This window comes from Mytilus galloprovincialis, chromosome 9, assembly GCF_965363235.1.
Source record: "Mytilus galloprovincialis chromosome 9, xbMytGall1.hap1.1, whole genome shotgun sequence".
NCBI classification, from domain to species: domain Eukaryota; kingdom Metazoa; phylum Mollusca; class Bivalvia; order Mytilida; family Mytilidae; genus Mytilus; species Mytilus galloprovincialis.
The window spans coordinates 25,766,479-25,838,567 of NC_134846.1; the positions used below are offsets into that span (position 1 = coordinate 25,766,479).

Below are 72,089 nucleotides of genomic sequence, written 5' to 3' on the forward strand. Positions count from 1 at the left end.
GCATTGTCATTGGTTTCAGATAAATAACTCGTAACGATACTTTCATCACGAAACCAATCCTCTGTTGCGTTTCACAGTTTCACAGTTTCTCTCATTTTTTTAATGTTTATTAGTGGTTGTTCGAAATACGAAGAATGTTCTACCCCAAGAATATATTACATAAGCTGCATTTGGGAAACATTTCGGTATCATCATGATCATTAGCCTCAATGCCCTTCAACTTTATACTTAATTGAATTTTTAACTTTTTTGACTCGATCGTCACTGATGTGTCTTTTTAAGACGAAACGTGCATCCTCAGTAATGGCACATGGCATCTAGAAAGTACTTCAAAACATGTTGTTGTGTATCAACCATAATCATTCACTCTAAATAATGCATGGACAATCCTCTGTCGGTGTTTGATTTAAATTAAATAAAATAGAAAACTGTTTTCAATCTCATTTACATTGACACCATCTTCACTTACATATGATACGTAATATTTAAGTACACATACTTATCTTATTTAGTTTCAACTTGTGACTTTTATTGACAATTGTACATAATTAATCATTAATACGAAAGGACACTCAGTATAATAGCATTTGCTATAAAGTATGTCGTAATGCACGTAATAAGTATCTCATCGATGCAGTAGGCATACAGCATCTCGTCTTTACATTAACTCATTAATATAATAAATACATAATGTATCTTGGATAAAGTCCAATCCAAATGAACGTTAAGTTAGCCCATGTTCCTTTTACTTTCTGAACAATGAAAACGCTCCATTTCCTAGGCATTGTGGCAAATAATTTCGCCGATTTTAATATTTGTGTGGATTCGAGTTCAAATATAGTGGTTTCAAGAAGTTTTTAAGTTGTGCGTTGAGACTGTGGACCCGCTAATTAAGAAACTTACTAAACCTATCATGAAAAGCTTATTTATTCTTCAGCCACAGTCGTTTCAACTTTGCCCCGTATCCTTTTTTTAAAATATGCACCTCCAATTTACTAATTTGCTTAAAATATCACCTAACTTGAATACTTCATTTACTGTACTATAAATTAATTGAGATACAAAAATATTTTAACATACTTTGTAGACAGAAGAATTCAGAGTCAAATGTGTCATACATGAACTAAAACAAAACATAAAGTCTATCTGAACTTTTGCAACTAAATGCATTTTGAGCTGGTAAAAATACAAATTGATCGGCCAAGTGCATGCCAAATAGAGAAACGATTTATTTTGTATGGCATTTTAAAATGTCTTTGTGATTTTATCACTCGGTATATTCTGCAAGATAGAAAACCAAACCCCATCTAAGTAATTTTTTTGTTTTAACTACCATTACAGAATATTCAATCCAATCAGAGAAAGGAATATACATTGTACTTACTGGTTATATAAATAAGCAGAACAAATCATTTTATACTTAACATATTTAGTGAAATCTAATGGAAACGTAGTTATATCTTGCAACAGATCTATGCAAATTTTTTTTAGTGAATTAATTTTAGATAGGAAAATAATCTAAAAATGCACATAGTTATACTTAAAATCATTTGCAAAAACAATACTAGTACTGAAAAATCCGAGCAAAATAGCAAAATTACCGAACTCCAAGGAAAGTCTTTTTATCAAAAGCTCAAAAACAGCAAAACATACTTAAATTTGATTTAATGTTTCAGTTCTTAAATGGTTAACAATATTGCACTTTAGTATAGTGAAATAAACATGGAAATAATTACCACAAATGAAATTACATTCATCGTCTAGTTCATAGAGTACGTTTATACTAGTAAAATGCATGAGAGATGACAGATGAGTCCGCTGTGGTTAGTATTTTTGTGGAGAATTGTATGTTGTCAATTTTGATTACAAATGGTTCGATGATTATAAACCAATTGTCTACTTCAATCATTCTGGTCACCGATCTACTACATAAAAGACAGATGATACCTAAAGAAATGGAACAAACAAGATAAATGACATGCGGCCGTAGTGATCTTCTTTCGTATCTTAATTTCGAAAATTCAAAATGCATGATATTTTTCTAAAGAAGAGAAAAAATACCAAGGTAAAAGAATAATAATATGGCGTATAAAATTATAATCCTGGTACTTTTGATAACTATAAAACACAACAAACTAAACAAAGCCGAACACAAACACAAGCAAAAGTACAGAAACATTAAGATTGAGCAACCTAAAAATGGTGTGAAAAAGTATCATATCGTAAGGTTCAACAGAGTTTGCTCCACTATTCTCTAAGAAACTAGTATTGATCCTGTTGAAAAGGTCTGATGAATTAAAACCTTTTTACTTAACAGTAAGTTTTGATATGATTGCACTTCTTTCTAAAGGTGATCTTACATCATCTGGGCAACAATTTCTCATGCAGTCCATACAATTCATATGATACACATATGATGTTTACGACAAGACTATTGATAAAATGATAAAAAATGTAAATTGAGAAGGTGCAAAAACAAAGCTAGCTAGATCACGTTAGCCTCACTAAATAGTACACTTTTCGAACATTTGTTAAGGGAGTTCGCTTCTCAATTTCATAATAATTAACTTTTCAAAACAGTAGTTTATATTGATAGGGGATTAATAAAGGAATCCAAAGGGCAAAACAAATATATAGGTCAATGTGCTATTAGCCATTGAAATTTTGGCGGGAAAATAATCCATCTGGACTTTTCATAGCTTTATCATTGACAAGTTTAAGTTTTCAAAAACTATTAAAAAATAATCAAAATTTTATAAGACTTTTACAGATGATTTATCATTATACATGTAAAAGATTGATAAAAGATAAATGGGGGTCAACGGGCAATTTTTTAAGGCATTAAAATGGATAAAACCAGAGGATTCCGAAATATCTGACAAAAATCCTAAAGTATGACAAGCGAACTTCCTTAACAGATTTCATACTATTTCAGTTATTTTTCAAGTATTTGATTTGTCAAGATTATCGATAAATTTAATTCATTTTGTATGACAAATGGTTAGAATAGAGGAAATGAGTGCGAAATTTTTATTGATAAAGTTAAATATTTGTCTTATACAATTTACAATTGAAAGAAATATGTGCAGAACTATAAATCTCGATAATTGTGCACTTATAGAGAATTTAAGTCACAGTTAGGAGTTTGAGATTTAATTTCCTTTCCTGAATTGCTACCCTTTGAGAATCATAACAGTCTAAGATTATGCTATTTATGCTACATATTTTGTTTTTAAAATTTTACTTTGCTTGATTAAACTTTAATTTATTTCTCGTTAGAATTTTTTGTTTTTTATATGAAATTGATTGTTTTGTCATGTAGGAAATGGAATGTGTATTTTTTATTCAGATTTTAAGAAAATTGTCGTCATAAATGACCCTTGGTATTAAAACTAATTGTAATGCGGTGAATTTATCACGGACTTTTGACACATAACGATAAACAGAACATACGATAAATATAGTGCTATTATGCTGGAAATTTTAACTAGTCAATAACGTTTACGAATGGCTTTACATAACAATTGCATTGGTAAAATGTCAAATATAGTCAATAAAGAGTGAACAGCAGTGCAATGTTTAATAAACAATTTCATGCTATTTTTTTATTTATAATATTTGAATAGCTTGTTAGTGTATGCAGGATACATAAAAAAATATACTTCATATTGGCAACATGCATTGTAAATTGTGATTTCACAAGAGACCATTCTCACTTCGCAAATTGAAATACAAGAAGAACTTTAATTGATTATGCAATTTGATGTTTGCAAAACATGTCTGAAAAGAAATACAAACTGCATACTACCCTTTGAAAGGAGTGTGTTTATTTTTGTTTTTGAATTTCTATTTTATTGACGGTTGAGATCAAAATGCTACGACATTAAATTGATTTCAGCTTTTAATCTTTGAATTGTCCCCTTTTAGGTAACAACATGCCAGCTGCAACTGCATATACAGCATTCTTCGTCCAGTTTATACGATGTTCAATAGCTTCTATTACCTATCATTTTTGTGTAGATATGGATCGCCTGTTTTAAGGTTAATCATGATACCAGTGAACTTGTTCATTTAATCTCTTTTTGTTGTGTTAAAAATACCAAATAGTCCTGCATAAATTTGCATTTTTCTTCTGGTATGCTGTATGCACCAGCATAAATGATATATCATAATAAACCGCTACAGACCGAGCTGATATTTGTATTAAGGGAATATTTTCTTTGAGGAGAAAAAAAATTGCTTTAGAGCTAGCTATGATTTTTACCAACACTAGGCATTATTTACATAGAAACATTATATACAAAATTAGTCTGAATTATACCCCGTGATTAAAAGCAAAATACCATATTATTAGGCTGGAATTCGTACTTGGAAATTGTGTTTAGTTGACAATATGTAAAATTTGTTTTGTCAAACATTACTTCCCTAATGAACAACATTTCTTAGCTGGTTTTAATGTTTCTTTCATTACAGTACTTCAAGTTTGAACACATACAGTAAACTATCAATTGTTGTTAAATTTCAGCAAAAACTTTATATATACTATGTTCTTTATGGTAATTTCAAATCAAATGTTGACAAAATCAAATTATGTTTAAAAAGGATAACAAATATCGTTGCTACGTTGATGTAACTTGATGAGGATTGGAAAATTATTTCCACGAAACCAAATATCGGAAGTTGAAAAATGTCAAATGTTAAAGAGCAATAAATCACAATAACACCGAACTGATTCAATATTCATGTGATTGTGTTCCTTATTATGAATTACGTGAGATAGATTTGTTGTTTACAAGAAAGCTAATTAACCAAAGATTAATGTGAAAATTAGAATATTTGATGGAACTTTTTTAATGTTTTACGGACAGTATCGTCTCTTTACACCTGTAATGAATAATTTCTATTTGTCCTTTACGTAGCCAATGTGATGCTCTTTTTTTTTTATTATTGACGTACCAGTGAATAATGAAACCCAGGATTAGTTATTATTCTTGAGGTGCTCTTTAGGATTTTTTTGTCGAATTCATGGGATCAAGTTTAAAACAACATTTTCAATATAATTTACTACATTAAAGTAAGAAATCAGGTATCCCCGAAATAGTTGTTTTTTTTAACAACGAAAATAAGTTCAATGTGGTAAGTTAATTCTGCATATCAATTTTAGATTTAACATGCCATGAACATCACACAGGGTTCCTCTAGTGATGCAGTGTCTTCTCACGTTTATAATAAACGTTTGAAACAATAGCAATGGACACGAACAGATGTTTCTGTTCCGGGTATTACATTTAGGACCAAAAAGTCTAGAATCCAGTTTTGTTTTAGGTACTGCTATTTACATACCACATTTTGAGTTTATCACAAATGTAGAAAAGAAGTAAACGATACGAAAACTCATCAGTCAAACCACAACATAAAATCTATTCTTTTTTTCAGAAATAAAAGGTTTACAAATATTCAATTCTTTATTAACCAAACTACAATATGTGTGCAATCCTTTAGTGCAGTTTTCAGGACTTAGTTTGAAAACTTCGTATAACTGAGTCAGATAGAAACGTGTGTTTTTTTTTTTAATTTTGAATGAATGTATTTACCGACAAAACATTTGTAATTTAAATATCAACTGTAGTATTTATAATGTTATCACTGTATCTATGCGAATGGTGAAGTCTGTATAAATTCAGATGAAATTAAACAACTTGCATTTATGGTGTTTTATGACGTAAATGATGTCGTATTTTATTTTTACAGATTAAGCGAGAGAAAACGGATGTAAACGAACGCCTGGTGATTACTTCAATATTTATTCATGCTGCTAATGTTACAATATAAGCGCCAAAGTTATTAAAGATAACTGATGAAGCGCGGTAAAATTACGTAACTGGACATTATTCAGCCAACATGATAAAATAAAACATTTACTCAGACAGCTTTTACGTCTTACGACGGGAAATATATCAAATAAGATATATTACTTAATTAATAATCCACTCTATAAAGTGTTCGACTGCTTAAACTATGTGGCCGAAAAACAATATATATCTAAATATAGAGTGATTTGATATGCGTTCTACTATTTCTGGTGACAGAAGTCTTTTGTCTAAATGTTTGTTCTTGTTATGGACAAACTGGCAGTAATAACTACGCATCAATTTATGACAATTACTAATGAAAGTAAAAAAAAAAAAAAAAAATTGAAACAACGACAATGAATGTAGTTTAGTCGTACTTTTAAAGGAAGTTTCGTATAAGTGCAATCCAACCAGAACGTATTTCAGTCTTTCTAATGGAATCGTATGGTTAACACTGTTCTATTAATAAATGATTAACCTTTACTGATATGTTCGTTTTTGGATAATATCCCTTTGGCGTGTCTGGGTACTTCTGCATCCTGACAATGTGTTGTTTTGTGGTCATTTCTTTTTGTATTGTTGTCTTTCATTTTTTGCCTTTGTGATTAACTTATATTCCATTTTATTTTTCTGTGTGCAAATATTTCTTGGTTTTCATAGTGATTAAGGTTACTGAGTATTGTTTATTTCTGTTTGTTCTTTTCAAACATTGCTGTCAATATAATGGAATTTGATGAGACTGTAATTCAAATGAGAAGTTCAGCTAGTTACGAACTCAGGTTAATCCACAATTTTATACATACGGAAATAGTTGAATATGCCAGTTCTTTTTCATTCGTTTGAGCTTTTGATTTTGCCATTTGATACGGGAAGTTTTAGGATTTAAAATTTCCCTGAAGTTCTGTTCTTTTTATCCAACAAACAACATTTTTCACTTGGCACTCTAAATTGTCCACTCTGGATCATGATTGACCTACATTGCAGAATCTACTTGTTGTAATACTGGTTTATTTGTTCTAAGTAATTATAAAATTATTGCTTTTGGATTTCAAGCAACAATTACCATTTCAGGTCCGCATACAATACAGACGGGACCTCGAAACCTGGGTGATTTGTACGGATAAGCAATATTTGTTCCATTAGTTGGACCGTCGTTGAACTCATTGCAAGTTAAACTACGGTCATTGATAAATCGCTTTTGGTAATATCACATTCTGAGAAGACAAAGGGATTGCTCTAACAAGTTTCTGTGGTTATCTAGATCTATGACAGATAAACGCATCATGGATACAAGGATTGTAATGTTGTATTTGTGCCTTCACGCACGTTTCATCTACAAAAGACTCACCAGTTACTCTCGAATATCAAAAAGTTTAAAAGGCCAAATAAAGTACGAAGTTGAAGAGTATCAAAACATTTCTAAAAGTTTTGCCAAATACTGCTAAGGGAATCTATTCCTGAGGTAGAATACATGTAGCCTTTAAGTTAGTATTTCAAAAATTCATTTTTTTTAAAACAGTTTTAAATGACCATTTCTCAATGAAAATTCATGTCAACATAGATGTTATTCAACATTCCATGTCAGTTAACCTTATAACGATGATATCATAATGATATTGAATAACTTATATTAGAAAGCATAATGTTTATCATGAATAACATAGTCATGCCACTGATGTTTCATGTTCCGTTCTTTTTATCCTTCCGGAATACCAGTACCTGAAATCTTCTCAAGTGTTTGGATTGTCGTCTGCTCTTTGGTCGGGTTGTTGTCTCTTTGAAACATTTCTCATTTCCATTTTCAAGTTTATAACAAGTGCTCAGTCAACAGTTTTCTATGGAATAACTTGTTGATTAGTTTATCTAATTATTGTCTTTCATCGTTTGACTATGGCACTGTTAGCCTCTCCTTAACTTAGCTTTAATCTTCCCTCCCCTTGGTATATTTATTATATTTATTTCGACTTTACCATTTGAAACCTTTACAGAAACTGCTTGTTAAGGAAATCCTGAAAAGTAATGTCAGCTCTAGACTATCGGGTTAACTCGGATTTGTTTACTCAATATACCTGAATACAGGCGTTCACAGAAACGGAATATTAACAATGGACAAATGTTATTATCTTCTTTCAAAACCATCTCTTGTTGTCATTTTCCAGATCTGAGTCAATTTGAATCAGACTTAACTGTACCGTGATAATTGTTTTTTTGCGGTATATTGAAACAATCACCACCCTTCGATTAATCAGTGACGTAAGAGAGGGGCGAAAGATACAAGAGGGACAGTCAAACTCATAAATTGTAAGTGATAGTCAGCTTTTTGTATATGTTTTTGTAGGGAAGCTCCTCCAAACGTCTTAAATATTTCTTCCATATAGTAATTATGTAATACAAGCTAATTTAGAGATTGTTTTTGTATAGTCTAAGGGAATTATGAAGTTTGATTTACTCCTTCAGAAAATGTCAAAGTATTTTTTCGTTGATGATTCTTTATTTATGAAACAAAGACTAATGTCTTTTTTTCGGATTATAATGCAGAATAGTCACGAAAAGATCAGACAATTCTTTTTTTTAATTATTATTATTGCACAAGGACAGTGACATTGATTGTAAGGATAATAACAAATGTGATGAATGTTTCAGTATTCACACATGATTAACACTGCCCCATGAGTATGTAGTGTCTTGAGCAGGCTTAGCAATTAATTGTCGTTTTTAATGACATTTGTGCAATCTTTAAAATGAACGAGCATGAAAGTATAGTTCTTTATCAGTTTTACAATTTCACTGAAACATAAAACAGACCTTTGATTTTCTCTTTTGGAAGTGTTATTTGCGCCAATGAAATGTCGTCAACAACTAATTATGTTATTAAGAATATAACTTAATGCTATTCATAACGATTTCGTCGTTTGTCTATTTGTCATGGCCTTGTCTCAATTTGTCTCCAATTTATGAGCTTGAATATCCTGTTGGTATACTCCAATTGTCTTTCACTTGGTGAAGCACAATTTTTATTTAGACTATGTCTGTGTTAACAATATACTTTTCATAGAGGTATCATGAGTGCTCCGCAAAATTAAGGACTTTAAAGAGTGATGTGGTATTTAGAGTGTTAAAAGACCCAAACAGCTAAAGCCAAATTTTGAAAAATATGTACGTTTTGCCCATTGTCTATCATAATCTACAAATAATTTCATTAAATATAAGTTAAAAACTTCTGTTTAGAACAGGGGGAAATCTGACGATTAGGAACATTATAACATAACAATTATTTTTGTATTATATCAATTAAGGAATAACAGTACTGTAGCTGAAGAGTTGCCACCGTCAATTGTAGATTTGACAGTGACAACTTTTCAACTACAGTACTGTTATTCCGATTCTAATGCATATAGAAATAATACGATAAAACTTGGAAAAATGTCTAAATTTGGCAAATGAAAAAAAATCCGCGAAACTTCATGAATGATTTTGGCGCAAAGACGTCATGGGTAAACGTGACGTCATACAAATAAAAACTTACAAACTGGAGGTTATTACGTTACCTGTACGCTTCAAATTCGGATAAAATAACATAAAAACGGCTAATTCGAGGTAGGTGTTATTTTGGATTATATAGTAGTAATCGAACATTTGTTGATGCAATCATTCAAAATGGTTGTCCCTCCTTAATTACGCCTGGTCAACTGTGGATTTGACAGCAACTTTTAGTCAATGAAAAAAATTGTTAAATACAAATTGCATTAGAATAGGTGTTTTACAGCAAAAGATATGACATTTTTTTCAATTTTTCTTTATTGTATGAATTAAGAAGGTATTTTTAATTCACTGATTTGTGATTGAAGATATCTCTTATATTGACGAAACAAAACACTTTTTTAACAAAAGAATATTTATCAAGGGTTGTTTTGTCAAGTATGTCTGTTCGAATACAAACTGGTCTGAAAATTCTGTGATTGGTAATATTTGAAATGATAGTTTTAAGTGTGTTTTCTTAAGAAATGACAATTTAGAATACACACAGAGGCCAATAAGAAAAAAAAAGACATATTAAATTAAAGTTAGCCTACTAGTTCAAACTGGATATTATTTGTCGATAGGATTCAATAAATTTGGGGTTAAGATTAGGAGATAATTACTTCCGAATTAGTTAAATGAATGTACAACTCTTAATCATGTATAAATGCATATATTAACCTTCTCAAAACTTATTACTTTTTGTATCAAATCCAAAGGATTATCTTTCATATGAATTTCCTTGCTAGTGTTATTGCATAATCTGACAAAACCACTTGACTCTTTTTTCTAGTTGCAGCTTGAATTGCACCCTTTATATTTTTAAACAACATTTAAGATTCAACATTATATGCGCAAATAGGTTATTGGAAACTTGTAACTGTTCTGAATATAATACAATATTTACTAGTGACCATGACGTCGAAAGAATCCCAAAAATGTCCTTGTATCAATGATTAACGTAACATAAATTCCGAGACTTTTTTCTACTTGCAGTCTTAAATACCCGACCTTCTCCATTTAAACACAACTCAGATTCCACTAGATGTGTGAGAATAAATAAACTCATCATAGATACCAGGACTAAATTCAGTATATACGCCAGACGTGCGTTTCGTCTACAAAAGACTCATCAGTGACGCTCGAATCGATAAAAGTTAAAAGCCAAATAAATACCAAGAAAAGGTTGTTTGAAAGAAGTCCTACCGTCCCGAATAATGAAAGCATATACCGATTACCACAGAGCAAGCATTCGATATCAGCAGAACAATATCTGATGGCGAAAACAATCTGATACTCTTTGAGAATGAGTGTTTGCGTTGATAAAAATCATTCAATTATATGACGTAAAATTCAGTAGATCTGCACATCGGATGCGCAATAGCAATCAATGTGACATGTCCATTTGATTTTGATAGAAGGAGTTATAAACAAAATATCCATGATTTTTTTTTGTTTTGTTCAGCACTACATGATCAGATTGTTTACTGCCGTGAATAATACTTGTGTTTATGTTTTTTTTAATGAAAAAAATACATCTCAGAATGATTGTGTGTGAAACAAAAAAAAAAATTATGTTCGTCTCGACCCTAAAGATATGTTTATATAACGCGTTCATGAGTTTACTGACGTAGTTACTATATATACAAACAATTCTCATTATTAGTATTATTGGAGGTTTTGATCTGTAACATGATTATTGGAAATAACTCATTTAACTTAATTCAATATATTTCAGTGGGAATACAGAACTTATATGAAACTTTGAGCAAAACTACAGCAACAATATCATAATATGATCGAATTTAAAGCAACAGGATATGGCATCGTCTAGAGAATAAAACTACTTATGGAGACAACACAATCTCGAAATTCTATTATGTAGTCGAACTATTAGATAGTCTGATTTTTCACTTCTCACTTAATACAATTTGCAATGTTTTCCGTTATAAATTACTTTTAGGCGTTCAATTGTACTTGACCAGTGATAATGGAGAGCTTTACAATCCTTTATATTCCATTTTTACTGGATTTTTATACATGGCATTTGGAATTAGTCGATGATATCATTATACTTGTGTGTAATAAAATAAAGTTGCATGTCTCAATCGGAATAAACTCTGGATTTACGTTTTTATCAAATGTATAAAAGTAATTTTTCCGCACTGCTAGGAAAAAAATGATGTCATCCCTTCACAATATTAGAGATATAATATTAATACTTCTCTTGTTAGATGTTATCCATAGTTTAATATACGCCAAAACAATTTAATCGACATTGATTTTGACATGACATTTAACAAAAGCACTCTTAAATACAATTCATGTGGTCATTTCAGGCTGAAGAAATGTTGCTTTTGTCATTTCTATGATACATGTCTTTTCGCTTTTGTGTTAAAACACCAAAGCAGTCTCCAGACTATTTTCATACTATATATTGACATATCTGACATGATGCTATGCTCAACAAAGCATCTGTTCTAGGTTGTTTTGAGTGACATTCAATTACTGCTATGAGCGGAAAATGAATATCGTAGGAAATTTGCGTCACACTTGTCACATTGTGTCTGGTTATTTTTACAAGATACACTTTTTATTTAAATTAAAAAAATGTTAAGACACGTATAATTATAATTAGTAATTAAATTTTCTTTAGAAATTACCTTCAAAGGAAAGTAACCTACGATTAGTTTTGGGGTTTATGTTTTATTTATTAAGTCAAATTAATGAGGTATCGATCGACAAACATTTATCAATCATTACTTGTGTACGTTTTGGAAATATGTTCTCTTTACTTGGTTAAAAACCTCCCCGATTGAGTAACTAACCAGTAATCTTGTTCGATTAAAAATCATTTACAAAGGACAGCAGAAATAAATATCATATTTGAGTATATCTTATACCCCGTCACGGAGCGAGAGAGGTAGCATGTCAATAGTAGAGCATATGTCAGTCAAAATGTAAATTTCGACTGATTATTAAAGTTCCACTTGACCAAACCTTTTAAAACTGCGCACATTATTGATGATTATGCAAGGCAGGTTATATCTGATGATAATAGGTGAATATTTACTTTTTTCGAGTTATGCTCCTTTGTTGTTTTAAATATCAGATTTATTTAAAAGTCTGGATGAAAAATGTGTTTGATTTAAAATATTATTTCTTTCTACTATTAATGACAAAAGAACTTTAGATGTTTTAGACCCTTTCACACTTATGACAATTAGGCTACATAAATAGTTATCAAAGGTACCAGGATTATAATTTAGTACACCAGACGCGCGTTTCGTCTACATAAGACTCATCAGAGACGCTCATATCAAAATATTTATAAAGCCAAACAAGAACAAAGTTGAAGAGCATTGAGGATCCAAAATTAGACTACATAAATGTTGTCAAATTCATTTATTCATAATTCTAATTTGAATGTCTTTATACTTCAATGAAAAAAAACTTTTGTTCTAATGAACAAAAAAAACACAGATATACGTTGTACTCTTTTGTCATCAGAGTTATTTGCTGTCAAGTTTCTTATCTAGTAAGCATTGGCTTTATATCAGCATTAGCTGATCATTATATATGATTAAAGCAAATGGTATTACAGTGATGCAAATGATGAACTGTCGATTAGAGATATTAGTAGAAATGGCTATCTTGAATGTTATATATATTTATGCATAAGTTTTGACAAAGTCAATTATGTAAAGAAAGGTATCTGTTATCAGATATCATTATTTGTATCTTGTAACTGCAATTAAGAAAATCTGAAACATCAGCAAAAGATGAAAATCTCTTTAATCGAATGGAAACAAATTCGATAATATCATGTGAAGGGTTTCTTGCATTTCAAACAATCACACGTAGTAAGGGAGGTTATCCTGATACCAAGTTCAATTTCTTGTACATGTACTCAAATGTTCTGAGAGTGATGATAGTAGACTCAATTATTAAAGCAGTGTCTGTGCCATCGCATTGTTATTGTTACTGTGGCTTTTGTAGAACTTTATTATCACAAAATGAATTTTCTGCATAAAAAAACCTAGAAATAAGTTTTCATGCAGAGAAAATCCAATGTTTACATTGTTGGGGATATCTTGCAGAGTTATATTTTTGTTTTCATCTATTAAATTTGAATAAAACAACTGGTTTAAGATGAAAAAGTGTGATTAATAGCTACTAGCTGACTATTTATAATGTTTTGAAATGAATGATGATATAATAACCCCTTTATGACATAACTGAAAATTAACATATCTTGTAGAAATATCAAAGTACTCTTAGATCACGGTCTAGGAAAACTCATTAATTCTACATTGACAATGGACAAGTTACTGCCACAACGATGTTTGTTTGTTTTAGTTTTAAGCATATTGTCAGACTAGGGCATTTGAAATATATGTTTATGCAGTTCAATTACAATAACCGGCTGTTTGTAATTAAATTTACCTACATATGGCTGCCCCTAACGTCAATATGGAATTTGATCAAATCTTTTAACTATTAAAATATCAAATGGTTTTGTGTTATCAGAAACTAGACATGACATATGAAAACGTTATTATCGGTTAAAATTACTTTTAAAAATGATATAATGATGTCCATTACATTTTTTACAAATTGAAAGTGGTGTTTTTTTTAGAGATCTTGGTAACTGTACAATATCTAGATGTACGTAATTATACCCCAGTCCCACTAGGCCACGATCGCACTACGATCTGTGAAAAAAATGCAAATGTTGATTATCGTAGTGCGATCGTGTAGATCGCAGTAAGGTCGTATCACGGTCGTGGTGAGGTCTTCAAGATCGTGAAGAGCGTGGCCAACTTTGAACATGTTCAAAACAATCGTGGTGCGGTCGTGGCGAAATTAGGTCGTAGTAGAAGCGTAGTGAGAGTGGACTTAGATCGTAGTAAGATCGCAAAGGTCGCTGTACAATCGTAGCGAGAGCGTAGCGAAAGCGTGATTCTATTCGGAGAGACTGCGCTACGATCGCACAGCGACGTTATCACGACCTCACTACGACCATCACGTTCTCACTGCGACCCAACTACGCTTTCACTACGACTATACCACGCTGTTCACGACCATAGTACGATTCTAGCACGCCCTTGTCGTCCTCAACACGCTCTTCTTACGACCTGACTACGTTCACACTACGACCATCATTCTCATTGTCATTTTCACATAAAATATATAAAAAAGCTCCCTAGATTTTGTTTGTTTGAATGTAATTATCCATTTGCTCTAACGGCTCAACCATGCTTCTCGTTTTTATATAGATTAGACCGTTGGTTTTCCCGTTTAAATGGTTTAACACTAGTAATATTTTGGGTCCTTTATAACGTGCTGATTGATGTGAGCCAAGGCTCCGTGTAGAAGGCCGTACCTTGGCCTATAATGGTTTACTTTTATAAATTGTTACTTGGATGGAGAGTTGTCTCATTGGCACTCATACCACATCTTCCTTTTGGTGGCATGACTGTATTGTTTCCGAGAAATCTACGATTTAATTAAGGAATGACTGTAATATTTTTTCTGTCTATGAAGAAATAACATAAAAAATTTGGTGCACACTGAATAACGCCCGTAGCGGGTTATTTAACTGTGTGCACCACATTTTTTATGTTATTTCGAATAGACAGAAACAATATTACAGTCATTTCTTATAATTTAATTCTAAATTTCATTTTAAACCGTAGAAAACAATGAAAAAACGTTGAGCCGTGAGAGCAAATGGATAATTACATTCAAACAAACAAAAAAAAATTTTTTTTTAGTCATGTGACCATGACGTCAACAACGTGGTATGAGTGCCAATGAGACAACTCTCCATCCAAGTAACAATTTATAAAAGACCAAATACAAATTTTTATAAAAAATCTTTTCATTATTCTGCAACCAAAGTATGGAATAATTTACCACTCGAAATAAAAAAATGTCCTAATGTGGAATTATTCAAGAAACATAGTTATAATTATTTTCTTGAAAATTATATGTAAGTCACATAATTTGTTTTCCTCTATCAAAACTATATCAAATATTGTCATTTATTACCCTTTGTATATTTCAATGATTGATTTGTGTATATACTAGTAATATATATTGTAATTTAATGTATGAATGTATGCATGTTAACTGTATGCATGTATTTTGTTTGAGGGCCTCAATGAAAATTAGACTATCTCTAATTGAGTTACCCTCTTTAAATAATGAATTTATTATTATTATTATTATTACTACATTATGTCTATGGGCTGATAACAAAATAACGTCAGCCAATCAGAAGACGCGTTACATCCAAAATTAAATTATTCAGAAATAGAAGGAATTGAACTGTATTAATATGGAACACGATGTTGACGTTAAATTGCTGAGAACGTAGTAAGATCGCGCTATGAACGTAGTATAATCGTGGTAAGAACGTGTTATAATCGCAGTAAGATCGTGTTGCAATCGGATAACTCGTGGTATGGTCGTAGTGAGAACGTAGAGAGCGTAGAAAGATCTTGATAAGCGTAGTGAGGTCGCAGAATAAGCGCGGTGAGAACGTGGTATAATCGTAGCGGGATCTTTGTAGAATTGTAGAGAGGACGTAGTAGCATCGTGAAAGAAAAGAAAATTTTCATTTTCATGCCGCTCATACCGCGACCTCACCAAGATCTAAATTTATTTTAGATCGCGGTGAGCGTGGTGCGATCGTGGTCTAGTGGGACTGGGGCTTACGAGTAGATGTTCATGACGTATTGTATATATAAGTTGCAAATTCGACAAACTCTTTTTAAAAACACCGTGTAGTTACTTAAACCAAACACAGTTTAATTTTGAGGCATTTTGAATGTTATTCATATATTTAATGTGTTTTACACAGACAGTTAATAATAATTTATCAATATTGAAAACCGACTTGTTTAAATCAGTTATGATCCAAACATTTACATTCAAACAATACTTTAAATTTAGAACATCCATACAAAATAATGTACATCTTTAATATTAAAACATCTTATGTTACGGACGTTCTTTTCTAAAGTCACGTACGATAATTACTTTACGTTAACAAATTCAATATACTTAAGTGTTGTGGTTATTAAGACAAAAACTTCAATAGTTATTTTTTCGTCAGTCAAAAGTGTGCTTTATTAGTGGTATTTGATCAAATTCAATCTTGGCGATGTTAATGTCCGCTTTTTTTGGATATAGGAAACTAATATTAACAGAGAAAATGTAACCTTGTGCTTTTTTTCTTTATTTTTAAAAGAGAATTCGCCAGTTAAGTACAGTTATGTCGTTCGTTCTTTTGATAAAAAAAAATTCAATTACAATAATGAAGGCATATGTACCACACTGAAGTTAGGAAATTTCATTAAAAATTACAATTTCAATTATACACTCCCTCTGATAAGAAGTCTTAATAAATTGTTGACTTACACTAGAATCTCACATTTAGTTCGGTCACGACATTTCATACGAACATCAATTTGTATTTCTGATTAAGTTCTTGTTTACTAAGGTTAAAATGTATCAACAAATAAACTGTCTCAAGCAATAACTGAGTGGCTTCATTGTGCGTAATAAGAGAATCGTAATCCTGTCGGGGGAGTAGCAAACCATTTGTAGTCATAGTATCTAGAACAATTATCATAATCATAACTAGTAGAAGTGGCCGTGGTAAAAAGCTGTATTGATATCTGGAGTATTATTTCAACTTATGAATTATGAATTATGATAATAATTTGTATGTTTGGGATTCTGTGTCTCCAATTTTGCCGCCCTCAGCAAACATAAAGTTTATTCAAGAATTGTGTGACAACTTCCCCTACAACTCTCGTGCCTTTACATTTACATTGTCATTCAAGACATCTGAAGCAAATAAATCTTGACAAGAACAAAATATTTTATATTTTGTTAAAAGTTTGTAATTACTCCTTGAAGTGAGCATATATGCATTTGTATTATGTTTAGTTCTTCATTGGTGAAATTTTTCATATAGCTGCATAAAACATTTGTTACGTTTTTATTTGGGCTTTATTAAAAATGTTATTTGTATTTGCTTTCTGAATAATTATGTTATATTTCATGAAAATGGTGAGCAACAGTTCATTTGCAGAAAAAAAACAAGAGAATAGAACATACCATTTTATAGGATGCTAAAGAACCTACTTTAGATTGGTTGACATTTTGTAAATTCCATTTTTTCAGAATATACTTTAACTGGATATGGAAAAAAGGCAAAAGATACCAAAGCGACACTAAAAGTCATTAGTCGAATTTATAGATTTTGACCCTCGCCTATACCTCGAGCCAACGAATAAAAACAAACACACAACAATACGCAGAGTAAAACTCAGTTCAAAAGAAGTCAGAGTCCGATGTCAGGATAGTTAACAATATCTGATATCGACCGAAGCCTTAAACTTTGCTCTTTTATACCCATCGGTTGTTTATCGTAATCGTCAAATATAGCAGTAGAGCAATATTGACTTTTACTAATTTTACCACTGTACCAGCCATTGATCAAACCCGGTAGTCTCGGCATTTTAAGATATCGCTTTATTCTCTAAACTTAAGGATTACTTCACTAGCGCTGCTAATAGTGGGCGGTAATATATATGGTCTTTTATTCGAGCGTCACCGATGAGTCTTTTGTAGACGAAACGCGCGTCTGGCGTAAAAATAAAATTTTAATCCTGGTATCTTTGATGAGTTTATATACATATTAGGTTATTATTGCTGCCTTCACACAATAGCAAATGAGCAGCAATGATTTGTGGACTTTTGGAAATGTATTAAAGACATGAATAATGCCGTTAAGACATGAATAATGCCGTTTAGACATGAATAATGCCGTTAAGACATGAATAATGCCGTTTAGACATGAATAATGCATTTAAGACATGAATAATGCCGTCAAAAACATGAATAATGCAGTTAAAACATGAATAATGCCTTTAAGACATGAATAATGCCTTTAAGACATGAATAATGTCGTTAAGACATGAATAATGTCTTTAAGACATGAATAATGCCTTTAAGACATGAATAATGCCGTTAATACATGAATAATACCTTTAAGACATGCATAATGCCGTTAAGATATGAATAATGCCGTTAAAACATGAATAATGCCTTTAAGACATGAAACAAAAATGATTTGAGTATAGTGTAGATAAGCCGAAGTCTATTTGCTTTGACATAAACATATATTTGTCTTATACGTAAGTAATGAGTTAAGCCACAAAATCGTTCCTATTGACTGGATGACTTATGCTACTAATGACGTATGGAAATGCATTTTTCATGTTCATCTTCCGTTTAAAAATTCGACAAATGTAACGAAAGTACTAATATCAATCTATCTCAACAATGAAACTCATTTTCGAAACTAATTTTAATTCAACAGAAATACGTAAAAGCTGCGGACTTATTTATTGTTTCAACATGATGTATTTGTGTAATGCATGAATACTTGCTGATTCATTACTCAATGTTATGGACATCAGCTCTGAGGCATGCACTTTCTCGTTAAAAGAACAGGAGATAAACAAATTTATGATTAACAATTATTAAAGCATATAATTCATTACAACTGTGCAAAATTTAATTAAACAAAAAGCTTGATCATAGTCCAACCCATATATAGGTTATAATCTTAATAAATTTGTGACATTTTGCAAATTAAAATGTCCATTTTCATATTAATTTTATTTTTGTATTCTTAATCACATATCAGATCGATTTGAGAAAAAGGGAGATATTTTGATATGAATCTGTATTGGTCTTACCTTTTCTAACCTTTTTTTTGAAAAGATCATATTTCACTGATTAAATGATTAGGACAATTTATTTTAAATAATAAAAACAACCCTCAACCATCCGACGTCTTTGTTGTGTATCGTAAAATGTAGACTGTTTTTAGATTTTATGCCGTTTATCGTATTTTGCCATGACTATGAAATCTGTCTTCAACTTATCCCATTCATATATTCCGTTACTTTTTTTAATAAATCTAAAAATCTCTTAAGGCAGTGTTTTATAGGGTAAGTAAGTACAATTAAAAAAACGAACATTAAAAAAACATCGGCATTAATTACAAGATACGGAGTTATTGATGTGCTATGAAAGCCAACATTTGAAAATTATACTTATATCTAATTTAGATCCTGGTATTTCTCATTATTTTCAACGTTGCGTTCTTATGTTAAGGAGGCTCGCGGGTACAAACATTTCCGCAAAAATTGAGCATTTGTTTTTTTTTTTGTTTTTTTTTCATTATAAATTTTATTTTATTACATTATTAGTTATTACTTTATGATATGGTACAAAAAACAACCAAAAATATCTATTCGGTTTGGCCTCAGATGACTTTTATATTGTTCATTGGCATTAATATCGAAATATCTTTTTAAACACATCGGTGACCTATATTTTTTATTTTTGTTTTCAAATAAGCTGTACGTAAACTAAATAATTGCAAAATTTTAGCGATTTCTGTAATTTAGTTCTTTTTTTTTTATTTCGATATTACCACTATTTCTCCTATTAGTTCAACAGAAAAAAGGACATTAACAAAAATGTATGCCTCTTTCAGAGACATATTGTGAGCTTGAATGAACGGTGACCCCGTTTTTTGTTTCATTTTTCTATTAAGTATATGATAAAGATCATTTATAGAAAAATATAGCAAAATCCTATATCAGAAAAAAATGATTTATTCCCGCCAGCCCCCTTACTTGTATTTTGAGACATTCTAGACATTCTAAAAGGAAGTGATTTGCATCCCCCACAAAAGATTTACAGAAATGCCACATTTGTTTAAAAGATCCCCTATATTAAGTAAAACGTTCATTAAGGGTTATAATAGAAACGATTAAAACTTAATTGTCGGTATTGTCAATGATGTTTTGAAGAAGATAAACCAACACTGTTCGTTGAAGGACACCATGTAAATGATAAAAAAATTGAGAATGGAATTGGAGAATGTGTCAAAGATACAACCATCCGCCCAAAGAGCAGAAAAAAATAAAGGCAGGCAATGGGTTTTCATCACAGTAAGACAACCACGTATCGAGAGGCGGGCTTCAACTCCTCAATTTTTGTTAAGATTCATTACATTTTTAAAGATTTTATCTATTCTCTACTCCAATTTTTAAACAGGTTGATTACACAAAAACATAATATACCGGTCGGGGAAAGTAAAAATTCCCTAAGAGTTAGAGAAATTTCAGTTGTTGTTATTTATGTTGAGTATATTGTTTTTTATAGATTTTCTTGTCAACGTATTGTTTATTGCAGCTTGAATCCAAGTAGTAACTTAAACGTTTATCGAGTCAATGGTTTTATAAACGCCTTACTAGCTGTACATTTTTTTTTGTATATTAGCGTATAAATACGCATCAACGTGTTGTTTTATTAAATGATATAGTATCTAGTTTTACGTTATGGAGTTATAAAACCCTCTTGAGTTCTAATAATCATAACTATAAATCTTAATTGATGTTTAAGTGATTTGTTGCGAGTCTATTTTTGAAACATTTAACATTTTCAGTCGTTCCATACTTTACCTGATGATACTTACAGTGAATTGTGTGTAGTTTTGGTCTAGTGTAGAGCTGTCTCATTGACAATCATACATTATTTTATATCTATATTGTAAAAATTTCTACAGTCGTTAATTATAATATTAATGACAAATATAAGATAACATCTATTTTCTGCTAGGCTCGTTTTAGTTGCCTTTGTCGTGTTTTGAGCTTTTCATTGCTTAACCAGTGGTCCTTCATTGACAAAAGCTTTACAAATATCTGTTTTTGATCCTGGTACTGCAAGGTAAAGGACCTAGGAAAACACGATTCTTGCATTATATTGTTAGATTATTTTTCTTACAAATAAATCAAACTATATTTATCTGTACACTTTTATCTATCGAACTAATCACTTCCACATTGTATTATTTCACACTGTAATCATATTTATAAAAGACCAAAACTTTTTTCAGATGTGCATCTGTAAATTTCCATTTCCACGTTTTATTTATACTACAATTTTCAAAATTATGCATATTTACCCTACAATTGATTTCGTTTGTTATGTTTTCGACTGCGTCGTCTATTTTTAAAAAAAATCAGATATCTGTTTCATGTTCACCACAACAACTCTATAAAATAATTTCAAAAAAATCCCCATTATATTACAAAAGTGTTTACGTAATTATATGAATGAAATGTGACATCACTTTAATTCAGTTAATTTACTTGTTTTTACTTGAAACCCATTTTAACTGATTTTTAATATAATGTTTATTCTTGTGTCTGTTTTTTGTAATGTTAATATATATTTTGATACGCGCAGTGGCGGATCCAGAACTTTTCTTAAGGGTGGGAGGGTCGCTGACTGACCTAAAGGGGGGAGGCGCTCCAGTCATGCTTCAATGATTCCCTATATAATCAACCAAATTTTTCCCACGAAAGGGGGGGGGGCAGGGCCCCCCAGGTTCCCCTGGATCCGCCTATGACGCGTATTAAGAAGTAATTAGTGTTGAAATAGCTACATTTTCTAGGAATTTTGCAAGTTGATACAATCTTTTGAATCGATTCGGTCCATTATATAAACAGCAACAGAGCAAGACTAACACAAAAGGTTTCATGGAATGTAAGATTTGTTGTAGACATTCCAGTAAAAATAAACCCAATTTGTTTCACAATATGTGTGTTTGGTGTAGTCTTTATGGAGTTTCGTATATATCTACCCACGAAAATATACAAACACACGAAAAAAAACAATATTCTTCATGTTTAATGTTGAATCAATATAGTGTTTGTAATAACATGATATTTTTTTAAACCAGGTTAAACCTACCATTGTGTCTTACATATCCTGTACCAATGCAGAAATATAACAATTGTTATCAAACAGCTCTATGAATGTTAGCGTTTGATTTTATTGCAGTTCAGTGTTTCTGTTGTTTTGCTGTTTTCCCCTTATAGTTTATGTGTTTTCCTCTGTTTTAGTTTGTAACCCGAATTTGTTTTCTTTTCATTGATTTATAACTTTGGAACATCGGTTTAAAACGGCTGCCTTTATTTAAACAAATAGTTGACAAGTATCTATCAATCTCAACTAAGTTTGATAACTTGGATTTCGTTTGTAAACAAGACAACCTTGTTTCTTCATTTTCTTCAGTATTTTTGCAACTACCAAAAAGAACTCATCGTTCTTAATTATATCAGTTGCAGTATTTTAAAATAGTACAATGTATATAGTGTTCCTAAATTTCAAGTTAAATCAAACTTAGACCCGTTTATATAGTACCTCAGATATGTATATGATTGAGAGGAATAAATAAGACGCTAATTTTAGGTAATCCGTGCCACATACAGTTCAAGAAAATAATATTGTTTTATGTGGATTGAAGACAATCAGTTGAAAGCAATATTTTTTCTACTTTTATTGACCTCTAAAACATAAACAATATCACAGAAATAACGATTTTAAAATGTCTTCCTTAACGAGGAACTCGAGAAATAACAGGAAATTCAAATTTATTAGTTTCCTATTAACGACCAGAAAATGACTGTCGTAAATGCAATGAAAATTCTTTTACGTCTTAAAAGGGATGTTGGAAAGTAGAACTCCCATCATCAATGATTTTATAATCAAATTAGATATTTTTTAACAACGAGAATATGCGTTTTAAATATTTAGAATTATTCTTTTGTTTTATAAGTAATTGTGTGTTCTGTACCCATTTGTTAAATTCAATGAAGAGTTATCAAAGTATCAACGACGAAATGAATGAAAAGAGGTATTTGTTATTTAAAATACAAACGAAGCATATCGACGACTGGTTAAAATATGCAGAGTAAAATTAGCAATCAACTGTATTTGAACAAAATGATAAAAACGTTTTATTTTCACCAAGAAAGTCTGTAAAGATTTATTCAACTATATATATATTAACTTATAACGTCTTAGAAAAAATAAAATCGTTTAGGTTAACTATCAAATTCTTCTATCTATCTTTGTTTGATGCACAAATCTAAAGACTAGTAGTGGTTTTTATTATTTAAGGCAATTAACTAACTATAATTTATTTTGGTGCTTGCAAATACTATTCTCTATATATATCAACAATCGGCGTACGATTTTTAAAAATGTAAAAAACCCAATACAAGACCTCGATATTACATAGGGCGAAGCAGTTCAAAGCCAACGACTATATTCATACAAAACAATTATGGCAAATAACTTGTTGATAAAAAACGTATTGTAAATAAGGCAACTGAATCCCTAGTACAAGAAGCAGAATGAATCGAAAATATAAGGGAACAATAATTTATCAAAACCATTTCATTTGGACTTAGTAAGGTATTGTTCATTGGCAATCATATCACATCTCCTAGTGTATGTATATATTATCATGATCTATCCATTATGAAAAAAAAATATGATTTTAAAGTTTTGTAATATAGTTGTTAGAATAAATGTCAATGCACTTGAAGTAAAATATATCACAAATATATGTTTACGAATGTCAGATTCAAGTATTTTTCGGAAGAAAAAGAAAAAGCAAATGGATGGTAAAGTTGATATATTTTTTAAAAGGTTTTTAGGCTGTTATTGATCAAGGTTATTCGCCACGAAATATAAACTAGTTTTTTTACAGATGTTAACGGACGTCAGTTTGAAAGCTATCATAGCGACTGATAATCTTTAGAATTAAGATATAACTAAGAAGGCATCAAACTATTAAACATTGATTTCATACAGCATTTCTTATGCCAAAAACATGTCCATCCAGATGTCTTTGAAACCTTTAAAGAAAGTAACGCGTTTGATGCTTTTATTTTCAGTTACGTCTGTTATTGATTAATTATCGATATGTTTGATATAATACATCTGCCCACTGATAAAGTTAAGTTGTACTTAATAACATTTACAAATGACATACATATTATTTTTTCTGCTTTTTATGTTATTACTATATATTACTTTTGATGTGATTAAAAAAAAAATAATTTGAGGTCTGCAGATAAAATTTGTCTGTAAGTAACATGTTTTAGTTTAGAATAGTATTTAAAAACGCATTAAATGTACTTAGTCTAGACTTTTAATTTGGTACGAAAGACATAAGAATTGGCAGTTGCGTTCCACTCAAAATAATTAGACTGCCAATTCAAAAATCAGAAGTTTAATAGCATTGTAAGCCAAAAATTACAAAAATTTAATCTAAATACGGCTATTTATATCTGGGTGTAAGACATATACAACTTTCCTCAATGCTCTTCAACTTGTTTGGCTTTTTAACTTTATTGATATGAGCGTCACTGATGAGTCTTATGTAGACGAAACGCGCGTAGGCGTATAAAATTATAATCCTGGTAATTTTGATAACTATTAGACAAAAGATGTGGATCATGAAGAGTTACATAAAAATGGTATTGGGTTAAACGGGCACTAGCTGCCAAATTCTTGTTCACCGATTTGACTCGGACATGGTCTCAATAAGATGTTGCTTCGTTTCATGTGAAATTTAACCTAGACGCCATATAATTAACTATCAAGTTGACCTTCTATGACCATATAAGCGATGTAAACATAAACACAGATATAAATAGATTAAGCAACTCGTGTAATTGGATTTTTATAGGTCTGTTAAATTTTGTATTATAGATTAAAAATATTTTTGTGTATCGTCGTTTTTACGTTTATAAAAATGATTTTGTGTGGATCGAATCAGTTAATCAAATTATTTACCTTTGTTTCACTTTCAATGTTGACATTCTTTTCTTTTAAATACCCGTACACGGACATACATGCAGTATTCTATCACTTTCTACGGGGTTAAATTAAAGTTCACATGAATATGGATTTAATGAGGTCACGTTATTCACTTGCAAGTGATTAATTCATTAACAATGTTATTAGCTTAATTTGACAAAATTGAACCATTTTAGCTGATAAAAGCAAATTATTATTTCACTTTTACGCTTTCGTTAATGATGGAACAAAAAAAAATCATACTTTTGATTTTTTATTTATCTCGTAGCCCCTTTAACTAATATTAAATACAAACTCACCGAGCGCCTTTTAAATATTAATCGCAGGAATATAAAACAAAAACATATACATGTATGCATCACAACGTTCATGTTAGAATTATCGGAAAAAACATTAATGTCTCTAACCGTAAAGGTGTAGATATCATTAATAAAGCTCCAAATTATCTCCCTTTGGTGCAAAAATGCCATTTTTTGGCATTAAAATGGAAATATCTTTTTTAACTAATCGGTACCCTATATTTTTTATTGTTGTTTTCGAATAAGCTGTACATGAACTAATTAATTGTAAAATTTAAGCAATTTCTGTAATTTAGTTCTTTTTTTATTTCAATATTACCGCTATTTCTTCTATTAGTTCAACAGAAAAAAAGACATTAACAAAAATGTATGCTTCTTTCGAAGGCAGATTACGAGCGTAAATGAACGGTGACTCCATTTTTTTATTTCATTTTTCTATCAGGTATAAGATAAAGTTCATTTATAGAAAAATATAGAGAAATCCTATATTAAATAAAGAATTTGATTTAGACCCGCGAGCCCCCTTTATATTGTATTGTGGTTTTTTTTTTTTGTATATATATATGTTTGTCACAGATCATGTGTTTTGATTTATATGGCAATAATTTTCTTATTTTTTTTTAAATTTATTTATAAACTCATATAAAGAAGGAAATGAGGCCTTCAACAACTACTTAAGACCATATTGCATAGCAAGATATAAAGGACAAGGACGTAACAAAATTTAAAATAAAATTGAAATTTTTTTTATATTAACTATATGTATTTAAATAAAAACTGTATTTTTATTGTTGCTCTATATACCCCGATTTATCTATTTCGTTTATTCATATCGTATGGGAAAATGTATAAACATAATATTTTATTGACAAAAAATAATTATCAATCGCAAAAACTTTTGTTCTGGTAAAGTATTTTAAAATCATAAATGTTAAGTTTTGAAATAACACAAATTGTATGAAAAATGGAGCACGTGGGTTGTATTATGGTGATTAATACAAAAATATCTTATACTACACACACACAAACATGTTATCCTACTAATGATTTCTAATCCTGGTGTTAATAAAAATGTCAGTAATTTAATCCGTAAACATAAAAACTATACGATACAAATAAAAGTAAGTGTTCCTCCCATGTGGTCTGATGCTTAACGTTTCTTGTTAATTTGCAATAAATTCGTCTTCGCAGATATTTATGGAATACAAAAGGACTTGAGGGATAGTTTCTTGTCAAGGAAAAACTGTAACTTAATTTTAGTAGGTTATGTACATATTTGTCAAATGTATTTCCTATTTTTTATAGAAATCTTAATGTATTTTTATTTTTAATTTAATTTTTGTATAACTTTTTAAAAGAATGTCGATATTCTGATTAATACATCTACTACATAATGTCTGTGTTTTCATATACAATGGATTAACATGTTATGAATTTTTTTTTCTAGTTTGAATATAACAAACGGTTTTAGTCACCAGCAGGTTATAGTGGTCGAGTTATACTTTTATTTTGAGGGTTGTTTACGATTAATTAAAAAAAAAAGCCAGATACGTTATTTAACAGTAAAATGATTTTACGTACTTTTTTCATGCATATTTTTTTTTTTTATCGAGATAAAAGGGGAATTTTTATCAAATTTGAAAAGAAAATACGACGATTTGAAGCTAGACATAGTGGACTGGTTAAACTAAACTTGAAAATGGCGATAACATACTTAATATCTTAATATCTTGATTTATTTTGAATTATTTATTAAATGTTTTGCGTGAGATTGCTCATTATGGAAGAATATATAATGCTACAGAAATAACAATGTAACCCCAGTTTGTTTCGTGCTTTTTTAAAGTTTTCGATCGATCAATATGTAATGATGTAAAGCTGTACATGTCTGTCATTTGACATTGACCTTATTTTCATCCTTCTCTGATAAATTATGTTAATATAAAGTTTTCAGTAAAATTATGATTTCACTAACACGATGATGTCATCAAATTAAATTAAATACCCTGCATATTTTTTTGTTTTTTTTTTTATTGCACAAATAGTAAATACTTTACACTTAATAGTTATATAACACTGAAATCAGTTGACTGTATCACTGGAGTTATTGTTATCATGATAGTTAACATTATTTAGGTTTTAATCTTATTCTAGTCTTTGTTACATTGATGCTTTAGCAACAGTTATAGGTGTAATACCGCCACTTCTTTCCCCTATTAGTCTTAAAATTTTTAATTATTAAATTGTGCAGAATTTGTCCTTGATTTTAACAAAGAAATAGCAACCATCACTGGAAGTTAACAAATCAAATGTTCAACTCTTTGTTACCTGTGTATAACTTTAGTAACCATGTAACCTCAAGTTTCCAAAAATATTCTATAGAACCCCCCCAAAAAAAAAATTGTGTTTTGAAATACCCAAGATATATTTTTTTATGACCCAGAAATATTTTACTGTAATGAAATAATGGATTACTCACCTACAGCTATTAAATTCAAGGGAATATGTTTATGACTCTTTTTCGTATGCATCCGAATGTGACGTAATACTGTTTGGTGGTATACATGTATAATAGTAATACACAAAAAGTCATGTGATTAACATTATAATACTATATAAACCTGGGTAGTGGTCTTTGATGCTGTCGTCGCTTAATTATTTTTTTTTTAAGCTCAGGATTATGTATGCTCTTCCGATACTTTATAAGACTTTTCTATTGCTGTTTTGAATTCCAACATAACTAACTTTCAGTAATTGCGAATATTATTGGCATGATCCGTTGTGTCTTTAGATCCCGCTTGCTGTAATGATAACTGGTCAGATAATTCGTGCCCCGTTAAGATGATTGTTTTTTTTATGTCAGGTGATCGCTATCAAATATTTCATACCCCGTCAAAATTCAGAAGCAAAAATTTCTTTGGTCTTTGATGGCTTTCTGCTGGTTTTTAATTCCATGCTATTTAATTCCGAAGCCATTATTTCTACTTTAGTATTATAAAGTATAGAAACCCGGGTACATTTTCATAATGTTAATTTTAAGCATTGTTGAAAGTCGTAAGGTATTTTTACATTTTTATCCTTGAATTTGTGGTGTATTAGTTTCTCGATGTCTAACATACCACATTTTATTGATACCTTTCATATCAAGTACACGTACATTAAATAATAAGGGATTTATCATTAATTGTGCAATGATTTATTTCTATCATACAGATAATGATGGACAGAACTTTCGAGCAAATGAAGAAGTATCTATCAATCAAGATGGCTTACAAAAAAAGACAGCTACAATATTGTGCTAAATAAAATAAAATTGAAGCTATCACGCGGGTCAATCTTAGAATCTATTTACATTGTAAATTACTACTGTGACAATCCCCGTATGTCCTATGAGCATTCTAACAGTTGAAATGTTATTTTCGGATCATGATGAATCAAAGATTTTGTTGGTCAGAATTCAATTGTGTTGAGACCTTGATTAATATCAATGAATAGGGTAAATTCTCTTAGGATTTTTCTTTAATTTGTATGTCAAAAAAGATGTAGTTGGAGTCAATGTCCGTGATGAATTCTATCTCTAGGTGAAATATATCACTAGACATAAAGCAATGTAACAATACAATGTATTTGTATGGAGTCCATGTGAATGTCTGTGTTGAACTCGTTTTTTATATGCAATAGATTTTATTGAGACAATTAATAACTTCAACAATTCAATTACACTAGAAATATATTTTTTTTTTATGTTGTTCTGACTAATGCAGCTTTATATGGCAATTATTTTGATGGCTGGACTACTATTATGTGAAAAAGTTGTTAGTATGGGTACTATATTATTGTGTTATTTTAATCATACTTATAAATTAATTGTTTACAGACCTTTGAACTTTTTAAAAAACTTTTAAACCTGAGGAATACAACCTTTGCTGTATTTGACAAAACTTTTAGAAATTTTTGTCCTCAATGTTCTTCAACTCCTATTTTAAACCCTTTTTTTATATTCGAGCGTAACGCTCCTTTGTAGACAAAACGCGCGTCTGGCAAAAATACAAAATTTCAATCCTGGTATCTAAGATGAGTTTATTTCATTTCGATCTATTCAATGTGCTTTTATTTTTCAAATTGCTTGATAGTGGCAGCCTCACTAACATGTGATACTTCTGGATGTTTGAAAGTCAGTCGTCTCTTTACTGTCCATTATGTTACGTTTGCGAGTTTACCACTGGCGTAGATACATGTATCATGCCTTTATCATTCCTCTATGAGTTTACCACTATCGTAGATACATGTATCATGTCTTTATCATTCCTCTATCTATTGACAAACTGTCTATACTCAGTGTTTCACAGGTATGCAACAGAAGTAATATAACAAAGGTACAGAACTACCACGAAAATTCGCTAATCAAATGTCAGAAGTTTTATTAAACACATCAAACGAATGTTCAAAAACTGTCATATTCCTGACTTTGTACAGGAATCAGTAGGCTTATTTACAAAGTTAGACTTTTCCTAACCTTTTATCAGAAATAAAATTCAATGATGTGGCCGACCTTTCAATTGAGGATGGTTAATAGTAGTGTAAAGCGTAGCAAAATCTTAAGAATTGATATTTGCAAAATTATTAAAATTGTGATTGCTAATATTAGGGGTAGATCTTTCCAAATTTATAATTTATATCTGATTTACAACGTTGATTTAATATACCTAATCACAATATTCTAAATAGGTACAAGAAAATGCAGTATGAGTGCCAATGAGACAACTCTCCATCCAAGTCACAATTTAAAAGAAAATCCATTATAGGTCAAAGTACGATCTTCGACACGGACACTTTGCTCACATCAAACAGTAAGCTATTAGGAGCCCAAACAGGACTAATGTTTAAACATTCAAATGTAAAAACCAACAGTCTAATCTTTATTAAAAAACAAACGAAAAAAAGAGAACCATATCAGCAAACGACAACATCTGAACATCAGGTTCCTGACTTAGGACAGGTGCAAATAAATGCAGTAGGTTTAAACATTTAAATAGGTACCAACATTCACCCTTTTCCGAAATAATAGTATAACATCACAACATAGCCTGTTGAATAAATGGTGGTAGATTCCGGTTATATAACATGCTTTTTGAGGATTTCTTGAACAAAATGTAATAACTACACAGAAAATAATTCTGATTTGTTTTTAAGTTCCTGTTTCTTGAATGGTGTAGGGGTTGGTATTTATTGTTGTTTATTCAAAGTTATTTACTGAGACATCACAAAATAATTATTCCCATATATGATAAATTATATTGTTTAAGATTTTGTCAGTTTAATAGCAACACATTTGTCTTAAGGAGAAGATAGGTATCTAGAGTAAAATATCTTCCAACTGCAATCTCTAGATTAGTTTTAAATTAGGAACAATATACTTTACAGACACACGGCTATCTCCTTTTCGATAACTCAATTAATTATGAGACGCGTGCATTTTCTCTTAAAATGGAAATGATAGAAAAACATAACCTATATAAGGTATAGTTACACCATGATTGATCGAGAGACGATTTTAATAATCATAAAAAGGAATACGTTTCTGTTTTATAATAAAATACAGTGTCGTATGAATAAAATATGACTATCAACACGAAGATGAATTAAGATAGATTTTTTCAAAGAACCAATATAAGTTCCTTTTTTGTTTGTTCCTGGAAATATTTTTCAACAAATGAGGAACAACAAAACAATTTTTGGGAATATATTTTTCTAAAACAAAGTTGTATCTTAATCAGCAAATATTTTATTTTCTTCTTTCAATATAAAAAAGAAGATGTGTTGTGATTGCAAATGGGACAATCGTTTACTCTTCACTAGAGACCAAATGAGATAGAAATAAACAACTAGTAGGTCAACGTACGATCTTAAACAAAGAGAAAAACCCATACCACATAGTCAGATATTAAAGGCTCAGAAATAACAATTATAAAACAATTCAAACGAGATAACTAACGTCCGAAAAATGAACAAAAAATCAAATATGTAACACAGCAACAAACGACAATCATTGAATTAAGTATGCAGGCTCAAGTTCTTGTGATGATTCTTTTGTCAGCCTCCAGTTGTTTGCAAAGTGCGTTTTTAATGAAAATTTATCTAGAATGTGTACACTGATGGACCATTTAAATGTACATGAGTAATTTACTAGTAGATTGATTTTGTCTATTGAAGGATTTACACTCTTGATATACATCATAACAACGGATTTTCTATACTTGAATACCAATATTAACGAAAATACCGAGCTCTACATGCGAGGAAGTTAATAAAAACCGCAAAAATCAAATTTTAGACTAATAAACAAACGAAAATAATTTTAAAAAAGGCTTCAAAGTCAGAACTTGCTACAGGTATTTTCTAAGAAATGTGAGTTAAATCTTGTTCAACAGTTGTATAGTGGTTAGCTTATCATCACCCTTGTATGACAGTTGTTTATAACTCCGTAATATTGTTAAAATTAAGGAAAATTTTATTCTCGGATGTCTTTTCCTGTAGCGTAGGTGCCAAAATTGGCGAAGAAAAACAAAAAGGAAAAACCTAAAACGACCGAAGTGAAACGGACAAAATTATAACAAAATATTGAAACAAAAAGAGACAGTCAACATAACACTTCAAGACAAATTTCTTTTAGAAAATATATCGACTTAATAATTGAATATTAGAAGACATTGAATTGTATAGTATATATATTTGTAACACACAAAGTAATGTACAAACCATTTTATCAAACAATAGTTAGCATTTTACAGTTATTATAGACATACAAAATACACGCTTATGAAAGGATGCCATAGATTTGTTTTTAAATACATGTATTCCAAATACTACAGTTTATTCTTTACTCAATTAGTCTTCTCTGTGAAAGAAACTGGAAACGAAAGCATTTCTTTGATGTTCTCGTCAAAATTTTAACCGATAAAAGAAATTCATATAGTCCAGTTACCAATTTGTCAAAATCACTAATTAACTTGACAAAAGATCATAAAAACAACCATCATTTTCTACATCATGTACACAATACACAAATTGTAAATGGTAAATTAATTTTATATCTCCTCATTCCTAAATGATCTTGGGTTTCCCTATCGAACATATCTCAATATCTCAATATCTCAGCATCGAGTTACACAAATATTAGCATTCATCATAGTCGTTGCTATTATGTCTTTTATCACGAACTAAGCCAGTTCCTGCATTTGCTGATTCATCTACATATTCAGTCATAGTCTGCATCATTGACCCATTCCTGAATTTCTCTGACATTGCAAAGGAGCGAACAGGATTTAAGCATGTCACATATTTTTTCTTTATCCTCTTACATGGCCGACATGGACAGAAACAAAACGCTTCAATAAATCCTGAACGAAATCTGAAATTGAAAGACATATGTTTTAAGATGGAAATTGTGCAATAAATTTTATATTTTGTAAAATGTATTCATTATCACCTTTACAAAATTAATGAAATTATTAAAACATTTGCTGCAAATTATAACATATACAAGGAAATGCATTTTGCAAAACGGATAAGTGCTATTTTCGAAAATATTGAAATATGCATTAGAGTTAAAACACGATTTCTGATAAAGAAATCATAAAATCTGTTCGAAATGAAATCAACATTGGAATATCAATTCTATCTTTAATTAGTCTTAGAAAAAGCCTTAACAACATAAAAAAATCGCCAATAATGTAAGATTATGAAATTATTATTCTGAGCTACATATTGCTATATAAACAATATTGTAAACGTTTCCAGGATTTTAAAAGTTTGAACCAAACGACATCTGAAACAACAATTAAAGCATCTTCATCGCAAAGACAATAAATAGAACTACCTCCAAATAGTATTTGGGTTTCAGTTAGGAAGTTCAACGTCCATTTTAAGAATATTTGTTTATTTGGTATTACATCCAGAAATACTCTTAACATTTTTATACACTAAACACGTTAGTCCATCTATCACGATACAGTGAATTCCAGTAGCGATTGAGGGACATTTTGAAAAAGACAGTAAAGTGAAATCATTCGATTTGTCCGTTACTGATTGAACTGAACCGAAGTGCGCAAAATGTGTGTATTGAAAGGTGGAATACATTTGTGTATTCTAGCAGGATAACAACCACGTTATCTATACCTATATAGACATATTCTTCTTAACTTTTCGACAAATTTCGACACTTTTATGTATACACGTTTTACAATAAATTGACTTTAAATTAATATTGGTGTCAGACGCATTTCTAATGATTCTTTCCAAGCGAGTTAAAAAAAAAAACAATAAGATACTGTCAACGAACATTGGTATCCCGCAAATCATAATGGATTCAAAAAAATACCTTTCATTCATCCAACAGTATATAATGGGGTTGTACATAGAGTTGCTCATTGCTATCCAATAAATCACCAGATATATTTGTTGTACGTTTTCGGACAACGTTATATCTGGAACAGATGATGCCAACAGAAAGTAGAGATGATATGGTAACCAGCAGACACCAAACACAATCACCACAAAAATCATCATTTTTACAACCTGCAAGAAAACAAATACACAATAGCTGTTTAAAAATTAAGGGCCGACAATATATCAAAACCATGTACAAAATGTATCTTTTGGCAAGGTGATACAGTCTTTTATACAAACCGGTTTTGTTTTTTTCATTTATTTAGAAAGTTAGTTTGAATTCCATGTTTTAGTTGCTTTATTATTGATTAATGATGACGGAAACACTAAACAAGAATCGAATTGATTTTGCAAGAATAAAAAAAACTATCATAACCATTTACCACATTAACGCTTTCTTTTTCATCATCAATTATACAATTAACAACCACATGCAACTCGAAAAAGATACTCAGGGTGTTCTAATTATTCTGACACGCAGTTGTATATGTGAAATTCAAATTAAAAAACAAGTATTTTTGACTATCACTAATTTAACTAAACAAGCAATTATAGATGTTAACCGATATTCAAAACATACGACCATATGGAGTCGGGTAGCGGACGATGCATGTATACAAGAACTGACGTTGCATACCCTCTCAAAGTCTTCTGTGCAATTGACTCGGTTTATTTTCTCCTGTTTATATATACCAAATCAATTAATAAAAATTTCAGATGAGACAACACTTCAGTTCTAAAACCAAAGACAACAAAATATGCCTTTCACGACGAAAACCTACACAGACACATCGTAATATTACACACGTTCATATTTGCTACTGTCAACATTGTGTAGTATTGATTGAAGACGTTCTGTTTCACAACTCTGATAAGATGGGGGCTTTGTAGTATAAGAAGATCATCCCTATTACAAAATGTTTTAACTTATCTATTTACACGAGAAACGAGACTTCAAACTGTACCAACGTCGTACATTTTTATAAATTTCTATAACCGTTCTCATATTAGATGTGCGAAAATATACCGATCATAAAATGACTTTAAACTTCTTTCCAGCTAAAATATAAGTGATAATACTACATAAATGACATTTAGAAATTACCCTTCGTTTGGACTGTATCCGGTCATACTGTAGTTGTGTATTTTCTCCAATCGCTCTATGACCCCACAATTCTTTACCAATTCTACTATAAGCTAAGATGAGTATAGCCATCGGTATCACATAAGATACAATTATGATTACTACATTATACCTTGAAAAATAAATAAAAAGTTGTTATCAAAATTGTAAACGGCTGAATCTACGGAGATTATTATCATGTGCAGTTTAAATTAAGACATAACTAAAAAAAATTTTTTACAAGTTTCAAATAAACACATCATAGATACCAGGATTAAAATGTTGTACTGTTACGAAACATAACAGTTTTCATGAAGTTTGCAGATTAAGCTGTGTGGAGGTGTAAAACGAACTTCAGTCGAAAGTAGATTATTTTTCTTTGATTAGATTTTATATTGTATTAAAGAGGATTTTTACTATGCATCTAAACCACATAAGTCATCTGTTTATTTTATATTTGTTAATGGAATATTGCATTTAATAATATTTATTATGAAACACTGTCGGTGTTTAATTAACCACATTATGTTATTTGTACTTGGTCCTTTGGTGTACAACAATTCTACGAAAACAGGTACAGTAAAACTTGTTTAAACCGAACCTCTTGGGGACTTTAGATCTTGTTCGGTTGTGGTTGATGTTCGGTTTTATCAGGTTAACATATCATAAAGTTTGATATGACTCGACTTAAGAACATGTTGGGTTTAGTCAGGTTTTCGGTTTATGCAGGATTCGGTAAAGTTAGGTTTCGCTGTATAGCATTGACAGTCAGACATATTCATGACTGAAAATCAAATTTAATACTGACCAGAAATCAATTTTGCTTTCCGCAGGTGTTCCATCTGACCATACAGGTCCACATGTTTTTTGTGTTATATTAGGGTATGTAATAAGTGTCCCATACATCAGGTTTGGCAAGGCTAGAGCTATAGATACTGTCCATATACATAAAATCGCAAGAACTACTCTTCGTGTTGGTCGTGGACGAAGTGGATGTATAATAGCCATGTACCTGAAACGACAATATATAATTAGAAAGTGAAAACTTATATTGCTATTAATTACTTGCGTCCAATGTGCTTTTCCTGATACCCTTTAACAAGGAACGCTAAAAGCCGAATGTGTAAAAACTAAGGATGTATAAGAACCTAAAAAGTTGAAGAGCTATATTACTCAAAAGGCCTATCAATAGTCATATGCGTATTTGCTGTAAATTGTTATCTTTAGTCGTACATGCTCTATATTTGTGTTTGTTGTGCATTACTGCCAAATATATTTCTTAACTAGATCTACAATTTATTTACTCTTGAAACCATACAGATAAAGTTTGCTTAGTGCACCTTAAATAATACTTCACATTTGTTCAAACTACTAGTAGTGTAATGCATAAACAATGTAGATAGAAATTCGTTTTAGATTATCCACAAAGAAGCTTAAGTTAAAATAAATGTCCTTCTTGCATTCATATTATTTGATGATAGTATATTAGTATATTATAATTCATTTTGTATCTTTTTAGATTACATTACCCTTATGGTTTGCTGAAATGAAAGGATGAGCTTATTATATTTCCAGATTTAACCCGAAGCAATGAAACAGCTATATCTAATTAAAGTTCTTTCAATAATGATCATGTTAATTAAATGATACTTAAAATTTTGATATATAGGATAATGCTGGCATTTGAAATACAGCATTTTGATATATCACTGAAATTAATCACAATGTACTTCCTAGATACTCAATCAAAACAAATACGAGCTGTATTTCAATGCCATCTGTACTATGGTTTTCAATAATTTGGCAGTGGTTATTTATACCTGCAGCTGCCAGATACATTTGAACATTGTATGAAAGTTCGACTAATTCATTTAAGAATCAAATCATCACCCTTTTCTTCCATTGTGTATATTCATAATACATTTTTTTGTTTTAGGTTTTCTTAAAATCACTCATTTGAATAGTCAACACTTGTGTATCATGCATTCTACCAAGGCGTGACATATATTTTTATTGTTGTTTGTTTTAGGCTGCAAAATGACTTTTTAAATTATGAATTTCGTCTTAAACTATAATTGCTACTTTAGTTTTATGTGTCTATGTCTAGGAGTACAGTTGAAAATATTCCTTTTAATCCATCAAGCTACAGAAAGGACTAGATAAAATACCAAAACCAATAATTTTGTCATTGCAACCATATTGTGTCGCAGTTCCCAATTCCCCGATTCATTTTTTACAGAGAGGTGTTGCAAGATGACAAAAGTTAAAGTCAAGTGGGATTTTTATTTTTACATATAAATCAAATCTCCAAAAATAAATGGTTTATGGATGCATCCAATCACCTTGCAACCACGTGCACTAAGTACATACCATTAGTAGCAAATTCTCAAAAATTAAAGGAAAGGAGGCAACGTATTCATACAACGGTCAATCACGGAGTTTGTTCGAAATGCTACAAATCACGTGCTATCTTGCTAAACATGAATAATATTGTTAATGTATTTTTACAGTTGTCATCAATGAATTTATCAATGTTTCTCTCTATGTTTCGTTGCTTTAGTGTCGTCGGTTACTGTTATGATAAAGTCATCATACTTTTGCATCTTTTTTATCAACAATAAATTAGTTTATCAATTTCAGCAGGCATTGTCATTGTAGGATCTTGTAACTCTACGAGAAGAAAGATCACGTACGCCCGTGTACTTTAAATACCTTCTTTTTATCTATAAAGGCAATACACGAAAAGTTCATGCTTATCATTAAAGTAACCACATATAATTTGACAATTGTTAAAACACGTGTTAAACAGTTCTACGAGGAAACAACATAAGTCATTGCATTTCAGATAAACATTACCTTAAATATTTCAGGAACATTTCTTAAGTTGCAATTGTTTTGGCATAGGTATGCGGGAAGACCCGTACATTGTGATCTTTAATGTAGGGACGTGTTTGCGGGTGAACTGATTAACGATGAAAGATTGAGCTGTAAATGGCATCAAGATCCTTGTTGCGCCAGTCCTAAGTCAGGAATCTGATGTACAGAAGTTGTCGGTTTGTTTATGTAATTTAAAAATTCCAAAGATCTTTTATAGTACATACAATCTAACTCTCTTTCATCTTGTAACAGTATTAAAACATTTGACTTTTCTACTCTTTACACAAGTATTCCACATTCCAAACTAAAAGACAAATTGAAAGAGTTGGTATTAATTTGCTTCATAAAAAAGAATGGCCAACGTAGATACAAGTATCTTGTCTTAGGGAGGGATAAATCATACTTTGTAAAGAATCACTCTGATTCAAACAAAAAATTCTCTGAAACCGATATTATCAAGATGCTTGATTTCTTGATTGACAACATATTTGTAACGTTCGGAGGACGTGTTTTTCAACAGACTGTCGGCATTCCAATGGGAACAAACTGTGCCCCTCTACTTGCCGACTTGTTTCTTTATTATTATGAGGCTGACTTCATGCAGGAACTTCTTAGGAAGAAAGATAAGAAGTTAGCAATATCCTTTAACTCTACTTTCCGCTATATAGATGACGTTCTTTCACTAAACAATTCAAAATTTGGTGACTATGTGGAACGCATCTATCCCATCGAATTGGAGATAAAGGATACTACAGATACAGTTAAGTCGGCTTCATATCTTGACTTACATCTAGAAATTGACAATGAGGGTCGGTTGAAAACAAAACTTTACGACAAAAGAGATGATTTCAGCTTTCCAATTGTGAACTTTCCATTTCTAAGTAGCAACATTCCAGCAGCACCTGCATACGGGGTATATATCTCCAAATTGATACGATATTCCCGTGCTTGCATTTCCTATCATGATTTTCTTGATAGAGGGTTACTGCTCACAAGGAAGCTATTAAACCAAGAGTTCCAAATGGTGAAGTTGAAATCATCCCTTCGTAAATTTTACGGACGCCCTCACGAGTTGGTTGACCGTTATGGAATAACCGTTTCACAAATGATATCGGATATGTTCCTTACGTCGTAACTACAATCCCCTTCCCTTTCATGAATGTGACCTACCGAATTAGACTATTTACCGGATTTGTAATCACATAAGCAACACGACGGGTGCCACATGTGGAACAGGATCTGCTTACCCTTCCGGAGCACCTGGGATCACCCCTAGTTTTTGGTTGGGTTCTTGTTGTTTATTCTTTAGTTTTCTATGTTGTGTCATGTGTACTATTGTTTTTCTGTTTGTCTTTTTCATTTTTAGCCATCGCGTTGTCAGTTTGTTTTAGATTTATGAGTTTGACTATCCCTTTGGTATCTTTCGTCCCTCTTTTATACATGATTCTCGTATCTCGTTTTTTTTTTAAATATAGATAAGACTGTTGGTTTTCCTGTTTGAATTGTTTTACACTTGTAATTCAGGGTCCTTTATAGCCAAGGCTCCATGTTGAAGGCCGTACCTTAACATATAATTGTTTACTTTTATAAATTGTTATTTGGTTGGAGAGTTGTCTCATTGACACTCACACCACATCTTCCTATACCTATTATATATAGGAGTACAGTTGAAAATGTTCATAACATCCACCAAACTACAAAAAGGACTAGATAAAATACCTAAACAAATAATTTGCAACCATATCGTGTCACAGTTCCCAATCCCGATCCTAATTGTGTTCATTTTGTCAACAGAGAGGTGTTGCAATATGACAAAAGTTAAAGTCATGTGAGTTTTTTAACATATAAATCAAATCTCCAAAACTAAATTGTTTATGCATGTATCCAATCTTCGGTAAGGGTCTTAATATTACCAAAAACTACCAATGTCATTTGGTAAAATAGCATGTCGACGTTTGAATTAACAACTTGATTTTGGACATTTTTAAAATGTATGGAAATATTGAATATTTTTTTTTCCAATAAAAGAGCGACTTATTTCATTATAGGGGCACAAGCTGTCACATTCATGTTCACCGATTTGACTTAAATTCTCATATTTGTTTTATAACAATGTAAAACAATTATCTAAAATAAACAATTTACAGAGCATGGTCTTGATAACATGTAGCTTCGTTTCGTGTGTATTTAACGTTTAGACGTCATCTAGTAACTATCGAGTTGACCTCCAATGGCCATATTAGGTATATAAACATAAATATAGATATAAATAGATTAAGCTTATTATACATGTTATATATATAACTCGTGCAATTATATTTTTCTAGGTCTCTTTAACTTCATATTATAGATTTAAAATATACACGTTAACCATCGTTTTTATAATTATACGGATGATTCTTTTGTGGATCGATTCGGTCAATCAAATGATTTACCTTGGTTTCACTTTTAATGTTGACATTATTTTCCTTTAAATAAAAATGTAAACAAAACACGCATGCAGCATGTGTTATTCTTTTTAGCTAAGGGGTTAAATTGAAGTTTACATGAATACGGATTCAATGAGATCTAATTATTCACTTGCAAGGGAATAATTTATCATCAATGCTTTTTATCATATTTTGACAAAATTGAACCATACTGTCTCCTTAAAACGAATTATTATTTTCACTATTTCACTTTCATTATTGATTGAACAAAAAAAATCATTTTTTATATTTTTTTTTCTATATCTCGTATCTAGTGCCCCTTTAACTCAAGTGGGCTTTTGTTTTTCACTTTTTAACAAATTAAGTACATAAGATCAGCAAAAATGTCTCTAAAAAATAAACGGAAGATGGCAAAACATTCATTAATCCCTTGATAAAACGGTTAAACACAGAGTTTTTCTGTGCGAAATGCTACAAATCATATATTATCTTTCTAAACATGAAAAATATTGTTAATGTATTTTTACAGGCATTTGTCATCAATGGATTCATCAATGTTTTTCTCTATATTGCATTGTTTTAGTGTCGTCGGTTACTGATTAAGTCATCATACTTTTTCAACTTTCTTATCAACAATAATTTATCGACTTTACGCTTTACACTTTATTGAAAAGCACTTTACGCCCATATGGGCCAATGGCTTAAAACATTATACATAATATACAGTTAACATATAGAAAACAATGAAAATAAACAATGCAGACACTTTGAACTACAATCCTTGTCTTTCTTTAAATCAAAATATATATATATTGATTTGGGAAGAACAAAAAATTTGAGAGGTCTTGTAACTCTACGAGAAGAGAGTCTATGTACTACAGTGTACTTTCAGTACCTTCTTTTAATCAATAAAGCCAATGTATGAAACGTTCGTGCTTATCATTCACATAACAACATATAATTTGACAATCTTCAAACACTTCTTCGAGGAAACAATATACTTGACTGTGTTTTGGATAAATGGTCATTTACTTTAAATATTTCAGGAACATCTCTTTTACTTACTTGCTATGCATCGACATAGGTTTCCTCTTTCTTCATTTTAAAGTAAAATCACAAAAATACTGAACTCAAAGGAAAATTCAAAAAGGAAAGTCCCCAATCAAATGGCAAAATCAAAAGTTCAAACACATCAAACGAATGTATAACAACTGTCATATTCCTGACTTGGTACAGGCATTTTCTTATGTAGAAAATGGTTGATTGAACCTGGTTGTATAGCTAGCTAAACCTCTCACTTGTATGACAGTCGCATCAAATCCAATTATATTGTCACCGATGCGTGAACAAACAAACAGACACAATAGGTAAAAATGTCAAAAATAGGGGTACATATTTCTCTACAACTACATTTAGTGCCAATTTGCATTTTACTTTCCTAGGCTTGCATCCCAGCGAAGGTTTTTTTTTTTGCTTATATCAGATGTCTAGGGTTACCACGTTGTACGAACACTATAAATTATGTTATTCGGGATACTCACAAGGAATATGGTCTCATATTCCGTGTCAGTTTTTAATATCCATCGACCGATTAGGCAAAGGTGATATAGGGCACTGACACGAAATGTGAGCCCATATCTCCTGTGAACCTCAAAGACTAATTATATAAAACTGTGGAGCGTCCTGATTTCAACTTTGTTAACCATTTAGATATTCCTGTTTGTTCACATGGTATATAAGCCAATAAAATTGCTGGGTCAGTTACATTTAGAATAATTCATTCCAGTCTAAGACTATCATACATGTATATGATTGCGTTATAGCTGAACTGATTATAACACATATAATGAAATGTAAATCGAAAAACAAAGAGTAATTAAAATATCTTTGTTCAATGGTTGATTGAAATTGACTGACAATTACTATAGTATCAACCAGAATACTGAGTTAAATTTGGCGACAGTGGGCTAGTTATAAAAAGTAAAATCACAAAAATACTGAACTCCGGGGAAAATTCAAAATGGAAAGTCCCTAATCAAATGGCAAAATCAAAATGACAAAACACATAGAACGAATGGACAATAACTGCTATATTCCTGAATAAGGAATAGTCAGCAGAAAAGCAGACTACCACATGAACAAAAGAAAAAAGACAAATATAAGACCAACAGTATTCCCCAAGTGCCTTTCACACAGAAAAATATACTTGACCAATGTTTTATTTCACCATTATGTTCTTGTGTTTTGATTTTAGCATAACAATATTGGGACAAAATACCATGAAATTATATTCTTTAACAATTGTTTTCTGTTCTGATTGCAATACACAACAAAATATTGTTCAAAGAAACAATTTTGAATCTCAACAGATACAAATGTAGTAAGCATTCATATCTAGATCATTCCCCTTTGAACATTAATTATGTAAATTCTGTTCTTAATTTTGTAATCAGCATCATAATTGATTACACTCTAGATGATTTACTTTCATGTTAATCTCTTCCTGACGGTTGTTTTCAACACATTTTGTTCAGTACCCATTAAAAGTGAAAGAGTGATCAATCACGCCTGTTATATATTACCTAACACTTTTATCAGTAGTTATAAAAACACAAAACCCGTTAATGACCCCACTGATAAGAAATTAAGTGAAATTCGTGTGAAGTCAAAAGCTAAATTCGTAAGTTGCCACCGTTGAATAATCGCCTATTGTCATAGTCATCATCAGCTAATGTACTTAGAATATTGACGACATGCTGGTAAAAAGAAGTATAGATTACAGAACAATTATCCCTGAATAATGTACAATGTATGTCACAGCATAATAGTTTTCAAACCGTCTTCCAAATATTAACAGTATACACATTTTTATCACAACTTTACATGAATACTATGAATATGTAGAAAACCCTCCAAAGACACAATTCTTTAAAACAAAGGTTAGTTTTTCTCAACATAAGGTTCACCAGAATTGTTTATCTTAATTATTCGTGTGGTATTTGTAATGATATTGTACGGTACATGTATGTGTTGATCTCTTTGCTAAAAGCCGTAAGCTATAATCCTTGACCTTGACCTTTGTCAAATTGTCTAAATTCCATAAAGAGTTAATGTAACAAAATGATTGTTCCTGCGTGACATTTGTTCCGCCGGAACAATTTTCATAGGAAATATGTTCCACTAGAACTTATGTCACAGAAAATATGTTCCAACACTATAAAAATTTTTCCGGAACTAATTTTTTAACCAAGTGTGAAATAAGTTCCGGAACAAAAATCACAGCACCATGAGTTTTGTTCCAATATTAAAATTAAAAAAAAAATAAGTGAAATAAGTTCCTGTGATATTAGTTTTGAACGAAGGTATTTTATAGAAACTATCGAACCTATTTCACAGAAAATAAGTACTGTGCTTGCATGGGGTACATTTGTAATTGAAGGCATGACTGCAGGATGAAGATAAGAAATAAAAGGGATGATCATGTATCATAATTTATATCTATTATGTTTTTATCGTTTATGTGGTATTCGACCTCCTTGTTTCCTGTTGATCTGTCATGGGTGTTCTAATCATACATGTTCTTAGCTATGGTCATTGCACAGTTTAAAAAGAGTGTGTATTTTGTTTCTTGATGTCTTTTGATATAATTGATCAGTCACTTTGTCTTTTTCAAAAAAAGTACAAATGTTCATCTTTAACTATAATACTTTTTTTCGGAATGACTTTTATTATTATTTCTTATTCTACTCTTTCCTGGTTCATAAGCGTCATTTTAAGTATTGTTAATTGAGTATGATTGGTATTTTGTTTTACTCCACATGTATATTTACACATTTTTTATTTATCCCATTATCAATATAATACATGTTTTTTATATTGACTTTAAACCCTCTGATTACAAGTGCTCAGTATATAAGATAACTTGTTTAACCAGTGGAACATATTTCACAGGCATGGAAATTTTTTCATCAGGTAAGGAACAAATCTCATAAATCCAGAATTTATTTCACCAGGTAAGGAACAAATCTCACAAACATAGAACTTATTTCACTAGGTAAGGAACAAATGTCACCAACCCAGAACCTATTTCACCATGTAAAGTGTGGAACTTATTTCATAGAGATGGAACAAATTATATAGAAATTGTCTGCATGTGGAAAAACTTCTCCCAGAACATATTTCCTGTGAAATTAGTTCCACTGGAAATTTTTTTGCAGGAACAAATTTTGGCTCACATTAACCTATGCTTTGCTTCAGGGGAAGTGCAGCGGAAGGGGACACTTCGTAATCACAAAATAAAATCGAAAAGATGTGCATTCAAAATTGATTGGAGCAGGATTAAGGGTAGATAATTTATGCTTACTCAGGAAAACGTTAAAATGTTAATGATGACACTAGTTTTCCACTGCAATAGACCAATGGCGACCCTGGAAGTGTTGTTTTATATAGTTTAACTTAAAGGGAGCATTGTCCTTCTTCTGGAACGAGACATCAGTTCAACTGTACAGTACCGATTTCAACCGGATGTAGCTATGCATACGAGTACATTTCTTACTCAGCTCAAAGAACGACTTCTGTTTGGAAAGTTCAACCCTAACACAGAGAAAACGACCAATTTCTAATCATGGGCTACTCTGGTGAATATGGTTTGATCTGTCTGATGCCTGATAACATATATTTGCCCTCCTCCCCTTCCCAAGTCCTGTGTGTTCATATCATTCGATGTCTCTGATTCATCTAATACATAGCTGGAGAACGTGTATATTTATATTAATAAGTCGTGTTTCAAACCATGTAGATAAATAATAAGTGTTTTTAGATTGCTCAAATTGATCATTTAAAAAGAATCAGTGATCATAAAAATTTAAGGAGAGACATTCTTACCAAAACCGTTATTTATCAGACTGAGGTAAAGTGTTGCGTTTCAAGATACACTGCTACAAAATGTGTCTGTTTAAATTGTGTAAATTATCAAATGTTTAAAGATAAAAATTGACAAATATTTGTAAAATTTACTATCCTGCATCAAAATTGATCTTAAAATCCATGTATTACACAGACCTTTTTTTTGTTTTATGGATATTATAGATGATTTATTGGAAATCTTGAATATTCATTATGTAAACTCTTTGATATTGAAACTCCATAAAGTTTTCAGTCACTTGAATTCGATCCTGTGAGTAAAACAAATCCAAGTGAAATTGGCCATTACCATAATCAGAGGCGCTGACAGCAATTATTTTTAAGCATTAATGCGCAACTTGATAACAATCCAATTATATTATTTTTTATGTAAATGCATAACTGCACTGCTGTCTTATGTGTCTGCTATATTTCAATGTCATTTTAATTGGTGATCTCTTCTTCTTTCTTAATAGATTTTAAATTAAGAGCTGCACAGTTTACGTAAAAAATTACGAACCCTTTGAACTAAAATGCAGAGGAATTCCTCTTGAGAATTTATCAACGCTCAAATATTACATCTTTTATCTGATAATTCTTGATGATAATGCACTTGCTTCACATTTCATGAAATATGCTTTTATTAAAAGAAATTACTCCTTACAAATTCGACATACCATCATAAAATTATACACGTGTAACACGTGTAACGCAAATTATGAAAATACAACTTTTTTTCTTCCATGTACGTTTTAATAGAAGAAACGCACTTTAAGAAAATCAAAGACGATATTTTTACGAGACAATCATTATGGTTTATGTTATGCGTTGTTAGCATGTTTCTAATAAAGATTTATTGTTATGAATTTATAATGCATATTTTTGGCCAATTTATAACAGTTTATTATTTAAGTGCCTGCACTGTATGGCACAAAATTTATATATTCTAAAAACCGGTAGCTATAATAAATTACCACAAACAAATAATTGTATGAAAAATTATCTTGCACCTCTCTTAATTCAAGGTGAAAATGGATAATCACTTTTAAAATGGAACCAATTTAAACGAGTGGTACCCTTGCAAGTATTGATCATAGTTCCGTAAACTTATTCATATAGATTATTCATTTAAAACACAACTATTTTTGGATGCATATTATCGAAGTGATGCATATCCAAACATGAAACAAAACCATCGTTTTATTGTTTTTTATGACACTGCTTTAATTTCAGTTGCAGCTATTTGTAGTTTCAATATATAGAAATATCTCGTGACTACACTTTCCTGTTTTCAAAATGGAAATATAACTATTTTTGAGCATACGACTTAAAAATACCTGTATAGATTCCGCTTCAATTTATTTTCAAAGGTATTACTAAACATATCCCTGTAATCATTACAGACAAATAGCTAAAAAAAACGTTATCTTCAACACCTGAATTGGAATCGCAGTTCTATCCTACTGATGTTTATATACTTTTTATACTGGAATAATGTTCTAGACAATATATGAAAAGAGAAAAGGACACACAGACTTTGATAATGACAGAACTATATTTACCATTCACGAGTCCAAAGACTCCATGACTGTACATTGTTAAATGAAAAGAATGCAAATCGGGAATGTGTCACAGACAAAGGGACAACAACACAACCAAAAAATAAAAAAACCCAGCCGATGGCCACCAATGGGTCTTCAACACAGCAAGTAAATCACGCATGCGGAGGCGGACTTCAGCTGGCCCTAAACAAAATTGTGTACTAGTTTAGTAAAAACGCTCTTGAATATATATATCAACAAAAACTTTAATTAACACAAAAAGTTGCCGACACTGCATTAATTTTCGTACAAAAAATATATTATTGTTCCAACAACTTCCTTACAGCATTACAATTACTTTCATTAAAGAAAAGCACAATATTGACTTCTCGAAATGAAATTAGTCCCTAACAATACACTTGGAAACTACTTATACCTCAAGAAAGTACTTAAGACAGAAATACTGTTGAATCGCCATTCTGTATTGTCATTGTTTGACATTTCTGTCAATAACTATAATGCTGATGATCAAATCATTTATTAGATATTCAAAGTGGACAAGATTGATAACAAAATACGGTCAAATTGGGTCTTCAACGCTGAGAGAAAATACCGCGCCCGGAGGCGTGCTTCGGCTCTTTCCAGTAAACAATTATAATATAACTAGATTTATTAAGATATGCTATGAGTGCCACCGAGACAACTCTCCATCCATGTCACAATTTATCAAAGTAAACCATTATAGATCGAAGTACAGTCTTCAACATGGAACATTGGCTCGAACCGCACAGCAAGCTATAAAGGGCCCAATAATTTACTAGTGTAAAACCATTGAAATGGGAAAACCAACGGTCTTATCTATATACGAGAAACACTTATGAATTACACTTGTTTCCTGAATTACGTCGCATTCCTTTCAACATATTTTAAACATTTGTTTTTAACACAGTTAGTGTTCTTTTTTTCGGACTAGTTGGTGCTTCCCGAACGACCTGTTGTAAATATCTAATATCTCTATTCTGGACGACAATAAATAATACAATATGTCGGTTTTGCAAGGTATGTCAGCCGGAATGAAGGGCGAGATTTTCAAATTGCTGTTAGAAAATAAGGGTATGCTGTAAGATGGCATCCTATTGCTTTGAACCAGGTCACTTATTGACTTAAAGAGAGTATCGACTTGTTAAAAAGAAAGTGAAACCGACGCTATACTTGCAGGAGGCATCGGCTTTAAATTCCCCATTACAACCAAACATTGGTACATGTAAGCAATTATAATTCCCGTGTAGCCAAAAGTATCAATTTTCTTACCATCTTCAAACGTTTAGCATATTTCAAAACTTTTGGGGGAAATAAAACAAAAATAATTATGAAACCGATGGACCTAAAGAAAAAAAGAAAAACAAAAGTACAAAAAAAAAAACGCTACACAAAACTCGAAAGATCATTGTGTAACACCTACATCACAAACATTATTTGAAACTAAATCTGAGATGTATAATTTCTATACAAATTGTTGCTTTTAAATCTGAAACTCATGCAGAGAATCATATATTATTTAAAGAAACACAGTATGAATGTTGTAATATCGTATCTTAATTGAAATGTATAAGTCTATACTAGAGCGAAATATCATACTGACTTTAATATCGTTTGAAGCAAGGATAAAACCCTATTAATGCCGAATGAAATTAAAGTCTTAAAAGATCTTGAAGTCTTAATTTCATATGCCAACACACAAGTTTTCGAATCGTTAAGATAGTTGATAATTTTAATGTGGTATACATGTAGCTTGTACTTGTGTTTTCGTTATTTGTTACATGTATCAAAGAATTAAGAAATTATTTTTGTAGTGATTGTGTCGGTATCTTTTTTTCCACTGATTAATATTTTAAAGCTTGGGGTTGAGATTTCAAAAAAATATTTATAACACACCATTTGTTGTACATATACTAGTCCGTAGTACGGAACTGGTTATATCGGTGTTTATTTTGGTGTTTCTCTGTTAATAGTAAATGTTGTGTTGACAGATGTTTAAAAGAGGAGCAAAAGATACCAGAGGGACATTTAAACTCATAGATAGAAAAAAAAAACTGACAATGCCATGGTTAAGAATAAAAAGACATACATACAATAGTACAAAGACACTATTAGAAAACTAAAGACTAAGCAACTCGAATCCCATCAAAACTGGGAGTGATATCAGGTGCCCCGGAGGGGTAAGCAAATCCTGCTCCACATGTGGCACCCGTCGTGTTGCTTGTGTTATTACAAACCCGGGAAAAGTCTCATATATCTCAACTTTTATAGACTCTTCAGGTGATCGAGAGCTTGACATGTTATATAGACACTTTTCTATGGTTGAAATCTTTGACTTTATAACCTTTGTCGCAAGAGATTACTGTAATATTAATGTATACCCCGAAATATTCATAGACATCAACATCTATATTCAAAACAGAATGATCAATTTCAAAATCAAAAAATGCCAAATTATCAATAAACTCAACATTGATACCAGGATTGAAATTTCATATTCCAAAAGTGTGGTCTGATATTACCAATAATGAAAGTAATTGTTTTCAGAAAGAATCGTTTTTTTTCTCTCGGTTTTCTCTGCCTACGCTTAACTTTATAATAAAAATAGTATTTTTAAATGTGTGTCATTATCTTTTGTAAAAAAGTCATTTGATCAGAATTTTCTTTTGGTATTCCAGAATCAGAATTTCCCAATAGTCTACCAGAATTAGAAAATGAGATTGATAACCCAAATGTGTGTTACCAACTAAATGATTAATCTAGCGGCAAAGGAGGCTTGAAACATCTGGCCCTATCAACTTTATAAAATAAGAAAATATTAATAACTATGATTGCAAGTGAGACATGATCACTCCATCAGAGACTAAGTGACGTCAAATTATTTAATTGTTGGTTGCTTAACGCCCAGTGACAAATATTTCTTGCATATTTATGACGAGAACACATTAATAAGACATGCATTAGGAGGGTCTGTAATTGAGACAGACCTGGATGAAGGTGAGGGACATTTAGTCTGCCTCTAAGTTATATATATGATGAAACTTACTTATTAAAATGCTTCTGATAAGGTGATTGCATGATGTGTACAATATCAATTAATACTTTGTAGAACCACAAACAGTATGAGAGCAAATTAAAGGTATATGTTCTATTAATACTTATTTGAAATGTCATTTAATTTCGTGATGAACAAATTTACCTTTCAAATCATTCATAATAAAAAAAAAACTTTATATCTCATTATATTCAAGAATGGAATTTATATCTCTACTTGGCAGTAAAATGCACATTTAATGAACTGAAAAAGATACTAGTATTAGACGAAAACCATTGAAGTTGAAACTATTGCTTAATGAACTCGGAAATAACTTACAAACATAATAAAGGCCATAGCCATTATTGATGGCTTGTTTCAGTGAGCATATTAAGATGTGACATAGGACTGGTCAAAATAACGAGATTTTTTTGTCTTAATGAAGTGTTTTTGTTCTGACCAAATGGCTAAATTTTCAATCAATGGTCGGATATTGCTGATATTTCTAGGAACGTTTTACATCCTTGAAAATAAGTCTTATTCTATACATTCAAGATAAAATCTGATAATTATTGACCAATTTCGTAGGAAAAAATCAGACTAAGCATGTCCATAGGGCAGTCACCGCAGTAGGGACGCCGTAATCGCTGTGAGAACCGGTTTATTGTAGGGGTTAAGAATAACTCTGGTGTCGGGAGGATTATAAATTGGTGTTTAGGAATTAAAGAAATAATGTTTCAGACTAAATCTCATCATTTGGATTTTCAAATATATTTAAAAAACAGTATAATTTTCTAACAGCTTTAACAAACGACTGAAGATTGTTACAATTATTGCAAAGAAGTAAAGTAAATAGATATATATATATTTATCATAGATCTATAATTTTGAAACATAATTGTCATTTTAAATCGAACAATTGATACATGTACATGTATACAGATATTTTGTATACGAATTATGTATTTTTTATTTATTTTACTGTTTATATACTATTAGATTTGTGTAGTGTATCGCTTATCATAACGATCCCGAGTGAAGAAATCGTGTTGACTATTATCAATACATGTACATCATATATTTATAAACCTCTGGTCGGGATTTTCAATAAAATATGTTGCAATTACAAATGTACGATACGCCCAATTGATATGCAAGTTCTTTAAAATAGGAGGCAAAAAGGTGACTCTTTGGTTAAATGTCCACTTTTTGCAATGGAATTAACAATTAATGAATTATCTTTTGCTACAATCAAATTATTTCTCTAAAAGTGTCTACTTGATGTGAAGTAACTAACAATAAACAGCAATTAATCATGTTCTTGGAAGTTTAATGGAAACATTGCTACTATGTGAACACAAATGTTTTGGTTTGCTTTAAGTCAAACAAAAATTCAATTATCTTTATTATTTCAGCAATAGAGCCCTGACAAGTGTGAGCAGTTATTCTGGAATAAACTCTAGCAGTAATCCGTATACCATCATTGTGTAAAAGTATCTTAATTTTCTTGTCACTTAATTTTTTTAACGTTTTTTTTTTCTGAGATAACTATAAAATTAGAGGTAGTAACATCAATGTTTTCTTTGAATTTTCCACTTTTCTGATTTTTGTCAAAACCGATGGAAGAAAAATGACCAAAAAAAATGTATGTTAAAAATTTAATTGTCTATTAGTTTGCTGTTCAATGCTTACCTATAATAAAGGGTTATTGAATGAATATTGTCCCGAATAGAATTTTATATTGCACGAGCTTGCGAGTGCAATATATGTTCTACGTGGGACAATATTCACCAATATTCATGCAATAACCCTTTTATTGTATAGCAATATAACATTTGAAAGTAAAAATTGGTTTAAACTAAAATTTGTTGTTGATGACGTCATGAATTTTGAAGATTTATTGCATTAGTGCAATATTGGAATTTATTGCACGCTAACTTTTGGTTACTTTCTGTGGAAAATATTATAGTTGGAAAATATTTATGTAAAATTCGACATATTTAAGAACATTTGAGTATCCCGATCGAGTCGTTATAGCTCACATTTTTGACAGTGATAGCTATGCGTTTTTTAAAGCAGTTTAATTTGTTACTGGCTTGTTTCTGTGCATATCACTCGTGCTCGACAAACACGTTCTGTATTTATAAAATAATCGGTTTATAAAATCGAAACAGATTTGGCAATGAAATTAAACCGGTATAGGAAATACAAAATAGTCCTAGTTCAATTGAACGTATCATTTTGTATTAAATATAAATCTTGTTTTGTTCCCTATAGCGCTTTGTAAAAGTGTATAATAAATTATATTTACATATGTCAAAATTATGAATTGTGTGAAAAATACTTTACTGTTAAGAAATAACATACCTATCTATTGCGATTGCCATAAGTGTCAGTACGCTTGCAACTACTGTACAGATAGATATAAACATAGTAAATTTGCACCATACATTCCCGTACCACCAATCCTGATACATGAGAAAAGTTGAAGTGAACAATGTGTTCAGAATTGAAATCAAAGCATCAGCTACTGCTAAGTTGACCAAGAAATAATTAGTCACTGTCCTCATACGTTTGTGGGCCAACACTATCCATATTACAACTAAATTGCCAACTGCTGCCACCAAAATGAGTATTATAAATGCCGTTATGAAGAGAAATTGTTGCCACCACGGAAGCCAAAACATATTTCCGTACTCAGTGTGGTTCAACATTGCTTCGTTAGTGATATTAGCCATAGTTTGTTCAAGTTCGTTCACGGAGGTTGCTGGATTAAAACTTTAAAATAGAAGTTTCTGCATTTCTTGTGATACTATACACATGTGTGGCTTCTGGCTTACTTTCCAATAAACGTTCGGTAGACGCACTGTTGACGGAAAATATTATTATAGTTTTTAAGTCTAATATTATTTCCTTCAGTCAAATGTTATGTAAAATATGTTGAATAATATATAAATAAATGCCTTAAGAAGGAATAACGTGTTTTAAATCTAAATTCGTGTGTTCATGCTGAAGAGGTAATATTTTCTAATTTCTTCTCTCAATATATAATAAATGTATCTTTTTCACTCGTCTTCCAATTAGCAAACATCTGTAGCGCTGTATCTTATATACTAAACACGCTAATTAAGCGTTACTTATCTATGAATATTGAGAAACAAATTAAAATACCTCCAGCGACAGTAAAATACAATTGAAATGGTAATAGAAAGTCTTCACAGCAGAGCATTAGCTTATAAAACCACTTGCTAGTTTGAGCAGATTGATTGTTTCGTTTCACAGATTTACCAATCAGATAGAAGGGTTTCATATACTGATAAGAATTAGCATCCAAAACGATAATGCGTTCATCATTTGGTTAAAGATCAACTGATTTCGACTAATAGATCCATTGATCACTACTATAATTGATCACGAGGTAAAGATTGATATACATGGTTTTTTGTATAATATTCCATTAAGTCAGAAATGCATTAGTCATATGTATATTGTTATTAAATATATATTATTGCCTTTATTTGTATTTTTGAGGGAAAATTAATTTTCTATTAGAATCATATACACTCCTATATTTCTATTTAAGAGATCTTCCTAATATGCGAAAAATAACATATTTGTATTTTCTGAATCACATATTTAAAATCAAAGAATTTTCTCACCTCATTAAGAAAAGTCGGAAAGTTTAGCAGATTCAATGTGTGCATGCGTATCAGCTTTAATCTGTATTTAATTAATTTTTTAGGTTACCATGTAACATAATGTCTACAAGTCAAATTGGAACGTTCAATCGATGTTTACCTCATTTTATTCAAAAGCCGGACTAAGCTGAGCAGGTAATTGGATTTTTATCTGTGTTGCGGAGCAGCATTCCTATAATTGCTGTTTTGTGTGCGAGTATAATGTACAATTGATTTGAGTGGACCGGACCTTCTTGGGTTGAAGTAATAAAACTTTGCTCAGTGCTCGGAGCACAAAAATCGTTCTCGAAACATGAAATCAAGCATTTTGATTGGTAGACATTGGAGTATGAGTACAAAAAAAACCGACTCGAAAGTTTATGACTTCAAGGCAGCTAGCCAGATCCGGAAAAATCCCCGTTTTTGGTTTTAGAATTTTGTCATATTGTGGAACTCTTCAATATTTCAAACTGACTTGACCTAGTGTAATATGAATATTGACTTAAAGAGAGGAGGAAGATGTCAAAGGACATTGATACTACAATCAATGACAAACTGAGAACGCCATGACTCCAACCCCGTAAAACAATGAAAAGACCAACAACAGTCTACAACACAATACATAGACAAAATAAGACTGAGAAACACGAAACCCATATAAATCTAGGGATATCTCAGGTGCTCCAAACTTATAAGCAGATCCTTCTCTGCAATGTGGCACCAGTCATGTTGCTCACTTCAGTACAAACCGGTGACAAGTCCATTTCTGTGGTGTCACATTGTTGAACAGAATTAAACTATTATATAATAGTACATTGTATCACAACGCCATCCATGGTCACAAAGAAAGAGTTAAATGACTATATTATCATTGTTCTGTTCTGATAACTTTGAACTTTGGGGAGCAGTATAATATGTCATGAATATGTGTATTAATTTTTTTAAATAAGCTGGTAAATATTGTTTTATGGCAGCTTCTCGCTTGTTAAAACGAAAGCTGTGTTTTTAAATTCAACACCGCCATTAACAATGTTGTCCTCGGATTACATATGTCCGTGACGTGTGCTCTCTACAACTAAATGCTATTTAAGAATTCATTTCTATTTTAGAAAAATACCAAGTATTGATTGATTATAAATCACTTTATAACTATAGTACAACATGCCTTTCTTGTAAATCAACTTCTTACAAAAATTTGTTAAATTGGTCATTTACTGTAACTTGACCTTAATCATGCACTTTGTTTGAACGATTTCAAAATGTATTGCCTCAGAGTTAATGAAACGAAAATGAGAGATACAATGTAGTTAAACCTAGAAGACCTTTTGTTACTGTGATAAAAACTGAAACAGTAGTGATGTATACAGATAGGCAGTAATCGCTTTCATTTTGATAAACTTGAAAGTTAATGGGCCGTAAACCAAATAAATTATTTTGAAGAACATGTTTTTCCTAATTATACAACCTGCTTTACGAAGCGGGCGGTTTATGGTGAAGGAAAGTCCGTTTGTCCTTCTTTTCTAAAAATGTATCCGCTATACTTCCGTCCAACTAGGAGTATTGCGTTGCTATGAAGAATGTTAAACTATAACATCTTACATATCTTCTAATCCTGCTGCCGAACCGCATGACAGAAATTTTTGCAAATTATCATAAAACGGCTTACCCTTCCAGAGCACCGTGATGCATTCATTCATAGTTTTGTGTATCGTAGACTAATTCTTCATCTGGATTTAGTTCCTTACGTTGTTTTGTTTATTTGTGCACCCGGATTTTTTTTTCAAAACGTGTGTTGTTCCTACTAATAACAGGTTAATTACAGTTTTCAGAGGCGGATTTAGGGGGGGAGCAGGGGGCCCGCCCCCCCCCCTTTTTAGGGAAAAAAATTGGTTGCTTATATAGGGAATCATTGAAGCGTGACTGGAGCGGGCCCCCTCTTAGGTCAGTCAGTGGGCCCCACTTATGTAAATTTCTGGATCCGCCACTGGTTTTTCCTCTCTATTGTCCTCAAAAACATTTCGTGTCAAATTTTAAATTCAGTAAGTATTAAGAGTACGATATGATAATATTAACCGATACCTCATGAATTTGTTGATGTCTATGGGTTAAACACCATATATGTTTAAAAGTTTGTAATTATAGTATATTAATTCATTTCCATCTGATATAATTTGTAAAGTATTTCATAACGATGGAAACATGGCCCTCACTATTGAAGCAGGACCTACAAACTCATCAACGAATTAACCCCGGCTTTATGGTAACCGTTGTAGATTGTATGACATTCTTTGGTTTATGGTGTAGTGTTTTATAGCCTGTTGTTTTCCTTTTTCTAGTCTTTCATTTGGTAGTCATGCATCGGTTTTATTTTTCGAATTATGTTTTTTTTTGTCCCCTTGATGTCATAGTCATCTTGTTTTGATCCATACTGTTTTATTAAAGTTTTTAATGATCGGACTTTCAAATAAGTATTTAGATGTGTATCGAATTTCTACAGACATGATTGAACTTTCTAGCAAAGTCAATATTAATTGTTTTTTTTCAAAATCAAGCACAATGATGTTCCCTGTCATATCAAATTTGTCTCCAATTTCATAAAAAAACCCAATGAAAATGTAGGCATAATAGAAATCAAATCATCTCACCAAACAATTATATAAGTATAAAGAAGAGCTGCAATTTATATTTTAGTTATGGAACAAACCAGGAGTTGCTTAGTAACGACTTCCATAATAAACCAAAGTCATATTTCAACTTCGATTATACCATTTATGGTTAAAATATCATAAGATTTTTTTTCTTTTGGTAATTTAATGTAAAAAACGATTTTCCTTACTTTTTGGTGGTAATGAATATGTTTAAAGGCGGTTTACAACTAAAGGCTTCCTGCTGCCTAAAATCACTCAATGGATCTTTAGCACTGCGTCATTCAAACGCATATTTTGATTAAAGCTAGAAGTTTCTTAGAAAAGAAGTGTATACTTTTACAGGTTGTATTTTATGGGAAATTGATCAATTTCGAATGTTGAACAAGGATTGCCAAATAATAATTATCGCTCTCTGGAACCAATTGGTTTAATAGTCATGACTTCATTTCAACTGATATCTTTTATTTATTTTACGAGAGAGAAAGGGTGTATAATTCATAACAATAAAAGAAAGAAAACACCATTGGATTGTGTTAAGGATACATGATACAGCTAACTAGTATAGATACGTTGATATATTGCAATTAAATAAAATACAATCATTATGGTAGGTAATCGATGCTCAGATTAACACGTCAAAACATTTTGCATAATAAAAAAGAATGGAAAATCCCAGTGAATTGCATAAATAATTTCCTTATCAAAGGAAGAAGATGTAGAGAAAAGCGTCTCCTGCCATGCACACACCATCATCCATGCACAGATGCAGACACAGGCGCAGTCAATGCACAATCCATATGCTTTAATTAACGAACAGATAAACTTTTTTCTACACCAGCCAATCATTATTAAATTAAGAATATAACTCATCACTGCACATGAATTCAAAGAGTTACACGACGAATGTCACTAGTGGTATAGGAACCGTTGACCCTTCAGAAGCACCTGTCCTCATACGTCGTACATCAGCGATTTTCCTGTTGCTGGGGTTTTTATTTCAGTTTTCTGAGTAGTTTATTGTAGACTTTTGATGTCATTTCGTAATAAATTCATTTTTGGCATAGGTGCTGTCTGTTTTCCTTAGACTTTGATTTTTGATTTTCTCATTGTATCCCCTTTCTCTTTCTTAACCTTTGTGACATTGACCTGTCTAATATTGGCTTAATTTATTGAGTAGTTTTCATACTAACAATTGAAAGTTAATTTTTTTTTCTCGTGTTTCTTTTTCTCCTCTTACTTTGGCTTTCCGTCTTCTTTTTAAAGGAAGCAGATTTTCTTAGAAAACGTCACAACTGACTCAGATCCGTTCAACTTTGATTCTGGAGGACTGAGTAACACTTTACTTCGTTTACTATTTGTGATCGATGTTTTTTATGATAATTAGATATGAAAACGCGGTATGAACTTTATCTTATCGGAATGTGTAACAATTTTAAGCCGCATCATGCATGACAGTTTTATTTATTTCATTTCATGTCAAACAATTTGAAAAAAAAAATTATGATCTGTAAATAGCGTAAAGGAAAAACTAAAAACAGCATTCGACACAGCTTGAAATCAATGTTATATTTTAGTTTTAAACGATTTATTAAAATGCACTCTATTTCAAAAAAATTACAGTACATGTTCTTGTCGTTTTGATAACACCAAAATAAAGTATTAAATTTGCATTAAATCGTTTACTTTTGTGTTGAAAAACACTTCGCTGTATTATGATTAAAAAAATATAATAAACCAGTTTAACAGAATTGTTGCATATAATTCTGACATTTGTAATAAAACTCATATAGAATAGTTCTTAGATTTTTTTTCAAAACAAGCGAAAGATCTAAGTAAGTATTATCTTCACTACCAAATCACCGACAAAATAAAACTGTTTATCAAGGATAAAAAATAAAGAGTTTACAGACACCAGATTTTGAAATACACTATATTGATGTCCATATTTGGTATTTCTACCAGATTTAATCAAACTTATTAAATATATTTTATAGTAATAAACGGTATGAGATTATGGGTATACGTTCATGAACGGGGGACAAAATGACACGCAAATGAATTACTCTGTTCAATGCGTTATTTCTTCCTGATCTTTTAATGACGCTACTGTATATAATTTCACAAAATACAACCACTAATATCAAAGTGTAAGATGACATATAAGCAGTTTAAATCATTGCAAACTATGAACTGTAGTATTCTTTGCATTGTTTTTATTTAAGTTATTTTTCTTGTACTTGAGCCTTTGATACCATCATACAATTAAAACACATTAAACAAACTAAAAGAAACAAGAAATTTTCCAATGACTTTACATTCTATTAAAAAAAGTTTTAACAAAAATACAAAAAAATTTCTATAGAAAACAAATGGTGGCCTGTTTTAAAGCTAGCAAAATCACCTGATCGTTTCAGATAATTATTTTGTTATATCAAATTTTGAATTTAATTTTTAAAACGCTAAGATGCTATCCACAGGCAAAGTTGACCCTTTTCGTAATTTGCACAAGTTTTTGAAATGTTGCAATTGGTTTGTAATTTTCTTCAACTTCCAATTTGATTTTAATTCCTAACGTTTGATTACATCTGGTGAGTCTTATACTAATTAACGAAATGTGCGTCTCGTCTCGAGTAACACATTACAACATTGTATCTATGATTTGTTTTCACACCGAGACTAAACATTGTCAATAAGTTACTCATAAACTATCAACGATCAGCTATGAACTGAATCATGTTCACAAAACAAAAATAAAAAAAAAACCACTAAGACCTTGCATAAGACAATCACTGAACAGCTTCCTCACTTGCGGTAGGTACATGGCAAGGTACAGGGGTTAACTTGTTACTCTTAATATCAACCCAAATTTGTATTTAAAAGGCATCGAACAAAACTGTTTGTATTGACAAATATGATCATTGGTTTAATGTATTGACAAAGCCAGGTATATCAAATGTTTCAGCTATTAGAAATAATTGACAATCTGCTTATAAAAAGACCCTTTTGCATGTACGATATAATCATCTTTTGTTTGTCATTAAAATATCGTCCTCAATATGCATGCGATAATTGCCATTGGAATTTATCGACTGATTATGAACAATATATCATTTTAAGTGTTATGACGTGTAGCAGCTAATTATCAGCCTTATATTTGACTATCTGTTTTGTATAAAATATCAATTCCATGCATTGTAAATCTAATGAAATACAGACAAGCGTCACTACCTACTAAATCAAGTCAAACTAAATTGAAAAGCACCATTTGTGGTAGAAATAATCAACAGATACAGCCCACAACTGTTAAAATGCAATGAAATCTAACCATAAACGCAATGTTTGTTCTATTGAATTAGGAACTTGCTAATATAAGGATTTAAAAATCTTAAACATAACAAATCAACATTGTTCGCTCAATTAATCTTTATTTTCCTGAAATTAAATTTGCTTCTGGCATTATTTCATAACAGTATACGCAATCAGATATAACGTCTCCCAAGAGTGCATTTTCTTACAATGACGCATAAATTTGTTTTAGCAGTAAGATGTTGTCTTGTGGAAATCATGGTAGTTACGATACACTTTATAATTAAATGTCCACTAAATTATTGTAACAAAAGATCCAAGAACAATAACATTTTTCTTGCTAAAGACATTTCGTAGTATTATCTTTGCTTTTCTTTTGACGGGATAATAAACTTTGTTCTGCATTAGAAACTCTCATGAATGAATTCGGTAATTGAAAACCTGCATTTTCGTCATCATGCGATGGTTTTTCTTTTACATAACATTACTTGATGTTACTCATTCAGGCCAAATATAAAACGATTGTAGTAAAATACAATTCAGTTAAAATTATTAATTTAAATTTGTCTTAAAGCTTTCAAATGTTGGATAACAGAACTGTTGAATGAATTTTAAATATGAACTAGAAATTAAAGAAACGACTGATTTACCATAAAGGGTCATTTTAGAACAGGAATCTATGACAAACTATTTTGAAGGAATAAATTTTCAACATTTTGGCAGCAATATATCAACAATGTCTGGATATGGGATATACATTTCCAGCTTGTAGTTGCAACTCCCACTTATAAAACGTCACTTGTGGTGTCGGCGCAACACCACCTGAACCAAGGTTAAGACAGAAACGTTTCGTCCTTAAAAAAACGTTGATTGGAAGATACAAATACCTTGTTGATAAATATAAAATAAAACATGCTTGTCTTGAATTGTAAATTCTAGATACTGACGTTGTTAGTCCTCTTGATTACGTCTTACAGTGTTTATAATTGTCTTGAATATTTTTAACCTAAACTGTAAAGTTCATTTTTGTTAATATACTTCTGGCTTGTCTAGGTGTTTATACATCCCGTCATTGTTTAATTGTTCAATGGTCATTCTTTAATGTATTTTTTTTCTTTCACTTTTTTATAAAGAACTTTGTCTAAAGTGTATCTATGCTATTTTGTGTTTTCTTGTTTGAACTAGTTATTTGTTCTCGTACTGATTAAGATTATAACACAACGGTATCTTAATTTTTTGCAATTTTACTTATGATGTTTTACGCGCACATTGTTGTCTCTATGCGATTTTCGTAGAAGTTTGAGGTCCAGACAGTTTACATATAAACATCAAGGTTAACTGATCCATCAATTTCTACATAAGAAAATACCTGTAACAAGTCAGGAATATGACAGTTGTAGTCCCTTCGTTTGATGTGTTTGGGATTTTAATTATCCTTATGGTTCGTTTTTAGTTGTTTGTTTGTTTGTTTTTTTTTTCTCACTTTTTTATAATTTCATATATTGACTTACAAGGGCTTTCTATGTGTTAATAAATGGTACCCAATAGAAAATTTCTCATGGGACCAATCTATTCTTGTTTACTCTATATATCTATTAATAAGTCACAGACGACCTGTTAGCAACTATAAAAAAAACTCATCATAGATACCAGGATTACATTTTGTATTTACGCCAGACGCGCGTTTCGTTTACAAAAGACTCATCAGTGACGCTCGAATCCAAAAGAGTTAAAAAGACCAAATAAATAACGAAGCGCAGAGCACTGAAGGCCAACACTCCTAAAAGTTTTGCCAAATACAGCTAAGGTAATTTATTCCTGAGGTAGGAAAGCCATAGTATTTCTAAACTTTAAAAGTTTTGTAAACACTTAATTCAAAAGCAACTATGAATATTACAAAGTGCTAAATAAATTATTATTAGTTGTGTAACAGCACTGCAAAAAAAAAAAAAACAGCTGGAAAGGGGTAAATAATTTGTTAAACAGTTTTCCTCTGGCGGAAAAGGGTAAAGTTAACATCAATAAAAAAACCTCTGTACAATTCTATATGCATACCTTTTGCATCCATTCCTCAATCACTTCTTTTATTTTTATTAAACTCAGATTACTTAATGACCAATTATAGCTCATAGTTAACAAAAAAAGGATTCTCTTCTAGATTCTATTGATGTCGAATATAAAATGCAATACCTTTCTCATTGAAATCTAAAAGAATCAAAAAAGATTTCAGGTTTTCGAAAAGGATGATAAATCCTATAACTTTACTAGTAGTGTACAGTTTGGATAAAAATATGGTGTTTGTTTTCCGTTAAGGAGCGTTTTGAGGTAGACTTCACATTGCAGATCATTTTCAACAATAAGTCATGCCTATTATATTACTTTGTTAGACGTTTAAATCCACAGAATCAGCCAATGTTTTGTATCTGATCAATGAAAAGTGGGTAATATGGCAGGGATAGATATGAACATATAGTTCAGTCTTATAATGTCATATTAACTCGCTCGCGAATGTAACAACACATTTAATTTTAACGAGAGAAGTCTCTGTAAAACTACAAAATTATTACACCAGGGTTTTCAATATTCCAATCTAAATTTAGTATATCTAAATTTTGGATCCTCAATGCTCTTTAACTTAGGCTTTTTAACTATTTTTCGATTCGAGCGTCACTGATGTGTCTTTTGTACACGAAACGCTCGTCTGACGTAAATACTATATTTCAACCCTGGTATTTATGATATGATTATTTTATTAATGTTCCTTTGTTTTCCTTTAATAGTTGACTTTTTTCAGTTGTTTCCCAGATTTGTTGTCTCACAATCGATTTGTTACTTTTGAACACCGGTATACTAATGTTGCCTTTGTTTAAACTTGTGACAATGGTACGTGTAATAGCTGACACTGCGTTTGAAAACATCTTCCTGGAAACTGCATGACTCCTTTTAAAATTCAGACAAATCATTATTTGCCTATCATATAATAAAAAAATACTATGGACTTTTACAAAATATGTATAATTGTCTTAGTATCCTAACGCTGATAATAGGTTTTACGTGTGCAGTAAAATCGTTAAATACTTTAAAAAATTCTGCAAATTAAGTTTTTAATTCTACATTTTGTACATGAATGGCTGGAATATTATTCTTCTGTTATGTAGTATATTCCAGTATAAAGGTGTATTTGATATTGCGCAATGGTGTATGCCATGATCAGTTATAAAGCACTGCTACGAGCAAGTTCTGTGGTTAAGCTTTATAAATCAAATGCATCTATTACATTATGTCAATCATGCCCCAGACGATACGTTTTGGCTAAAGTACACATGCATTATGTCAAACCGAGAATACAATTTTATTGAAGTAAATAGATTAGTTATTTGACAGTGTTTTCATTAGGATAAAACATTTTGTAGTTACAGGAAAGTTTAAAAGACTGATCTATAGCAGACCTAATAAGGTAGCCAGACCATATATATTAAAGTATAGACATAAAATATAACAAAACATAGACAACAACGGAATACCGAAAATAGCTTAATGTAAGTTTTTTAACAACATATTTTATGGGAAGATTTTGGATTTGGAAACGAGATCGCGGACTAGTTGTATTATCAATCCGAGATCATGGATTGAGAATCCAAAATCACAAATCTGGAAGCCAAGATCTGGGAGTATTTAAATTTTTTATCACTTTATTACATTCTTGGAATCAGTTTATTCAATACATTTTCAGAAAATAATCTTATTTCCAGATAGGGTATTTAGATTTGACCGATGGAAATATAATAAGTTATTTGATAAGTGAAAAAAAAATTGCTTACTCTAAATAGCAAACAAATGCATTTACTAAAATTTTTGACAGTACTAAAGCGTCGAATCGAAATTAATGGAATACAAACATTGCAGTTTATGACCCGTTGTCGAAAATTAAACAATTATATAATATATTGTTTTAACAATCGTTCTAATAAAATCAAATTAAGAAAAATATCTTCAAGGTAAATTCAAGAAAAAATTCCATTAAACCAGACAAACTATAAAGAACAATTGAAAACACTGCCATACTCCTAATTTTGAATTGGTATGCGCATTTTTTAAAGACTGGGAACAGCTGGATGGATCTGGTGGACATACCACACTCATTATTCACAGTATTGTTTATTTGAAAATAGTTTAACTTTGCCATTAAAGTGCGAGGTTTGGCATGCCATAAAACCAGGTTCAAACAACCACTTTTATTCCCCTTTAAAAGTGTCCTGTACCAAGTCAGGAAGATGGCCATTGTTATAATATTGTTCGTTTCTGTGTGTGTTGCATTTTAACGTTGAGTCGTTTGTGTTTTCTCTTATTTTTGAGATAAGACGTGGCACGGTACTTGTCTATCCCAAATTCATGTATTTGGTTTTGATGTTATATTTGTTATTCTCGTGGTGTTTTGTCTGTTGCTTGGTCCGTTTCTGTGTGTGTTGCGTTTCGGTGTTGTGTCGTTGTTCTCCTCTTATATTTAATGCGTTTCCCTCGGTTTTAGTTTGTTACCCCGATTTTGTTTTTTGTCCATGGATTTATGAGTTTTGAACAGCGGTATACTACTGTTGCCTTTATTTACAAACGTAAATAAAATGCTACACGTCCTCTTAATTTTCATTATATATATATATATATATATATATATCTGGGTTCCTCCGTGAAGAATCGATATATTGCAGGTGATTTACATATGGAAATTACCCATTTAACAAAAAATGAATTAAATCAGTAATAAGAAACGAGCCGAATTGAAAAAAAAATATGCAATTAGTCAGGAAGTGTTAAAATTCCTATTAAATATTTTACTCTTTTTCCTCCCCCTCCCCCAAGGAATAACAGCATCAAAATAAAAAAAAAATCGATTTGTTTTGGAGGGCAAAATAAATATTACAATTTAAAACATGTACATGTATTAATAAAACTTTAGGTTGTTGATAAACATTTACGAAAGTGTTCTGATTTGAATCAATTTTCAGTTACATAACTATACTTTGTATATTTCGACAATCGAAATAAGCAAAGATAATAAAATACAATTAATTTTGTTTGTCCAATATCTATCTGATTTTTCTAAACACTTTATTTGAACAAGTTAAAAATAGGATAAAATGAAATTTCGTTATTTGTCATGTTTTGTGTGAAGCAGTACAAAGTTATTTGTCTGTTTGATTCAGGGGATCATGTATTGTGATTCCGTAATTTTTATACAAAAACATCTGTGTTATATATATGTTACTCATGGCGGTATTTGACATGACTGTCTTTGTGGTTATTTTTTCGAACATTGATTTACGGAAAAAATATGCAAGTTCTCTTGACTAATTTTGTTTGTTTGTTATTTGTCTAAGAAATGTCTTTTGAGATATATATTTTATGCATGTGAATGACTAAAAAACACTAATTAATCTTATATGTAGGCTCTGCATAGCGGGTCGACTGGTATGATGGGTGGTAAACCTTTAATTGATATTGGGAAATAAAAGGCATTTTGAATAGGAAAGAAACATTTTCTTTTAACAGACTAGATACAACTATCAAAAAGGAGGTACTAGAGCGCTAAACCATGAACGGAAATTTCCGTACATAAGAATAGTAAAGACTTTAATGCGCACATTCTGACTGGAAGCGATTATTCAATTTTTATTTCTTCCACAGCTATACGGATTCCCTTTGCTGATGTTGTGCAAAGATAAATCATCAACTTATTTTAAAGGAGTAACACGACTGGTGTACTTAACGAGCATGATCTTTCTACCACTTCCGTAGTAACTGAGATCACACCCTATTTTTAAAGTTCAGCCTTTGATTTTCAATTTTGTGATTTGTGTAATGTTTTTCTCTTTTTGTTGATGTACATTTTTCTCCGATGGCAGTGTCTTCAAATAAACTCATCAAAGATACCAGGATTAAAATTTTATATTTACGCCCGACGCGTTTCGTCTATAAAAAAATCGTCAGTGATGCTCGAATCAAAAAATGTTTAAAAGGCCAAATAGAGTACGAAGTTGAAGAGCATTGAGGACCAAACATTCCTAAAAGTTTTGCCAAATACAGCTAAGGTAATCTATTCCTGAGGTAGAAAAGCCTTAGTTTTTCAAAAATTCATAGTTTTGTTAATAGTTAATTTAGGAATTTTGGTCCTCAATGCTCTTCAACTTCGTACTTTATTTGGCCTTTTAACTTTTTTGGATTCGAGCGTCACTGATGAGTCGTTTGTAGACGAAACGCGCGTCTGGCGTATATACTATATTTGGTCCTGGTATCTATGATGAGTTTATTTATAATTATAAATATTCAACTTATGGTAGGATTCGTGTTGCTTTGTCTTTAGTTTTTTCTATGGTGTGTAATGTATACTGTTACATTTAATCTTTTTTATCATGTTTTGCTATGACATTTGTTCGATTGATGTGTTTGAATATCCATTTGGTATCTGTTGACTCTATTTTATACTGAGTCACTGAATCCATTCATATATATATAAGTATTTGCCAAGCATCTGAAAGGCTTGCAAAATCACACGACAAAAAATTGTGCTTTGAACTAACGGTTTGTTGTTATATGTTAATTAAATGTATGTCCGTTTCTGTTTAGTCGAATATCCAACAACACACAAAGATGTTACTACACTATTGATCTCAGCAAATCGGACAAAAACCACAAGGATGTATGCATTAAAAATGGTTATATACTGAATACATTAAAGTATCACAGATTGTTAGCAGCACTTGTTTTTAATCAAAGAATGTGTAATTCTGGCTATTCATCTATTTTATAAACCTTTAAAGAAAAACCAAGTATTTGTGCCAGGATTTAAAACTCGAAACTATTGATGATTATCTTTGCTGGTAATTATTGATAAGATGAAGTTATATAAGAGGGACGAAAGATTTCAAAGGGACAGTCAAACTCATAAATCTAAAACAAACTGACAACGCCATGGCTAAAAATGAAAAAGACAAACAAACAACAGCACACATTACACAACATAGAAAACTAAAGAATAAACAACACGAACCCCACCAAAAAACTAACCTGTGCGTTTTTCTTCTCAAAATTTGTCCTTATGTGCAGTTTTATGATATTTTTCTTTAAATCATCAACACATATTTAGTATAGTAACAATTAACGACTGCAAAGGTTGCTGTTTCTCTTAAAACGAAAGTTGAAAACATGCAAATCATAAGGATTCTAAAGCGTAAACTTTTTGTGTAACGCTTTTTCTTTCAGAATGTAAAAGACCTGGATATTCTTTATCTTATAAACAAGTGCCTTATTTTCTAAAGGTTACATCTTGCATTTGTTTCCTGTCCATAAACTAATGTTCATGGTTCAAATACCACTAACATAAGTTTTTGTTTGACAGGGTTTATGACATTGGCGTCATTGTAAAGATTTAAAGGTTATAAATGTAACTTTTCTTGGTCAGATTTATTTCTCGGATACTATAAGCAATTACAGGTGAATGGGTTGCAAGCTGTTCATGTATTTTTTTCCCTTAATTGCATTCCATTACAGTGTCGCAACTCTCCAAAAATGTTTATTCATTCTTATATGGTATGTGTCCATTTTCATCAATTTCAGTTCATCAAAAGAGTTTTCTAGTTCCTTGTCCAAAAGTTTGGAATCTCAAAATTTGAAATCATTAGACATTTTGGTCCATCTAGTATCATTCCTGTTAGGAATTTGTTACTTTTCATGTTAGTGGTCTTACTAAGTGTCCTTGTGTTCATGGCCGAAAACATAGACGCCATGCAAATAAAAAAATCAGAAATCAGTTTGTACTGCCTCTATACCGTCCCTCTCGTATTTCAAATTCTACATGTATAAGCTTAGCGACTCAATAAACTTGAATGTTTCTTTTTCTCTTACAAGATGTGAGCGATTAACTAAAGTGTAACAATATATAACGTGCATACAAGTCTAGAGGTTACGTTGTTTCATTTGGTCGTACACAAAAAGTAAAATTCCAAAAATACTAAGCGCGGAGGAAAATTCAAAAAGGAAAATCCATAATCAAACGGCAAAATCAAAAGCTCAAAAACATCAAACGAATGGATAATAACTGTCATATTTTTTTATGTAGAAAATGTTGGATAAAACCTGATTTATTTTAAAGCTAACTAAACCACTCATTTGTAGGACAATCACATCAAATTCCATTACATTGACAACGACGTGTGAACAAAGCAAACAGACATGATAGGTAAAAATGTCACAAATAGGGGTACAGCAGTCAACATTGTGTTATAATCTTAATCACTATAAAAAATATGTAACAACGAATCACAAAGTACCTTGTAGACAAAGCATATAAGCAAAAAACATATTTACAATGCACGGAATGCACGTTTTATGTTGTAACACTTTAGTTAACCTATGTTGTTGCATTTACCCAAATCCCTCTCTCGGATCGAAACTATTCTGTAATAAGCAAATATATACCGTCAACAACTGCATGAAATTAAGCCGTTTAAAACCGATATTTGATGTTCACGGATCGCACCGAAGATGAACTATTATGAATGTGCATTATTGTTTATTTGAAAGACATATCATATGTCATCATTTTGAATCAAATTCACTAAAGAAGAACAGTTATTAAAGCTGTTATGTACGTCAAGTTTAATATACAATATATGCATTGCACCGTGTATTTAACATCATTAACAAAAATAATTGATTGTTATATATGTTAAAGATCTAACTGTAGTTATGGAAATTTCAGAATAAAACAGAATTTAAATATATCAGCACTAATATGATATGACATACTGGGATACTTTGATATATGGCCATGCCAATTATACAGTTTACGAGGATTTTTCTTGACTACAATAAACCACAATTGCAAATAGATATATGGTCGCCAGAAAAACGTGACAAAATAGAAAATACAATGTGTTATCTTCAACAGGCAATCCCCATGATACACATTTACAGATGGACAAAAGGAAATGCAATTAACTAGACTCAGCATTTTTCTTTTGTTTGATTTTTCATAAAACATTTGTCTGCGTGTATACTGTTGTTCAATACAAATGCGTCTCATTTTATTTGTTAAGATTGATTTATGCCATGTACATTTCCAAATGTTTTTGTACAGATCAATGCAAATCACTTCAGTCTTGTTTTTTTTTCAATTAATGGATCGAAGCAGAAATAAAATATCCGAGCTACTGCTTTCTTAATGTAAATTTTTAAATGCTCTACTATATTTTACAGCAGTGCGAAGCTAGAAATAATTGAGGAATCGGTCTGTATTCTCATAGAATGTTTTCAGCATTGACTTTTCTGTTCGTATAACCATGATATTTACTAACTAGATAGGTTAAGGACGAAACAAAGTATGTGGTTTTATGTAATTCAAAATATCATTAAAAGAGTATGTTTTACTTTCACAATTAATGATCACAATTTAAAATTATTTGAATTAACGCTCTCAGACAATTTAGTTTTGGCTATTATAGTTATTAAACAAATAATCGAACAATACGTGTCTGAAAACACCTTTATCAGGTTCTATCTAGGATGAAATTTTGGAAAGCCAAATATTAACGAAATATTATTATAAATAAAAAAACACGACAAAAACCCATCTTTGTTCAACTTTGCCTAAAGAAGAAATTGAACAGTGTTTGTCAAAGGGAAATTTACGAACAAATTATCATTTGTCAACTGATAGCAGCGATACAAGTGCGAGATATGTCAGTTTATAGAAATTGACAATGAGGGTCGGTTGAAAACAAAACTTTACGACAAAAGAGATGATTTCAGCTTTCCAATTGTGAACTTTCCAATTCTAAGTAACAACATTCCAGCAGCACCTGCATACGGGGTATATATATATATCTCCCAATTGATACGATATTCCCGTGCATGCATTTCCCATCATGATTTTCTTGATAGAGGATTGCTGCTCACAAGGAAGCTATTAAACCAAGAGTTCCAAATGGTGAAGTTGAAATCATCCCTTCGTAAATTGTACGGACGCCATCACGAGTTGGTTGACCGTTATGGAATAACCGTTTCACAAATGATATCGGATATGTTCCTTACGTCGTAACTACAATCCCCTTCCCTTTCATGAATGTGACCTACCGAATTAGACTTTTTACCGGATTTGTTATCATATAAGCAACACGACGGGTGCCACAAGTGGAGCAGGATCTGCTTACCCCTTCGGAGCACCTGAGATCACCCCTAGTTTTTTGGTGGGGTTCGTATTGTTTATTCTTTAGTTTTCTATGTTGTGTCATGTGTGCTGTTGTTTGTTTGTCTTTTTCATTTTTAGCCATGGCGTTGTCAGTTTGTTTTAGATATATGAGTTCGACTGTCCCTTTGGTATCTTTCGTCCCTCTTTTATAGTTGTAAAATTGAGAATGGAAATGGGGAATGTGTCAAAGAGACAACAACCCGTCCAAATAAAAAACAACAGCAGAGGGTCACCAACAGGTCTTCAATGTAGCGAGAAATTCCCGCACCCGGAGGCGTCCTTCAGCTGGCCCCTAAACAAATATATACTAGTCCAGTGATAATGAACGCCATACTAATTTCCAAATTGTACACAAGAAACTAAAATTAAAATAATACAAGACTAACAAAGGCCAGAGGCTCCTGACTTGGGACAGGCGCAAAAATGCGGCGGGGTTAAACATGTTTGTGAGATCTCAACCCTCCCCCTATACCTCTAACCAATGTAGTAAAGTAAACGCATAACAATACGCACATTAAAATTCAGTTCAAGAGAAATCCGAGTCTGATGTCAGAAGATGTAACCAAAGAAAATAAACAAAATGACAATAATACATAAATAACAACAGACTACTAGCAGTATGATTTATAATAATCCTTATCTGAATTATGTTGTCAATTTTTTAGTATTGTATATTCACTGTATTTTTACCGGTTTTAACTCAACTGGCCCAAATATCATACCTTAAAAGAAAACTATAGCAATTAGAGCAAAACTGATATGAAAAAATGATCATCTACAAAGAATTCTGTTACAGTACTGAGTAGTAAAATCAGACACCCTACTTGATATGAGTAATTGCCGCTGAAATATGTTTTTAAGTGATTTTCACTGTTTGGATTTATTATCTTAAAACAGTTATAGATATAGACTCTTGTTGACGATAAACGTTACCAGAACATTTAAGTCTACAAATAAGGTCAACGTGGCTGAAATCGTCAACTTAAACAGCCCAAAGATGTTATTGCCTTTGAAAAACTACTTCAAACATTTATTGAAAAAAGAGAAATAATCATGTTTTTTTAACTCTATATGGTCAATCATTGACTTTTGAAAATATGAAACAGTTGAAAAACACTTATGTGTAGAAACAATTTGTTCTTAAATGATACTTTGTTACATAGTTAGCGATTTTTCTAACCTCTTATGGAACATTTGAAGCTAAGGGGTTTAGAAGCTAAATATATGAATTGGTCTCAAAACCGAACACTAAATGCATGCTATTTTTTAGTTGTTATTGGAGTTGAACTAGCTGTCAGTAACTGCCAGTACTCTCAGATCTGTACTGTAGTGTCTTTTTGTTGTCGGGATGTACAAGAAGCCGGCCACGTCAACTCTGTGTTTTTGTTAGAAATATCTGACTATGCAGTTTTGGCTTTGCTAATTTTTGAAGGCCGTACGGTGATCTTTAGTTGTTAATTTCTGTGTCATTTGGTATCTTAAAAAGAGTTGTCTAATTGACAATCATATCACATCCTTTTTATATAAATTTTTATCTCATTCCGTAAAAATTGTTTATCAAAGAATAAAAAATAATAAAAAAGTTAAATTTTAGTTTAAATTGTTTTTTTTTTGTTGTTGTTGTTAAATAAATATTTAACTTTCGTGTCTCATTAGATACTATTATGTAAAATGTATCAATAATACACCATATAACTTCGTTGCCGTTGTCAAAACAAATTCTGACAAACCAGAAAAACAGTTAAACAAAATATATTACTTCGACATTCATGTTGCAATATTTCAGAGAAACATGCTAATGAAAAACTGTAAACAAATGCTTTAAACCTGTAACTTCACATGTTTCTTCATTTAAGCGATAAAATTACATTTCGTTTTCAGCTCGTTTTCATACATAATGGTAGCGTTAAGTGATATAATTTATGCAGCTGCCAGGTTCCGTGTTAAGACTATCAACAAACCATAGTCAAAGAGAGAGCTATTATCATTATCATCACAAAAGTATTAATATCTTTTAAGTAGCAAGCGTAAGGGTGAGATAATGAGAAAAAAGTGTTTTCAAGCTGTTCAATTTGAATATTACCATTGAACTGCTAACAAATAGGTTATATGTTGCATGTATCCCAAGAACTGGCAATTGATAACTCTCTTAAACAAAATGCAACAAAATGATATATTCATTTTGTGTTATGCATTAGGGAAACTTGATTATAACAAGCTATGATTAAACCATGGAAGTAAAACAAGCCAAAAAAGGCAAATGGAAATGGAAGTGAACCTACTAATGTCACTGTTTGGTCATCTTAATCCTACGTGTGAAACATTCCAAAGGAGATAAGTAAAGGTCAAATTTAAAAGAAGAAAACTTTTTTATT

General features: G+C 31.1%; 1 protein-coding gene across 1 annotated transcript; it reads right to left on the reverse strand.

The window, feature by feature from the left end:
- Positions 1-32,157: 32,157 nt before the first annotated feature.
- On the reverse strand, positions 32,158-53,183 carry LOC143044702 (tachykinin-like peptides receptor 99D). Its single transcript, XM_076216785.1, has 5 exons — positions 52,208-53,183; positions 35,827-36,030; positions 35,001-35,151; positions 33,828-34,024; positions 32,158-32,858 (listed from the first exon to the last, which is right to left on the reverse strand). The coding sequence occupies exons 1-5, from the start codon at positions 52,576-52,578 to the stop codon at positions 32,624-32,626; spliced, it is 1,158 nt and encodes a 385-aa protein (XP_076072900.1). The 5' UTR covers positions 52,579-53,183; the 3' UTR covers positions 32,158-32,623.
- Between the last annotated feature and the right edge of the window lie 18,906 nt (positions 53,184-72,089).

What these genes read in the sequence shown, in the direction of transcription:
- LOC143044702 (XM_076216785.1), bottom strand. Translation starts at nt 52,578, where the DNA reads ATGGCTAATATCACTAACGAAGCAATGTTGAACCACACTGAGTACGGA. An exon ending in GAAAGCAAAATTGATTTCTG is followed by an intron (nt 35,152 to 35,826) that starts GTCAGTATTAAA and finishes TTATTTTTCAAG; the next exon opens with GTATAATGTAGTAATCATAA. An exon ending in TACTGTTGGATGAATGAAAG is followed by an intron (nt 32,859 to 33,827) that starts GTATTTTTTTGA and finishes TTTCAATTTCAG; the next exon opens with ATTTCGTTCAGGATTTATTG.